Source organism: Dermacentor silvarum, chromosome 1 (assembly GCF_013339745.2).
Source record: "Dermacentor silvarum isolate Dsil-2018 chromosome 1, BIME_Dsil_1.4, whole genome shotgun sequence".
NCBI classification, from domain to species: domain Eukaryota; kingdom Metazoa; phylum Arthropoda; class Arachnida; order Ixodida; family Ixodidae; genus Dermacentor; species Dermacentor silvarum.
Genome location: NC_051154.1, coordinates 40,040,367 through 40,101,314, shown reverse-complemented (window position 1 = coordinate 40,101,314; position 60,948 = coordinate 40,040,367). Strand labels below are relative to the sequence as shown.

Genomic DNA, 60,948 nt, shown 5'->3' with positions numbered 1-60,948 from the left:
GGATGAGTACTCTCTCCCCTACAGCGAAGCGACGTGATTTCGGTAATGTCTCCTAGCTTTCAGGGATTTGTATCTCCGTCTCCCGCTTGAGCAGATCAAGAGGGCATAGAAGATCTCGCCCGAACATGGCTTTCGCAGGTGTCATCCCTGTGGCAATGTGTATAGTTGTGTGTTGTCGATACAGGAATCTTGCAAGTCGGCACTGTATGGACTTGTCTGTATCCCTCAGGAGTGCTCTCTTCAGCTCTGCCACATAGCGTTCTGCCTGGCCGTTTGTAGCAGGGTGGTACGCTGGTGATGTTATAGCCTGAATGCCATTTGCCGTGTAGAACTGCTTTATCTCGGTGGAAATAAAGGCTTTTCCGTTGTCGGAGACGACCTTTCGGGGAATGCCAAACGCTGCAAAGAGGCTTCGGAGCACATCGATGACAACCGTGGATGTTGCTTGCGTCACGTGCCGAACTTCCACCCACTTTGTGTGTGCGTCCACAACAACCAAGTAGGTGCGCCCGAGTAGTGGCCCCGCAAAATCAACGTGCACCGTGTGCCAAGGTGTCTGGGGACGGTCCCAGGTGGGAATAGGATCTTTGGGTGGGCTCTTCTGCGTTGAACGGCATTCACGGCATTGTCGCACCGTTTGTTCGATCACCTTGTCGATTCCGGGCCACGATACGTAGCTCCTAGCGCCCTTTTCCATGGCTACCGCATGCCTCGGTGACCAGCATGTAGAAGTGCCAGGACGTGAGATCGTGCTGAGTTTGGTATGATCACCGGTGATCCAAGTGTGATGCACTCACGATGAAATGCTAGTGCGGTAGCTCTTCGTCGGTAAGGAGCGAACTCCTCTACAGTGAGTTTTTCCACTGTGCCGTCCTGCACTGCCTTGTACAACCTCTGCAGGATGCTGTCTTGTTTTGTCAGACGTGCTATCTCTTTAGCAGTAAACGGAGGTCTCGACAGAGCTTCAAACAACAGTACGTCGCCTGGTGGCCAGGGTTCATCGAGACGTTCTGGTAATGTTAATTGGCTCAACGCATCTGCATTTTGATGGCTTCTTGCATTGACGGTAGACGATGTTGTAGTGGTACGCCGATAACTTGATACACCATCCGGTCATCCGTCGTGAGAGGACTTGAGCCGTTGGCTTTCCTGGACCTAGTATGCCGAGCAATGGTTGATGGTCCGTGACGAAAGTTACTTTTCTTCCCGCAGGAACTTGTGCGCTGCAAACACTACAGCGAGGCCTTCTCTGTCCAGCTGAGCATAATTGCGTTCCGCCGACCCTAGCGTCCGAGATGCGAAAGCGATTGGCGCCTCTCTATTCTGGTCATCACGTTGAGACAGAACAGCTCCTATGCCGTACGGTGAAGCGTCACATGAGACGAGAAGCTCCTTCTGTTCGTCGTAGTGTGCCAGTACGGTCTGACTGAGAAGCAATCTCTGAAGCTTATCGAATGCTTCTTGATGGTTGGTCTCCCATCTCCACGTGGCGTCCTTCTGCAGGAGCTGGTAGAGACAGCTGGCAATTGTTGCCCTGTTCTTCAAGAATCTGTCATAGAAAGCCAGCATTCCGAGAAATGATTGAAGTGCTTGCTTGCAGTTTGGTGCTGGAGCCTCTGTTATAGCTCGGACTTTCTCTTCGTTGGTGTGGACGCCTGTTTCGTCGATTCGGTGTCCCAGAAAAGAAACTTGTCGCACTGCAAAACAGCACTTGTTTTTGCCGAGCCGAAGGTTGTACTTGCGCAGCCTCTTCAAGACTTCTTCCAGTCTTTAGGCGTGTTCCGTGGCGTCTTTCTCACTGATGATCACGTCATCTAAGTATGCCCAAACTCCTGTGATGCCAGATAGCATAGTCTCCATGAAGCGTTGAAAAATGGCTGGAGCTGCAGAGATTCTGAAAGGCAACCGTTTGGCCTTGTAAAGCCCTTTCAATGTGTTCAGGGTCAATATCTCTGCTGTCTCTGGCGTTACGTGAAGTTGCTGGTAAGCCTGTGCCAAATCCAGAGTGCTGAAGACCTTGCCTCCCCTCAAGTGGCTGAGGACTTCATCTGTAGTGGGAAGTAGGTAATCTGCCTTCTTCGATACTTGATTCATTGTGCAACGGTAGTCGCCGCATATTCTCAATGAGCCGTTTTTCTTTCGAACAAGTACGAGAGGCGTTGCCCAATCCGAATGCTGCGCAGGCTCGATTATGCCTTGACTTTGCAGTCGATCCAATTCAGCTTCTACAGCTGACCGCAGCGCAAAAGGAACCGGCCAGCCTTTTAGAAACTTCGGTTTCGCTCATTCCACGAGTTCAAGCTGTAGCTCAGGACCAACGTGTCCTGAGATGTTCTCGTCGAACACAGACTGGTACTTGTCCAGAAGCTTGGAAACAAGTTCGTCGTCTGATACGTCATTGTTGCGCGTGATCTGCATACCCAGATGAAGAAACCAGTTGCGTCCAAGGAGGTTACACCCTGCTCCCTTGATGACAACAAGCGGTAATGTCAGGGTCTTGTTCCTGTGCGTTACATCCACCGTTGCACATCCGAGAACACGAAGGGCCTGGCCTGACCAGGTGCGTAGGAGGATGTTGTCTGTCTCAAGCCGTGGTGGGTCATCTGTCCACGTGGACTAGAACGTGGCCTCACTGATGAGTGTGCAGGTTGCACCTGAGTCGACTTCGAACTCTATGGACTTGCCATGTACGCGTAGCTGAGTCATGACCTTCTGCGTGCTGGACGCGTCGATTAAGGTGTTGAGCTCGTGAAGTGCCGCGTCTGGTGAATCCTGTTGAGTCGTGACAGGTGCTGAGACCGTTGTCGAAGTTCCTTGTCGGGGATATTCGATGTTAATGTTCTTGTTCGTTCTTGCCTCTTTCCGTTTTTTTGAGGCACGCCTTTTCAATGTGTCCGCGTTTCTTGCAGTAGTTGCAGGCAGCTGTCTGGAACTTGCAAGTGTCCGGACTATGTTGCGCGTCACAACGCCAACAGCGTTGTTTCTTCTTTTGGGAAGAGATACTCGATTGACCTTGGTTTTCTGTCTTGGAGATGCTTGTGCAGGCTTCGTGAATCTCTTTAAATTCCGCTTTCACGTTTCTCTGGTCTTCGACGGCGTTCTCAGCTCGCAGTGCAATGTCAAAGGCTTTCTTGAATATCAAGTCCTTTTCCGCGAACAGCCGTTGCTGGACCTGCTCGTTCCGAAGACCGCAAACGAAACGATCACGCAGCGTTACCTCAAGATGCAGGATTGTTGGATTGGCCGCAGTGTCTGCGCTTGTTCCAAAATTGCACTCTGCTGCTAGCCTCTTGAGCGCTGTGACGTAATGTCGCAAAAGAGCGCGTAATCCACGCGCGCCGCGTGCCACGCAAGCCAGCGAAAGAACATGCCGGCCCCGCGGCAACTTCAACAGAGGGGGAGAGCGCATACGCCTCAAAAAGCAACGCGAACAACGGCGCCTAGACGTCTAGAGAGCATCGACGAAGCGACGATAACCGGAGAGAGAGAGAGCACACGCGCGCGCCGAGACACCTTCTCACCCGGCGAGTCGAGAGAGATTGCTACAGCGTGAGCGTGCGCCAACGGGATGAGTCATCACCCCCCCCCCCCCCCCCCTCGACAACGATCCGGCGGCGGCGGTCGAAGGTACAAGAAAAGACGAGAAGATTCCCAGGCTTTGGCCATATGCTACGGGATCACGACTCCGATAGGAAAGTTCGAGAACGCCTGTGGAAGCTATATAACCGCCGTGCGAGAATCAGGAGTAGAGTTCAGTCCGCACCGGTGAAGTGATGTAACGTGAAGACCGAGCGTCTGCGTAAGAAGGGGATTCCCCGGCAGCGACTTTACAATTGCTAGTAGGTACAGCGGAGACTTCCGCTTAACACGTGTTGTCATGGCAATCGTGGAGCTCCTAGGTGCCTAGGGACATAATCGCTTAGGAACTTTTGTGGAAGCGATTATGTCCCTAAGCGCCTAGGAGCTCCACGATTGCCATGACAACACGTGTTAAGCGGAAGTCACGTGAGCCGCAGTGCCACGCCCCCGCTGTATCTACTAGTAATTGTAAAGTCACTACCTTGTTAGCCCTAGCGCAGCGGGCGCGCGTACTCTATCGGTCTTGCGTGAGCCTTGGCCCGTAAGCGCCGTGACTGTCGCACTGTGCTGTATCTTGGGTTAATAAACCCGTGTTTGTTGGCGATCTGACTCCGGAGCCTTCTCTGCGCCCTGTCGGAGAGTCGACGAACCCTGCCGTAGTGCCTTTGTGCGTTGCGAAGTGGAGGAGCGTCGTGCCCTTTCCTGACCGTCGCTCGTAGGGTAGGCCCTGTGCAAACCCATCTCCACACTATCTATCTATCTATCTATCTATCTATCTATCTATCTATCTATCTATCTATCTATCTATCTATCTATCTATCTATCTATCGTCTATCTATGTAGCCGCTTACGTCTTGGTGCTCTCATGGTCGTTTCGTTAACGGGGCAGGTACCAAAATAGGCACAGTATGACAACAGTGTATGACGAACATAAATGATAGGTCATGACATGAATTTCATGACATGCGTGTCATGTAGCTCATGAAACTGCTGCCTAATATGGCAGTGACACTATGAAAAAAAAAAACAGTAACACTCAAAAACCACTGAAATGGGTTCGGACGTGGGTACCAAGGGAAGGAAACACTAAATGATGATGATAGAAGTCATAGTCATGAGCATGATTGAACTGACAATAACTCAGCAAAAAAAGATTAACACTCAAAAACCACCGAAATGAGTAGCCTTGACATGGGACGTTAAGGAGAGGGAAGGAGAGCATGCGCGCGGCGCGCGCTATGCTCGGGAGAGAGAAAGAGAAAACGAGAGGGAGAAAGAAATTGTAGCAGCACCAGCAAGGCAACGCGCAGAGCTGCCGACGCCGTCAGTGCTTCCCCGCGTTCGCTCCGAACGCGCGCGGTGTCCGTGATAGTCCGTGACTGCAGCAGGCGCCTCTGGCGGCGGCTCGGCAGGTTTTGTCCAGCCACGCCCCGGCAAGTGTGGAGGCGCAACTTGGCCATGACGTCACCGGGGAGTTAAAGCTCAGCAGAACTCTCGTTGACTCTATGGCGAGTACAGGGGCGCTATAACGTAAAATGATTCCAAACTGTTTTGATTGACGTCGAATTTACGTAACCGCCGACGCAAGCATCGGGCGGTGACCCACAGCGGTATCTGAGCAACCCAATCAAACACTCTCCTCGTTTATAGGAGGTCACCTTTGTTCGCTTTCAGAACCAATAACATTGTCTACACTCAGCGCTCCTATCTAATTGGCTGACAAGAGGCGAGGAGCACGTTCTAGTGGAGAGGGTTTCGATGGGGCCGAGCCAGCACAGTGAAAATAGATAACTGCATGAAGAGGGTGGTGCCGGATTCTCCGATTGGCCCGCTTCGCCTTACTTAGCTTGCGGTGGCTGGTCGAAAATCGCGGCGGCGTGCAACGGAAGGATAAGAATGCCGCTAAAACGGATCATCAGCAAGGAAGATCTAGTTGGCAGAGCGATGTCGTATGCATGCCGAAAGGGCTCGGTAATGTTTTACTGCCACGCAAAAAGGTTTATCATGCGCAAATAAATACATGCTCACCAGCAGCTGCGAGTAGCGAGGGCCTGAGCGATCGGCGGGTATAGCCAGCGTCTATTCCTTTCGGAACAGGGCCAGTCTCTGGCTATTCAAAAAAATTTTCAGTTTTGTTCGGCATATTAATGCTTTTTTTTCGCGTACACGTCACATAGACGCTGCGAGTTTTCGCGGTTTTGTGAGGTCGCGTGACAGACAGGCGAAATGGGCGCAGCCCAAAAACATTGGACCAATTGCAGAGTGCTAATGGTGAAAAGGCGTCAAATCAGGAATAATTATTTTCTTTTGTGTGGTGTAATCATGCCTAATCAGTGTGTACACGTACGTTATATCAGATGGGGATCGAGCTATCGCGGTTTTCGTGACGTCGCGTGACAGACAGGCGAAGTTGGGAGTGGCCCGGAAATGTTTTGACCAATCGTGGAGGCTGATTTCAGAAATTGGAATCAAAACAGTTCGGAATCATTTTACGTCGCAGGTAGCCTTGACGTGGGATGACCAAAGATCCGGACACCCGAAGAAGAAGCCGCTCATCTTGAAGCGCGTCGCGCGGCCAAGCGAGGATCTGCGCGTCGGCGGCGAGACTATTCGGAATACCGTGCCTAGCAGAACTTAGCATCCCAGTAAAACCTGGAAGAAGCTAGGTCGTTCACCAGCTCCACTGTTTACTCCAGCCTTGCGCCACTATATATTGCAAGCTGTCCACATTTTTTATGAGGGGTTCTCGTGCGTGTACTTGTTTATCTTTCTCCGGTGACCGCTTTTTACCGGCTAACAAATGTTAAACGTTATCGCTCGGCAAAGGACGCGCCTGCAAGTATCTGAACTTTCACGAGTGTCCTAACGGCTCTATCTCTTGTTTGTCTTCCCGCCGAACTTCGTGTAATCAGATTGCATAGGCGCGACACGAATTGCGTAGTATTTTCTGGAAGGCATGCGGGCACGAGCGATTACGCTAGAACGTATAGCTTCGACGAGTCATGTATAAAAAATTGAACCCTGTGCGCTTGATCCGCTGATCAAACTTGCGATGATCGCCAACTGTGCTCGCCGCTATCGTTGTGCTGACTGTTGTTTTTCTGGGCACAGGTAGAGCTCTATGCACAGGTTTGCCCAAAAATGAGTTTCGTGATTCACAGTTCTCGCTACATGTGTTCTTCACCGTCACTACACCGTAGTTTATATATATATATATATATATATATATATATATATATATATATATATATATGCGCAAGGCCTTGAAGCTGTTATTCGATCGATGCAAATATCACATCATTCGATTATTATTCGAAATTGCGCGCCGTGCGCGCTCCTAGAGAGGCGCGGAAGCGTATCTGAAGGGCACAGCCGCTACTACTTGCAAGGCAATTAAACGACTGTTTTTTTGTGCACTCTTCGTGAACCATCATTTATCGCGTAAATTCGGTGAGCAGTCACGCACACGTTCCGCCGGTTTGTCCGGACCGTCCGGGCGCATCGGCGAATCGGCCGCAGGATGCCTCGGACGCATTTTTGCCCGCGCCACCTACGCAGCAGCTTGCGCCGCCCGCGCTGTAGTCATCATCATCACATGCGCCTTGTTTGTGGGAAATATATTCCGAACGTATATGTCCCGACAGTTCTGACCGGCACTTCGTCAGTGTTGATATTGCATGCTTCGCGGTTAGGAAGGCGGCGTGAAGTGCCTCACAGTCGTATAGCTGAAGGGATGAAGCGCCAAAGCCATTAAATTGCGAAGGCAATGCAGAATCTTGCCCTGCAGTTTGGCGACGTCCAGAGATGAGCGTGAAGGACAGCCCCCACATCACCTATTCGCTGTCTGCTCGCTGCACGCGAACAGCTGCGCTGCCGTCGGCACGGTGAATGCTGTGGAGCCGTACGTATCTTTGCTTGTCGTAATGGCGTAATGCGCAAGGCAGCGTTTCTCGCTTATCAACCGGTGTTATCGTGAGGTGGTTTATTTTTCACATGCGTCTACGTTGGCAGTCCTTCGTCCTTCGTGCTCTTCCGCACGATGCGAAGACTGCCCATAGTCACGCGGCACACGTGAAATGAAGCTGAGTAAACGCGCGCTCATGCACTCACAAGTTGTGAGGCGACAGTAACAAGTGACCGTTGCTTTAAAGCGATTACTCGAAATCACAATGTGGGCAAATGAAATGCAAACTGCCAATTAAGAATCTGAACGGGCAAACTGGTTAAATAACTTCAAGGAGAATCATAGTACACGTACGATTTTGTTCAGCCCGCGTTGGCACTAGCTTTTATCACTGTTGCTATGCTTTTTTTTTTTTTTTCGTTCTATTTTCATCTTCACACCTCAATTCGTCCATATATAATATCTAAAGCACGCCTCAATATCCCTGTCGCGCTTCCGAGTCGAAACGGACATTCGTCCGAAGTATAATATCGGAATGTCTTACTAAGAATTAATACGTACAGCGGTGTCACGCGGACACTTTCGATCGCGATCGAGCCCGATCGGGACCGAAAGTAAGTGCATCCATGGCATGACAGCTCTTGCGGTCCACACTTGAAGCTGCTCCGACAAAGCGCTGTTTCGACAAAAACAACCTGTGCAACAGCATAAATAATGATATGATTTGCGTATTTTCGTAACAAGATGGAATGGCATATGCGACATATGCCACTGCAGCCAGGTTTTCACTCTGCATGTGTACACTCTAGCTGGCTAATAATGCACGTGATTATCACAGAACAGTGCATCTTGCCATTGTCTCTTTCATATTGTATGCTCTGTATTTCAAACATCTGTTTACACTGTTAAGTTTGGAGGGTCTTAACCAAAGCCATAACGTAATGCATTTATTTAAGGCAAGTTTTTAGTGTATCTTCGAATGGACTGAATGGCTGATTTTGCTTTCTGCAGGCTATCGTTTGAATGCCCTGTGAACTGGGACACCCTTTTGCCATGGCTCCACTGAAGATTCGTCTTTTGAAGCTAATAGCTATTGTCATTGTGATAGCATTCCTTATACTTTACTGGCAGAGCACCAGGACTCTTGACAGGACACCTGTTGAAACAGTGCAGTGGGTGGCTGATGTGCTTACTGATCCACCATCCACAGCAGCTGCAACTCGTGCCAGTTTTCAAGAGAGCCTACGATTGCCACCTATCCAGTTTGACGAGCGCATAGTGCATTTTGACCTTAAAGGTGCACCACCTAAACTTGAGTACTACGATGCAGTGTTTCCCCTGTTGCGCAAGCTTGGCGCCACTGGACTTTTAATGGAGTATGAGGACATGTTTCCTTACACAGGAGTGCTCAGTCCTCTTGCAGCCAGTAATGCCTATAAGGAGGCTGACATAGCTCATATCTTGTCTTCTGCTCGTGCCAATCATTTGCAGGTGATTCCACTGGTGCAAACATTTGGCCATCTTGAATTTGCACTGAAGTTGCCAGAATTTTCAGACCTTCGAGAATTGAGCCATAGTCCTCAAGCTCTATGTCCCTCACTGAATGGATCTGTTACCCTGGTAAAGGCTATGCTTGATCAAGTGCTCCATTTGCATCCTAATGCTCAGTATGTGCATATTGGTTGTGATGAGGTTTACTCATTAGGACAGTGCACTCGCTGCGAGAGGCACATGAATGTGGCAAACATCACGAAAGATAGGCTTTTCCTAGAGCATGTAGAGAAGGTTGTAGCTCATGTGACCCAATATGGGGTTCGTCCCATTATGTGGGATGACATGTTACGCAGCATGGAGGCTAATGAAGTACATCAGTGGGGTGCTGCTAACCCTGTAGACCTCATGGTCTGGCAGTATTCTCCGAACATAACCAAGTATGTGGAAGACCAGCACTGGCTAAAATATGCTCGTTTCCAAGGGCTGTGGATAGCAAGTGCCTTCAAGGGGGCTACAGGTCCAAAGCAGTTGCTCCCAGACATCAAATACCATTTAAGAAACCACCATTCATGGCTGCAAACACTTAACAACCACAGGGAACTGCTCAATATACGTGGCATTGCATTGACGGGGTGGCAACGGTACGACCACTTTGCTACACTTTGTGAGCTTCTGCCAGCAAGCATGCCATCCTTGGCTGCCAACTTGGTATACCTGCAGCAAGGGTGTTTAGATCAGATGCAGCTGTCTCAAATTAAGGAACACTTGCAGTGCAATAGGCAGCTGCCTGTTTTTGATGATGCAAGCAGCCATTTGCTCTTTTGTCAGTTCCCTGGTGCAAAGGTACTCACGGGAATCCAGCAGCTAGTGACACTGTACAATCAAAAGAAAGTGATGGAAAAAAACAGTCATTATGTTGGATGGCTAGATAGTTATCATGTTCGACTCTCATTTGTCAGTCCTGATCACATTGTTGAGGCAACTAAGAACCTGACTGAGCTCCTGAGCACATCGAAACATCTGCACAAGTTCCTGGGTGATGCAATGTCTCAATTGTATGACGTGCACACTGTGGTAGAGTGGATAGGTACGTTTCTTGATCCACTGCATGCTGAGCTCACACTACTTGAACAGCAGGTCCAACGGCTACTTAATTACAGCATATGGCCTAAGAGACCACTAGAACAGGTAACGTGAATTATTACAAAAATATGTCAGTTATTGCTGTCACATTCTAAACTAAGAAGAGGTCAGCAGTCATTAAAGCTTAGAAATACAATTTTATATTAATAATTCATGTATTTACATTCATGAGCCACATGCACTATTGGAGGGAGCTTCCCATTGATATAGGACCCTTAGTGTGTGCACCTCCATCCTTCTCCCTGCTTAGCCATTGCTCCGTTTTTATGTCCACTTGAGGCACTTTGATTTTTCCTGAAACCAGTGCACACCGGTGTTTTTGTATTTCTTGTTCACTGAAACAATGTCCCTGCAGCAGGTTACAGTCCAATATGCCACACAAAATGTGTAATTAGGGTAAGAAGCACTGTTGAAATTGATAGGAGAAAAGACAACACCAGGAGATGTTGAAAGCTAAGGCCCATAGCCTTGTGTTACGTGAAGGTGCTGTGCCAACTGAGGCATTGTAGTTGCTTCTCTACCACTTTTATTGCTTCATTTGTTAGTAAGCTGCATGTATATTATGAAATACACATGTAGCTTATTTAAATATGTTAACCAACAGTACTCTTGACAAAATCGAATCGTGCTTGAGGCCGCATAGTGTGTGATTGAAGTTAGGGACTGGAAACCTAGATGGACTTCTCTTATTTTATGAATGGTATCAAGGACTGTCAAATTAGAAACTCCCACTGTTCTGTTGGCTGCTGGGAATTTGTGAGTGCGGGAATCAATATGATCTAGCCCTCACAGGTGCCTTTTGTTTCTGTTTCTTTTACTACGTCTTCACACTATATTTGAGTGGCACTTTTTACATAAACCATATGAAGAATCTGACAATGAAGATACAGAAAGTATAGTGAAAATGAATTGCTTTGTTTAATTGAAATGACCTGCCGTTGTGGCTTTGGCATTACGCTGGAAAGCCCAAGGGCACTGAATCAAATCCCAGCCACGGCGGCCACATTTAGATGAGAACGAAATACGGAATCGTTAGTGTGTTGTGCATTGAGTGCACATTAAGGAACTTCAGGTGGTCAAAGTTCCAGAGGCCCGCACCGCGGCGTGCCTCATAATCGTATCGTAGTTGGGGGCACGTAAAATCCCAGAATTTAAATAAGTATAATTGAAATGCGGAAATAAGATAAAGGGAAATGAAAGTGGACAAAAATAACTTGTGGCAGGCTCGAGCTGAACCTACATCTTCCGCATTACACATGCAGGGACACCCTCCCACCGTATGTGTAAAAGATTAGCCCTAGAAGCGTTAGCCAGCGCTGCTTGTGGCCACAGTTGAGGACTAACAAAAAAATAGAACCCTCGGTTCCCTTTATTCTTCGCACTCTTTACATAAACAGGTAGCCCATTCCATGACCTCTTTGTTCATACTCCTCAAGGTTGTATGAAATTGGATCTTATGTTGCCATAAGCGGTACTCTTCGTTGCCATCTACTTTACTTCCACAGTGTATTCTGATTCACTAAACAATTATCACAGCACCTTGCCTACTTATGTGGCAGCTTGGCATATTCCTTATCTATGTGCTAGCATGATAAAAAGCCATCTTTTTGAGATGCAAGTAGTACAGGTCATGATTTGATATACATATTTGGTTCTTGCTATATATCGTGCTGTGTCAAGCTTGTGTTAAATTTTTTGTTTTTTATCCACGTTTATTTGGTATCCATCATTTAGCTCTTTCATGACCATAGGCCATAGGCCCCGACATGCAGTATGCAGGCTCTGTACCCACAATGCCTTTGCTTGTGGCCCACGTTGCCCTTTCAAGCTTTCACTTCGTTCCCTCTGTATAGTTGCCTAAGCTTTAATTAATGTTCTGAATACCTGAAGCTCCACAGTGTGACCTACAGAGAGCTATGAGCTAAGCACGTGGCCAAGTTTCTGGCTTGAACTGGAGAAGTATTTTGTCTTAGGAACAAAAATGCAGGAAAAAAAAAAAAAAGCGGGGTGGGGGTGCAAAAACAGGCATACCAAAGCAAGGGCAACAAGACAGTGTTTCTGTGTCCTGCTTTGATGTCCCTGTTTTTTCGTGCTTTTGATCCAAGATAGCCCGATGCCCAGCTTGTATTAACTCCATAGTCTGCTTTCTTGCATTGCTCAGGCACCTGTAAATGTCCTTTATGGTAGTGATTCAGCTCCCACAAAGTTTTTTTAGGCTGTTTATTCATGCAGGAAGCCTGTGCACATGCTATGTCAGTCAGCTGTGGATAGCTTGTAGGTCTTTTTTTCCAGGACCAGGTCATACATATTGTGAAGTCAATTTTATGTGTATATGCACTTATCATTCGGTTTCACTAGCTAGTCTGCAACAAAACTTCATGCTGTGCTGTTTAGAGCTCTGTACAGTAACTTGGGTTGGTGCTTTACTATCTGGTGCAGTTGTTGGGACTCTTGTCTGGAGCACTTGAGTGGCACAAATATGGTACAAATACCCACTGCTTTGTTTTTTCATGTTGTCAAAAGGTACATTCATTCTATCTACTATATATACTGCAGCTATCAGCGCAATATACCTTGCGTATTGCAAAAAATATTAAGGCGTTTTCGTATTGTAAGCAATAATTTTCGTGCTATCGCTGAGCATGGCTTCCATTGCTGCAATTGCCTGTAATCACTGGTTAAAATGCCGCACGTCACAAATTTTCGATTGAGCACGTACAAAAACTTGTTATCTCTGCTTTTGTTCCGTGGCCCTGTGGCGCCTTCCGTGGTGTTCAGAGACAATTTCAGCTGCAGGATCTATGATGGCCTGCAAGGCATAAAAAAAGTTTCACTTGGTCTTATCACTCTGGCAGTGCATGCTCAGATGTGAGCTATCTTGAACCAGGCGGTATCAGTAGAGGTCACCCATGCAGTTCAAAGCATGCCGTTTGATCACTCTAGACAACAGTGCCAATGACTATACATTTGAAAAAGCGTATGCAATGATTTTCTGTATTTTTGTTGCCACCCTTGAATGGGAAAACTAGACTGCTTAGCTTTTCAACAGAATTCTTCACAGCCACCACATTGCTTCATCCCCTCCCATCCTTTTTTTGTGTGTGTGTGTGTTTAGTAGAAATACAACAATTCAGTATATACTGAATCCGTAATGTAGCTTGCAAGTGTCGACAGGTTCCTGGCTTTTGCATCCCCCATATCATTGTTTTTCCTGGTTTCTGCAGTGCTACAGCCTAGCTGCTCTGAAGTGTCTGTGGACTAGTGTGTTATGCCTGACGGGCTTCCAATTAACCAAACTAAAAAGTAGCAAAATTACAGACCTCGGATAACTAAAAATAGCCAAAAAACAAAAGAAGGTGCTTAGAATACATGTTGCTCTGTCAATACTTAAGTTCCCCGTACAGTTGCAACTCTTTGTAACAGAGTTACATTCGATAAAAAGATACCTTCGTTGCATTTGATGTTCATTGTAAGCATATATTCATTATATGCTGATATTGGTGAGCGACATTTTAGATTTACTTCATTATATCTGATAATTATAAAATATTCGTTATATTGAGACTCAACTGCATTTCCACTACCTTTCAAATCACTGCAATCGTCACACCACATTCTGACTTAATTTGTTCGGTGTTATCATGAAGTTAATGATGAGTTAAATACTGTAAAGCTGGATAAGCCTCTGATTCCTAACTATGTTGGTGCAGGAACATTGGAGGCTGAGTACAAGCATGAAATATGGAATTGTACTGCCATGTATTTTTATTTTTAACACGATAGCGTTAAGGGCACCGTCTCACAGAAAATCCGGTTGGTGTCGGCGGCATTGTCCGTTGGAGAAAAATCATCTTGAACCACGCATCCCGAACCACGCAGGCCCTGCGCGTGGTGCATAGGCGTTACTGAACCAATTGAATTTCTCAAAGTAAAATGCGTCAGAAAATTGATAATGTACGACTTAAACACAATCTGCAGGCATGGATAGCATCGGATTGTAATTTGAATATATGAGAAAACATATTTCTGTTATGCAAAAACTCAAACACAGAGCCGTTTTCCAGCTGCCATTTGAGGTCTGTCTTAGTGGAGCGGCACACCCCACTTGGTTCCTTGCAACACCATCCAGATAGTGCTCGCCTCTGCGCATCTGCGGCAGCGGCGTATCCTGCCGTGCAGGGGAAAGAAAGAAAAAAACAAGAGCAGAAAGCTTGCCTTCATGCATAGCGTTTGCCGCCAACCTTTGCAGGTAAACATTACGGTTACATAAGCTGCAGTTGTCGGGAAGCATGAGAAGCAGTTGGGGATCTTTGAATGCTATCGTGTTCCACTGTTAAAGGCGAAGCTTAAGCATCCTCCAAGTTTTTGTTGATGATGTATAAGTTTATCTTCCTGGTGTTCATTGCTACTGTACTTGAGATGAAATGGGCCTTGAGAAAGAGAAAGACGCAGCTTCCTATTTTTAAAGAGAAGTTTTAAGGTTGGCGCATTGCTCAACACTGGTGTTGAAAGTAAATGCCATTAGAACTTGTGTGAAAAGAGGCATAAATGTTTGAATCTTATGTCCTCCCAAGCTAGTTCTACGCGTGATCACTGTTGCAGCATTTAGCTAAATAAGCTGTTTTTGTTGCCCTGTAATGAGTATTGGAATGAAAAATGGTAGGCACAATAGGGGGGCAGCAGTATATATTAGGGAGCCAGTGTGGGTAGCTGATGTTCTAGTTCAGATTTTAAGATGAAGTGGAGTTTGGCAGGTCGTGTAATGCATAGAGCAGTTAATAGGTGGTCTGTTAGACTGGCAGGATGACATGCTGAGGAAACACAGCCAAGGGTTGCATCGAATTAGGTGATAAGGTTAGCAAATTTGTTGGCTCAAGATAAAGTTAGCTGACACTAGATAGAAGATGCTACAGGAGATCTCTAAGAGTTGCTTGATGTGGTCCTGGCAGTGGACATAAATAGGCTGCTGCCACTGATGATGATGAAGTTGATAGGTATTTAAAAAATTCTGCATGTTTTTCCATGGAATGATAGTATGTGTTCTTGGATTTTGTATGTATATTTCAGAAAGAAAAAGTGTTTTCAACATTCTCAGTTTTCACTGACTAGCCTGCATGTGAGTGAATTTTTAGTAAGGAGAATTTACGACAAACATAAAAATTGGCATGTAGTTAGAAATGTAGGCAGCCTTTAGCATTGGTTCCTTAAGAGGCCTTGGGGAACGAGGCACAAACTAATGATACTGTGTGAAATGTGCTTCTTCCTTACTCTGTTTTACTCCGCTGTTTAAAAGCCCCAGTTAGCTTTAATGTGAGTGTGAAGTCCGAATTACTTAAATTGATTTCAAGCTGTTACGGCTATTTCATTCTCACACCTGCTGTGGCAGCCATTTACGTAGTAGTCATTTCACTTCACACATCACAATTTTTGTGTCCATCATTTACTGAAGTGCCTTCCTAGTTGTAATTGTTGCCAAATGCTGCAAATACCTCAGTTTATTGCAGGTGTTGTAGTTGTTGCACCTATAAGCACTATACTTCAAGTCATTGAGCTGATCATCTGCTGTGCTTTCTTGTTATCAGTATGCAAAGGAAATCCACGGGCAGAAATTTTCACTGACCTATGTATGCCTGGATCACTTTTGCATGCACACATGCCTGAGGCGTACTCCTATCTGTAAAAAGAAAATTGTATCATAGCTAGCTTGATATCTGTCTCCCACTCAAACAGGTACTTCTTTACATTGTCAGAATATTATCATTGTTGATCCTGTTCTCAAAAGTATGAATCTTGCAATCTAGCCGCAGATGTCCACATGATAGATGCACCTTTGTGTGAGAAGTACCACTCAAGGTGTTTGTAAAATATCTGGTACTGTTCACATCTCTCAACACGCGCGCTGTGCTGTTCTGCACTTGCTGCAGTGTGACAGCTTTCTGTACTTATTTAGCCACCAACCTGTCAGAATTTATTTTCATTATACTGTATACTGCACGATGAAAAATCTTTCAGGTTTCTTTATAATTATCTTTTTCTTTATCATTTTAAACTAAGCTGCTTTGGTGGTGTTATCAGTTTTCTTGGTGAAAGTGCAATGATTGTAGGCATTGAGAGACAGTGATCACAGATGGTATTATTATTAGATTTCTGGTGGTGGTGTAGACTTAGTTAAATTTGTTCTGAGGTTTCTGAGGTTTCACTGTGGCATTGATTGTTGGTCACATTTATATGCTCCCTTAGTTTGTCTCTCATAAAATGTGGTGGTCTGAACACCTGTAACAAAATGTGTGGGCCTACTGATTGCCCTCTGGTGGGGCTTGCTAAAAAGCCCTGCCACCACTTACACTGCTAGGTGTAGTTAAAATCTGGCCGACTATGAAAGCACGTTTCAATGACTCGGCTCCATTTGATGGCACAGCTGGTTTTATCACTGCATCTGGTTCATTCTTAACTTCCTTTAGCATTTATTGAGGCAAGACTTTGTTGTTCCTTACTTCACACTCGTTTGAGAAAAAAAAAAAAAAAATCACATGACACTACTTGTGCCATACATCATGCTGAATCGGTTGGTTCTGATCAGCCCCCTGAAACTTTGGGCCTGTTCAGTCATTGAGATGGGAACCACCTTGAAACATCAAGTGCTGATGCCTCCTCTTGTGGCACAGAATTGTTCAGGTCTTGAGCTTGAGTGAGACACTTATGGCGACCATGGTGGGAGATCACCCTTTTCCACCCTTAGCAACCATTTCCCTTCATTTGTACTATGTTGTCTTTTATATACTGTGCATTTATATGTTTCTGGCAATGCTTACTGTTTCAACAAATATGTCAGAAACTTGGATCCACATTTGCTTGGACTAAAACAGTATTATATAACTCCACAGGTCTCTTGTATATATGTTTTCTCAGAGTGTGGTAAACTAAATAACCTACAGTGTAGATGTGGCATGGCCTTTGTGCAACGTACTTATTATTCAGACTAAATGAAAATTAATATCCTATAATGAAGAGATCCATGACAGTTCAAGGTGTGTGCAGAAGTTAGTTTCCCCCGCTGCTAGCAGGAATTGTGCAAATATTGCATCAGTGTTGCCAAAAAAAATTTTTTTTTTTTGCATGTTAACAGCGGTAAGTAAAATGTTTAACATGTTTTCAAAGCAATATATTGTTTGTCTACTGAGGCACTGAATGTTGCAGTTGTAATTAGATTACATTGCACTCTGTAGTGTTAGCTTTATGCTACAGAATGCAATCTGAGAATTGTAGAGAATAGTCTGAGTTCTACCAGTGCAAAGATTTTTATTCTTCTATAATACTGAATGACTGTAATTTACACGTCTCGAATACTCTGTCACTTAGTCAGGCCTGTGCAGAATAGAACGCTGGTGTAATTAACTCTCGTAATGCTTCATATTATACACAAGTTCTAAGCCAATTTTATATGTGTCATTTTTTATGGGTGGACGACTGTGACATTGTCTTAAGGTATTTAGTAGTGCTGTACTATAACACTGCTTAAGTGATTAAAATAATTGCCGCCTATTGTATCAGCTCTCTAGCTGGAGCTTTTCTTTTTAATTTTCAAAAATAATTGACTTGGTATTTGTGTTTTTGTGCATAAATGAAACATTATCTATAACTGAAGTATTAGCATTGTGTTCTTACATTTATATGTGCCTTTTGGGAAATCATGTGTAAAGGTACTCATTATGATAGTATTTGTGTTAATGCTGTCAAATATATCCTAATGAAGTGTGTACAGTTTGTTTATTTTGTAGCTTATATGGTCACTGTAATTGTGAAAGGAAAGTTTGACTGCTTCCAGAAGTTTTGCACTTGTGTAAGGCCCTGATGTATAGTACCAAGAATTTCTTACAGTCTGTGTTTGACAAAGGACTGTTCACCTGCTTCAATTCTTAATAAAGAGTACCATAAACACAGCAGGCACGTGAACATCCATTTCTTCAGCTTTGTGTTGTACACCTTAGACTAAAGATTTGCATGGCTATTTGCTGTTCTGTACGTACACATTTTGATAACATTTTCAGCTAGTCTGAAGCAGCCACCTAATGAGTTTGGTATGCTGGAACGATTTCGTTGTAGGTAGCCATTTTTTTTTTTTTCAGTATGTGCTGCATATAGATGATGATGTGTGGTGTTTTATGGCGCAAGGGCCAGGTATGGCCAAAGAGCGCCATGACAAATGGTAATGCTATCACTAAATTGTGGATGGCGTAGACAATAAATTCCTCATGGTAGATATGACATGGCTGTAAAAGGGCCTAAAAATTGTCGCTGTAAATGACGTAAAACATGTAAGTGGTAAAATAATGACACTGACTAGTTAGTGATGTGGGCTATGGCATTTGGGTTTCGTAACAAATGTGCATGATGTAACAAATATAACATCAATATTAGCGCTTGAAGTGAGCCGTTGAATACAAGAGCTATTATTCACGTGCTAAAAATTACCTGGCCAAATGATATTTAAGGTGTCTGTTTCCGTTAGGAATTCTAAGACTGTTTTCAGGTTAAAAAGCGGTTCATAGCTAAGAAAATATGCTGGGTGAAGAGGTATGTTTTCGCGATATGTAGAGGGGGAATACCTTTTCCTCCCTGCTTCTATTGCAGGGCACTGAATAAGAACATGAACAACTGTCAGAATATTGCCGCACTTACTACAAGTTGGAGGATCACTCCCAGTCAAGAGGTAAGAGTGAGTACTGTAAGTGTGTCCTATTCTTAATCGACAAACAAGTACTTCCTTATATCGTGCCGTTTTCCCAGTTATCCAGTTCCCTAGTTTTGGTTTTATCATGTGTAGTTTATTTAATACTTGGGTATCCCACTCTCCTTGCCAATGCTTCCTCAGCTTACGGCATAGAAAAGACTTTAGGTCTGTGGCAGGGATGGGGATATTTGCATCTTTGTCGCTAAAGGTTACTGACGTAGCGTTTTTGTCAGCAGCTTCATTGCCTTTTATACCTTTGTGGCCATTGTACCCAGCATAAGACAATCACTTTGTTGCACATGTATGAGGAGCACAACAATTCATTAAAAACGGAGTTCTTATGTTTTCGTAGACTAATTAGGGCTCTGACTACATGTAGAAACGATGGAACCCAACTTTCAGGACACAAACACCAGGAGAGAAGTAGACGACACACGCTGGGACTAGCAACAAGTTTAATGAAAACAACCACACAGAAGTTCGCAGGGAAGCCAGAGCGCGCATGCGTCGTACATACCACGTGACAATCAACGAAAAAACACTAAATGAGACCTAGTAGCCACATTTTTCTAAATAAGCTATCTCTTTCTTTGACAGCGATAACGTGTTCACACTAACACATTGATTGTGATGTTTTCGGATATGATACTCTTCAATCAGTTCTCGTTCGTAACGTGTGGTTCCCTTGCCTATAATTTGTGTGTCTTCCAAAAGGGGCTAGCAGCTGCACACTCGGCAATGAGAAGGCAGGTTTGCTCCTGCTCCTGATGTGACAGACGTTTCGTGTTCTTTTAAGCGGATATTAATACAACGCCCCGTCTGGCCTATATACATGCGACCACACTGCAACGGTATGCCATAAACGACATTTTTGATGCAAGTTGTGAAGTTATGGCTGGTACTGCAGGCACTAATAGGTTTACGATTTTCTATCCTAGCACATAGACTTGACATCTTGCATGGCGCCGAAAACACAACACGAACGCCATGCCTTGTGGCAACTTTTTTCACATTGTGGGAAACCTTGTGGATATATGGAATGACTTCCATTCACTTACGGTCCTCACAGGCAGTGTTGTGTGCTCTGCCTTGTGTTTCTTTTTCAACTTTTTCAGTTTTGTCTCAGCTACTGCCTTGAGAACAGTGTCAGGAAAGCCAGCCACTTGTAGACGCTTAATCTGCTGATGAAAACTTTGCTCCATTGAATGATGGCAGCTTCTATTGAAGGCATTGTTGATGCAGAGGGTAGCGATGCCACGCTTCACTAGTTTAGAGTGCGACGACTCGAATGGTAGAAGCTGTTTCTGGGTACGAGGCGCATACATCCAGCAGACGTGACCATTGTCAAAGAAGGTTAGTTTTAAGTCTAAAAACCTAATACATAGCATTGTCTGATGCCAGTTCCTTCGTAAATTCAGAGCCTCTACAGCGAACGCTGTGGTGCTGTCCAAAGACCGAGTCAGAGCCCAGAGTTGTCAAAACACAACAAAATATATTCTTCACACAAGGCAGTTACACAGACACACTTGCACACTTAGGCTAGACACAACACAATACAAATCAGATGGGTATTAACAAACACAAGAAAATAACGACAAGCACAAGAGTCCAACACGTAAAGTACAAAATAAATAGGAACACTAAGTGTCCAATCGTATTCACCGTGCTGGTTGGTCTTGGAATCAGACGATCTCGGCGTAACTTGGGGGCAAATCTCGAAGAAGGAACTTCTTCCGGAAATGCAGACGCTCGAAGAACCCGTCGACTAGCTTGCCGGGGAATCCCCTTCTTCTGCAGACGCTTGGTCTTCACGTTACATCACTTCACGGTGCAAACTCAACTCCTGAATTCCTCACTGGACTCCTAACTGACAATGCTCACACGGCGTTTATATAGCCGTCGACGGTCCTTCTCGAACATTCGATCGGAGTTGTGATTGAGCTAAATATATCACTTGAAACCGACTCTAGTTCCAAAGGGTCCTTCAGGTTTAACAAGATAAAAAAATCATCAACATACCTGAAGACCTTGACTACCCTATCGTCATTTAAAGAGCTGCTCTAAGCATTGTCAAATTTTGAAAGAAAAATGTGACATAAGACGGGTGCCACACTGGATCCTATGCGTATACCATTCTTCTGCACAAACAATTCATCCTGAAATTCAGCAATAGTCGACGATAGGTACATGGTTGGAAGTTCCAGGAAGGAATCAATAGGAACACCGCAGGCGTTCTGGAACGGAACTGCCCCGTTTTCTTCGATGAGCTCCCGCACAGCTACAAACAGACCACCTTGTGGCACTGAATAGAACAGGTCCTCTACGTCTAAGGAGAACGCTGTGTTGGCAAAGGGCTGTTTTTCACGCAGAAAGTTCACCACGCAGTCCGAAGAAGTGCCAGAAAACGGATCAGCTACAACGAGTGTTTTTAGCCAGCATTGCAAGTAAAGGCCTAAACCTAGGAGTGCCTGCAGTACCAGCCATAACTTCACAATTTGCATCAAAAATGTCATTTATCGCATACCGTTGAAGTGTGGTCACGTGTATATAGGCCAGACGGGGCGTTGTATTAATATCCGCTTAAAAGAACACGAAACGTCCGTCACGTCAGTAGCAGGAGCAAACCTGCCTTCTCATTGCTGAGTGTGCGGCTGCTTGCCCCTTTTGGAAGACACACAAATTATAGGCAAGGGAACCACACGTTACGAACGTGAACTGATTGAAGCATACCATATCCGAAAACATCACAATCAATGTGTTAGTGTGCCCTCGTTATCGCTGTCAAAGAAAGAGATAGCTTATTTAGAAAAATGTGGCTACTAGGTGTCATTTAGTGTTTTTTCGTTGATTGTCAAGTGGTATGTACGACGCATGCGCGCTCTGGCTTCCCTGCGAACTTCTGTGTGGTTGTTTTCATTAAACTTGTTGCTAGTCCCAGTGTGTGTCCGTTGTTACGGTTGACGTACGACAGCCCCTTTAAAAGGATTAACGGAGGAGGTCTCCCCATCGTGCTTGGTTGTCGCGTGCGGGACGCAGTAGTGGCCGATCCTTTTGTGCGCAGGTGCAGGGAGGCGATTAGGCCCGCCTTCTACGAAACGTTCTTCCGGAGCATCTGGAACGCAGTAGTGTCTGATCCTTTTGTGTAGAGGTGGGGGGACTGGGACGCCCGAGTGGCTGATCCCTTTGTGTGCAGGTGCGTAGGGGGGGGGGGGGGGGGGCGAATAGGCCCGCCTTCCACGAATAACGTCTTCGGGAGCCTCGGGTTGCCACCAGTGGAGACAAGCCCGGGAAACGTCACCTAGGCGAGAGGGAGCTGCTGCCGCATCCCCCCCAACTGGACTTGCCTGTCACATGACTGGAGCGAAACCTCGCCTCATTGTTAGAGGGCCCATTTAAGCGGCCCCGCCATGTATTTTTATTCATTCATTCTCTTCTTTGCAATCCTTCAACATGAAATAAACCGTGCAAGTTTCGCACTTAAAATCGTCTCGCCCTGCCTGGTCGCCATGATCTACCGGCCGCCTATAGCCTGCCGGCAGCGCTACGCTACCTAGAAGAGATGCCGGTCGAGGTTGTTGTAGCAGGCGCCCCAACAACTGGCGGCTCGCGGTAGGATGGAACCGGACATCAACGCGAGTCTCAACAACTGATTGGCAGCGATGGGATGCGCTACCCCGGAGGCCCCAACTTTGGATAACATCTAAGAGAACTTCTCCTCTTGGTCCTGGTGACAACGTCGGAAGGAAGGTGTCAGGATTCATGACTGCATATGGTGAGTGCACGGCTTTTCTTCACTGAGATATCACTAGGCTTTACGTATTTTTTGGGGAAGTACAGAGCAGTGATTTTCTTTAACCGTTGACGGAAGTTTGGAGTACGTCGAGGTTTTTATAGAGTGAAGAGTTAGCAGCACTAAGGGCAGCCATGAACCTGAAGGCACTAAAGAAGCCGGAATTGTTAAACTTGGCCAGAGAGTTGGGCCTCCAAATTGCCGAATCGAAGAGAAAGCCGGAGATCGTTGAGGCGATCGAAGCAGTCGGGACAGACGACGATGAACTTGAGGAATGTTTAGAAAGCATTGAGCATAAGGAGGAAGAACGCAAGTGCCTAGAGGCTAATAAAGAGCACGAGAGGGAACAGAAACGAAAACGGGAAGAGCACGAGAAGGAACGAAAACGGGAAGAGCATGAGAGCAAACAGGAACGAAAACGGGAAGAGCACAGAATTCGGATAGAAGAAATTCGACAGAAAATCCAATCTCTTAGAGGGCAACAGGTACGATCTAGGCTGGGCGTATTCAAAGTCGGCGAAAACTTAAAAAGTTTTCTTGCCCTTTTCGAGAAGGTATGCGCGGAGGTGCAGCTTGACCGTGAAAATTGGTCCTTCGAACTGTACAACGTGTTTCCCTTTAACGTGTCCTGCGTCTTGTCTCGCCTTTCTGATGACGAGTACCGGAATTACGATACAGCTAAGAGAGCTTTATTCCGGCAGCTCGGCATTCCGGTTGAGAGCGATCGGAAAGGTCAAGGGGACGAACAAAGAGTTCTTACTCTTGAGGTAACTGAGCGACAACCCACGGTTAAGGTCGCATCAGGGAATGGAGAGCACGCGGAGTGCGACGTGGCAGAACCCTCAGAGCTAAAGCACGTAAAGAGCGAGGCCGTCGCCTGTCTACAAACAGGGGCGATTCCGGAAAGTGTTCCTTGCGAGGACGAGGCTGGTTCCAGTTGCCATGAGAAGATTAACGAGGCACTGGAGACCTGCCTCGTGCCCCTGCATATGGGCGAAAGGCCGGAGTCGTCAAAGGTAGACCTAGATAGTGGGGCGGCCAAGCAAAGTACGGAAGCGGCGATTCGAGATCCCACCGGTACAGTTGGGGAGGGCCTGGCTAAGGAAATAGTTTTCAATGATAGCGCAGGTAAATTGGCCTGACAGTACAGGGAACCGGATATTTCTCTGAACTCAAGCTTCGGAGAGTGCGCATTTCAGGCTTCCACCGAATCTGAGTCAGCGGCAATCCCGGAGAGCGCTCCTTGCGGGGACGAGGCTTGTTCCAGCAACCCCAATGGGGTCAATATGGAGCTGGATACGGACCTCGTGCCTCGGCACTTGAGCGGCTCTCGGGTACGGCCGAATGTAGAGCGCGAAGACGTCGCGGAACCAGAGCCAGTGCCGAGTCCAAAGAGCGTTTCTTGCGGAGACGTTCCGGAATCGTCAAACGTAGAGCAGAATGCCATGGCGGCCGAGCAGAACGGGAACCCAACGCTCGGGTGTTTCAAGTGCATAACAGAAGACCGCATGGCAGAACAAGAAAACGTTGTCAGACAGGGCCGTCAGAAAAAGAGAGCCAAGTATTCGGCGCAACGAAAACTTGAAAAAGTCGCCACACCGCAGCCCGTAAGACAATGCACCAGGCCATCGCGCCGAACGGGAAAGGGTTTTTTGGGGCGGCTTAGGAAACGGAAGCGTCACCAAAGGCTGATTGCGACAGCAAAGGGCGCGTTTCCGCGAGTAAAGGTGCGGCTGAAATGTTCAGGTTTCAAACTGGTTGAGTATGCGCGTATGAACCCGGCCAGTCAAACAGGCACCGAGGAGGAATGCGTCGCGAAAGCGAGAACAAAGGGAGAAGGGCTATTCTTCCCGCGTTTATGGCGTCCCCTTCGGGGACGAGAGGGCAAGCTGCGAGGACACAGAGTGGCAGGTGTCAGCAGAGGGCAGCGTATATCTGGCGCCCTTTGTAGTCCTCGGCGAAGCGCGAGGGCTTTCGGACTGCGACCCCATCGAGGGCGCATTAGGAACTAGTCAATTTGCCACACCGATCAGTAACTTGTTTGTATGTAAACGCGAAGCAATTTTTTTTTCTTTTATTAGTTTTAAGAAGTGGTTGCTTTTGAATTTACAAGTTAAGTGTTATGCTGCGAATTTCTTTGTCGTACGAGCCAGTTAACACGAAGGAAAGCGTGAAGCTGGTTTCGCAAAGGTGGTGGCTCTTGACCGCGCTGATTTTGTAGTTAAGCATTGAGATTTGGGGTTTGCGAAGGCAGACCTTAGTTTTGTAATTTAATGCTTACAGTATAGGGCTGGTATCAATCTGGCTGGTAGCAGTCTGGCTGGTAGCAACGACCGAAAGAGCAACGCAATACGCATCTTTGTCCCTTTGACCTTTTTCGATCGCTGTCACGGTTTCCGTGGTTCGAAAGTGCGCCTGTGTTTTCTTGTCCAGTGAAGACTTGTGAATCACGTGCCACGAAGGCGAATTCACAGTTTGTAAAGGCGGAGTTAGAGCACGCAGAACACGTTACCGGGAGATGGTCCCGATTCTTTCTGTTCATACCGGGTGACATGATTGACAGCGGTTGTAGAGAGTCATTTCGAGAGGGAGGAACAAAGGTGGCTTAGAGCAGCCTGTGTGTGAGGTGGTCGAAAGCTAGCGGCACGCGAAGATGCCTATGGCATATGAAAGAGAACTTGTGCAGTGCTAAAGTGGGCTACTCATAAGCTTAGCCGCTAGTTGGCTGGTACGCATTTTAACTAACTGCCATTGTGACAGCTGCGAAGTCTATCTTAGGTGGTCGCTTACTGCGACGGTGTCGCTCAGTCAAGCATAATTTTCAATTCCCCCCTCAACAGGGTAGAGGAATGAACACGCGGATGTCATCAGCTGAGGCTTTTGAGTTTATTGGCAGAGCTTGGCTTCGATATTCGCTATAAGAAGGGCAAACTTAAAGGCAATGTCGAAGGTCTGAGTCGTTGCCCCTAGAGTAGCGAAAACCTCATGATCACTCTGGTTTCAGCGTGATTTCGACGTTAGTATCTTTTTTTCTTGTACGTTTTTTTCCCGCGTAGTTGTAGTTGATCGTTAGCGGATTTAGTAATCACGTCATAACGCTTTCGGGAAATGGCTGTTTTTAGTGTTCAAGGGGGAGGACGCTCGAAAGGAATGGGAAAGCAGTAGCAGTTTTCTTTTTTTGTAAAGCCTGGTGTGTCTTGGGGGAGAGTGGCCTTGTGCTCGTTTGTTTGTGGTTGTGGGTCCGGCACTCTTGTGGAGTGATTGCGTGCCCAAACAGGAGACGAAAAGTTGCGAGACCTGTTTGCAAGCCCTGTTTCACCGGTCCGGACCAGGGAGAGAAGGCCTACAAGAGCGCCCCGAGAACTGATGAACGACTCCAGGGAATCTGCAAGCTACGAACCAAGGGTTCGTCACCACAGAGGGAAGTTCTGCTGCTGAAACGCCGATCCCTCGCCCAGTGGCTGCTGGCCCCTACGCGTCGGGATCTTCTTCCCCCGCCAGAGATGCTGTTACGGTTGACGTACGACAGCCCGTTTAAAAGGATTAACGGAGGAGGTCTCCCCATCGTGCTTGGTTGTCGCGTGCGGGACGCAGTAGTGGCCGATCCTTTTGTGCGCAGGTGCGGGGAGGCGATTAGGCCCGCCTTCTACGAAACGTTCTTCCGGAGCATCTGGAACGCAGTAGTGTCTGATCCTTTTGTGTAGAGGTGGGGGGACTGGGACGCCCGAGTGGCTGATCCCTTTGTGTGCAGGTGCGTAGGGGGGGGGGGGGGGGGGGCGAATAGGCCCGCCTTCCACGAATAACGTCTTCGGGAGCCTCGGGTTGCCACCAGCGGAGACAAGCCCGGGAAACGTCACCTAGGCGAGAGGGAGCTGCTGCCGCATCCCCCCCAACTGGACTTGCCTGTCACGTGACTGGAGCGAAACCCCACCTCATTGTTAGAGGGCCCATTTAAGCGGCCCCGCCATGTATTTTTATTCATTCATTCTCTTCTTTGCAATCCTTCAACATGAAATAAACCGTGCAAGTTTCGCACTTAAAATCGTCTCGCCCTGCCTGGTCGCCATGATCTACCGGACGCCTATAGCCTGCCGGCAGCGCTACGCTACCTAGAAGTGATGCCGGTCGAGGTTGTAGTAGCAGGCGCCCCAACAACTGGCGGCTCGCGGTAGGATGGAACCGGACATCAACGCGAGTCTCAACACCGTCTACTTCTCTCCTGGTGTTTGTGTCCTGAAGGCTGGGTTCCATCGTTTCAAGATGTACCAACAGGCCCAACAACAGACTCCTCTGACTACACTTAGTGAGTCTGTGAAGACAATAGCCCTAGCGACATTTCTGAGCCTTATGTGTTTAATAGCCGAGATTATAGCGTGTGCTTCCGCTGTAAAGATACTTGTGTGTGGATTTAGTGCCCCAGAAATTGAAAATGAGGGTCCGAGAGCTGCGTAAGCAACACCAGCAGGACACTTCGATGCATCTGTGTAAAATTCAGCACAGGAATACTTCTCCTGAAGTTCAAGAAAGTGTGAATGTACATGTGCCTCAGGTGCTTGTTTGGATAGTCCTATGAAAGAGATGTCGCACTGAATAGTCTGCCATTCCCAAGGTGGTGGAACCAAAGTAGGAGCCATTAGTACATTCTCTAGAAGAGGGACTTCTGTTTTTTCTGACAGTGCTTCCAACCGGAGAGACAGAGGGGGCTGGTTGGCCGGGTGGTTACGGAACAGCCTGACAGTGGACATGTCGCGAATGGTAGAATGGCATGGATGCTGGGTGTCTGATTTAACTTTCAGGGCGTAGGAGAGACTTAAATATGTCCTTTGGAGATCTAGAGACCACTCATTGGACTCAACGTACAGGCTTTCAACAGGACTAGTCCTGAAGGCACCTGTAGCAAGATGGATACCCAGGTGGTGTACGGAATCTAGCATCTTCAAAGCACGAGGCGTAGCAGAATTATAGACTATGGCTGCGTAGTCAAGGCGCGACCGTATGAGACTTGTACAAGCTTAGGACGCACCTCTTGTCACTTCCCCAAGATGTCCGGGACAAGATCTTCAGTAGATTCATTGTCTTCAGGCACTTTGCTTTCAGATATTTCAGGTGGGGGATAAATTTTAATTTAGAGTCTAAAATGAGGCCCCAAAATTTATGTTCATGGCTCACAGGTAGCTGTTGTCGATTAAGATAAATAGCGGGGTCAGGTAATATACCTCGCTTGTTCGAGAAGAGAACACACATGCTTTTTTGCGGGTTTAGTTTAAATCCGTTCTCGTCAGCCCACTTAGATAATTTGTTTAGCCCAAGCTGTACATGTTGCTCACAAATAGAAATATACTCCATAATTTAAAACCTATTTGTACGTCATCCACATATACAGAATAAAACATTGTACGTGGTATGACAGTATGAAGAGAGTTCATTTTTACAATGAATAGAGTGCAGCTAAGCACACCACCTTGTGTGGTACGCCCATTTCCTGTGTAAATAGATGGGATAGAACATTACCAACTCTAACACGGAACGTGCTGTCAGACATGTAACTGTGGATGATATTTAACAAATTGCCTCGGATTCTCATTCCAGCCAGGTCACGGAGTATTCCGAAACGCCACGTGGTGTCATATACCTTCTCCATATCAATAAATAATGACAAAAAGAACTGCTTATGAACAAAAGCATCGCGAATATTCATCTTGATGCGGACAAGGTTATCAGTTGTGGATCTACCTTCCCTGAAACCACACTGTAGGGGGTCTAATAGTTTGTTACTTTCAAGAAAATGAAGGAGGCGCCGGTTAACCATTTTCTCAAACAGCTTACATAGGCAACTTACAAGGCTATAGGCAACTATAGGCAATTTACAGCTTACAAGGCTATAGGCCTATAACTGCTGATCGATGTTGGGTCCTTGTCGTCTTTTAGTATTAGAATGATTATTGCTTCTTTCCAGGCAGACAGAATGTAGCCGGTAGAAAACACAGAATTAAAGAGTGATAGTAGTGTCTTGTGGGTTTCGGGGTTTAGGTGTTTGATCATCTCGTATAGTACTCTGTCACTTCCTGGAGCGGACTTGTTACAACCATTTAGTGCAGCCTGAAATTCCGCCATATTAAATGGACGGTTGTAGGGTTCATTTCTATTTCCTTTACGATCCAGAGGCAGTCGCTCTGCTTGTTTCCGGTATCTCAGAAATGTATCTGAATATGGGATGAACCAGAAATCTTTTCAAAATGTGCCCCTAGAGAATCAGCTTGGTCAATAAGTATGTCTCCTTGTGTATTTACTAATGGTAGAGGATGAGTTTTGCGGCCTTTTATTTTATTTACCCTGTTCCAGGCTTTTTTTTTCATCTGTATATGAATTAATGCTAGAGATGATGTATTTCTGCCAGCTTTCTCTTTTAGCATGGCGGCGCGTTCTTCTACCTTCCGATTTTATTTTCATTGAAGCTAATTAAGTTCTCGATAGATGGAGAGTCGCGAAGGTGACTCCAAGCCTTATTTTGATTTTTGCGAGCTTCCTTACATTCCTCATTCCACCAGGGAATACGTCGTTTAGAGGGCGATCCGTTCGTTTCAGGGATACATAGTAACGCAGCATCAGTTACAAACGCCGTCAAATAGCATCATCGATAGGAAACGTACAGATGTCATCCCAGGTCATATATGTCAGCTCTCTGTATCGTTTCCAGTTGGCACCGTCGACTTTCCAACGGGGCTGATGTGGAGCACACTCATCGCCTTTTGTTAATTTTAAGATGATTGGGAAATGGTCACTCCCGTATAGATTTTTAATCACGTTCCACTCTAGGTATGGCACAAGTGTACTTGATACGATACTTAAATCTATAGATGAGTATGTTTTATGTGCCACACTGTAGAATGTTGGCTCTTTTTTATTTAGCAAGCACGCATCTGTAGAGAAAAGGAAGTTTTCAATTAAGCGCCCTCTTGCATCACGATGACAATCTCCCTAGAGGGTGTTATGTGCATTTAAATCGCCTACTACTATGTAAGGTTTGGGAAGTTCTGTGATAAAGCTTTGTAATTCTGTTTTGGAAAGTTGGTAGCTAGGAGGGATGTATAGAGAACTAATTGTTACTAGCTTATGAAATAGCAGAGCTCTGATTGCAACTGCCTCAAGGGTAGTTTGTAGCTTCAGATGCTGGCAGGCAGCACCTTTATCTACTATTATGGCCACATTACCCGAAGAGGCGAGGGCATCGTTGCGATCTTTGTGATAGATTGTATATTGTCGGAGAAAGTTAGTGTGTGAAGATTTAAGGTGTGTTTCTTGGACACACATCACCCTTGGATTGTAGTTGGTTAGCAGTTCCTCAATGCCATCAAGATTGTGTAATAAACCTCTGACATTCCAGTGTAGTATCTGTGTATCCGTTTTATATGTGTTTTGTGCTGTGTGTCTAAGAACGATAGATTAAGCTAGCTCACAAGGCCTTTCCAGGCCCCGTGATGGGGGTTTTTCCTTTTTTTGCCGGCGCGCTCCACAGAGCTACGCCGTTCCTTCAGCGTCTGGGATGCCGGAGTAGTGCTGCTTGCATCCATCGCCTCGTCAGAGGCGCTGGATGACGCACGCTGGGCGGGCATACTCAGGGGTTTTTGGGGCCGATCTGCACGAGCAGTGGCCCTGGGACCGGCAGGCCCGGAGGTCGCTAGCCCTGCGTGGTAGGGGGCGGAACAGCACTGGCTCCTCCTGCCAAGGGGGCTGATGGCGTAACCGCCGTCACACTCTGTGTGACTCGGGCGGCCGCCGCAGGATGTGACGCTGCCCCCCGGCGCGCCACATTGGTGTTCGAATGACTGGACTGGTTGTGGGCAGAAAAACGCTTGCATGCCTCTGGAAAGAAAATGTTTAGCTTGACCTTGAGTTGTATTATTTCTTTTTCTTTCTTCCATGACGGGCACGATCGCGAATAGGCGGGGTGGTCTCCGTCACAGTTGGCACAATGGGTTGTGGAAGTGCAATTGTCTGAGGCACGTTCTTTAGAAGCACATTTTGCACAAGTAGCGCGCCCTCGGCAGCTTTGAGACCCATGCCCAAAACACTGACACTTGAAGCATCGGCACGGATTGGGAATGTACGGTCGTACACGGAGCTTACAATATCCAGTCTCAATTGAGTCTGGAAGGTCGCTTGTTCCAAATGTAATAATTACATGCTTTGTGGGAATTTCCTTGTCGTCACGCCTTAACTTAATTCTTTGAACCTTTACTACGTTTTGGTCTTGCCATCCATCCAACAGCTCGCTTTCACTAAGCTCAAGAAGGTCGTCATCAGAAATGACACTGCAGACAGTGTTCATTGATCTGTGGGGGCCCACAGAGACAGGGATGTCACCAAACGCAACAAGTATTGACAGTTTGTTGTATTGAAGCTTGTCACGCACTTCCACAAGAAGGTTGCCACTTCCCATCATAGTTACTTTGTAACCTGAGCCGATTGCTTCTGTCAGACATTTTGCGACAACAAATGGGGATCAGGTGCGGACAGTCTTGGTTTCGTGTTGGCTATGTATTACATGGTACTTGGGAAATATTTTTTGGGGTTTCATGAAAAAGTAGAAAGTTTCATCGGTGCGCCCCCTTTTCAGGGAGTGATCAGACAGCGGGGGAAAAGCGCTTGCCATATAAAGTTGGAAAATTCGGGAGCCCAACAAGGGCACGCTACAAGGATGGAATACTTGCAGACGCCAGCCATGCATCGCCGCTATAACCCAATATAAAATACCCAAGGTTGGATAGCTACACCAGGTTAACCCTTGTCGCCGAGAAATTCGGAAGAGAGAAGAAGTGACTAGGGAAGACTGGAAAGATGGAAAAGTGAGAGAGAAAGACAAAAGACTGAAGACGGGGACAGGAAAAGGCGACTGCCGATTTCCTCCAGGTGGGTCAGTCTGGAGGTGCCGTCTATGTGAAGCAGAGGCCGAAGAGGTGTGTTGCCTCCGCCGGGGGGCCATAAAGGTCCAAACACCCGGAATCGACTTAACCCCCATGATCCCCCCTTCCCCAGACACGGCCAAGCCGTGCACGGCTACACGCGGGAGGATCCAACCTTCATGTGCTCAGGTACGCGGTGTCGCAACACACCAAATGCCTGCTCACGCAGACGCCCCTGCGGGTGCTGCATATAGAACAAAAACTTTATTTAGTGTCTTTCTTGTTCGGGGTTTATGTTTCTTAAAATTCGAGCATTACTTTTGAAAAGAAAAACTGGGGATAAACCGGGTTTTCTTGTTGGGCAGCCCAAAGTTCAGGATTTTTCTGCTAACTTTCACAAATGATTAGTGCAGGCAATGGTCTCCTTTTGGACACAAGCGTTTTGTTTAAACAAACAAAATCACTGACAAGAACATATAATGGCAAAAAGAGCTGTTTGCAAGTTATGTGGCAAACCTATCTGTACAAATTCTCGCTGGCAGGCATTAGTTACACTTTTAAACGAAACAATGTAAACATAAACAAATAGAAACCTTCTTGGTTATCCCTTGTTTACTTTTTTTTCTCTGCATTTTTTTAGAGAAAAAAAAATATGCAGGAATTAAACTTGATCCGACCAGATTAAACTCTTATCAACCTTAGATTAGTTTCAATTCTTATCGGTTATCAACCTTATTGAACTCAATCCCACCCTTAGCAACCCTTATCGGTTGTTATCAACCCTATCAATCTAATCCTTATCAGCCCTTATCTAACCTTATCAGACATGAGGTGACTCTTGTCAACTCTTATTGGTCTTTATCAACTTTATCAGAATTGCTCCGACCATTATAAGCCCTTAACGCTCTTTAGCACCTTATTCCTCCGCACTGAATTATTAACTACCGTGGTGAGACCCATATAACCCATCACTCCTTATCAACTCATTGAGTGCTTATCTGTCTGTGTTGCACTACGCGAAGCACATGAGCCCTCAGAGGTCGGTGGCATTTCGGTCGATGAAAGAACATCCCAACAGAAGGCACATCCTGTGACCACCACAACGCATCGGGGTCGGGGCGTGTTTGGCATTAAATTTTCGCAATATCAGAATTTTTCAAGTGTCCACAATGCTCCAGGTCGGCTCTTCATGTGATCCTAGAAATGGCTTTTATTCCACCATCACTAAATCTCTCAACAAAGCCTTCATAGAAACTGTTCTCCTTTGACATTTATTTTGTACCGCTAGTACAACACATTCATATGGTTCAGATATATTCACCTTCTGCAAGTGTGGGTGTTTAGCCCAGTGGGTAAGACACTTGGCTGAGCAAGTGGTCGTAGGTTTGAAACTTACCACCGCCAATGTTCTTCCTTTCGAATTTATTTAGTATTTTTATACAATAATTTCTTTATAGCGATTCGTTTGCTCTTGCGTGACAAACAGACCGACGGGTTTCCTCATTGGGTAGGCGTAGAAATGCTTACGTAGAAATGCTTACGCATTTCATAAAACACTAATATTAGTGAACTTGGTCATGCTTCTTAGGAGGTGTGACGATTTTCCTTACCTTGCAAGGAGGGGGGGGGCGCCTTGTTGACATACGTTACGATGGTTATTTTGAGCATTTCTCTGTCCAATCCTATACCTGTCGGGCATCTCATCCTTGTCATTCTGTTTTACTGCTTTGCTCTACATGCCCTTGCAACACAGCAAAATTAATTGAATACGAACTAACCCAATCTGTTGCCCTTCTTTGAACGTACCTTAGTTGAGAAAACGTCATCTCGGTGTCACAGTTGGTGTTCACAATGCAAAATAACGCCAGCGCTGTGTTCGCTTCCTAGCGCATCACCGCCATTTACATGTGCATGATGTGATGTGCCATTGTCGTATTCATGTACTAAACGCAGCTACTGGAAGGCCTACAAGATTTTGTTCACTCGAGGCCAGCAGGCACTGAATGCCAGTTTTTACTTAAGTGTTTATCGAAAAGAAGGAAATATTCTTCATGAATAGTAATAAATATAAGACATATCTTGACTGCCTGCTTACACAAGTTGAACAGCATTCATTAGCTTGGTTACACCTGCATTTATTACGCTTTATGAGAGGGCAAAACTTCATGGAGAAATTGGGTTTAACCCAATTTTCATGAAACTTGTTCAGGGTGCAAAAATTGCGAATTATCGGGTTTTACCCTAAAGTAAAGGACCCTATGTATATTTAGGGCTGCTCGTCTTCAGGTAAGACACGATTTTACCTGATTTTTACACCCCGAACATGTTTCAGGTGAATCGGGTTAAACCCGATTTCTCCCTGAAGTACAAAAAGTTTGGAGCAACAACAGCTTGATTTGGGCGAGTTGGTTCATACTGAATAACGTAGGTACAGCGCAACAATTTTTGGAAGGAGAAAAAGACATAGGAAAGAACGCTGACTTTCAACTGAGTTTATTGAAAAATTCCAGCCGCTTTTTACAGGGGAAGAACCAGGCGCATGCGCAACAACGCTCCGCCATCACGTGCAACATCTAACAACAGCTAACACGTTCCGCTAACACGGCGCAAGCGTACCAACATCAGGAAGGCCGCGGATCAATGCATTAGCACACCTTCACTTCACCTATCTGGTAGTTTTCATTCCTCGGTCAACACTGTTATGTATAATCACACGCGTATTGGTAAGCTTGCGCCGTGTTAGCGGAATGTGTTAGCTGTTGTTGCACATGATGGCGGAACGTTGTTGCGCATGCGCCTGTTTCTTCCCCTGTATAAAAGCGGCTGGAATTTCTTCAATAAACTCAGTTGAAAGTGAGTGTTCTTTCCTGTCTCTTTGTTTCCTTTCAAAAATTGTTGCGCTGTACCTATGTTATTCAAGAAATTTGGAGGATGCTTAAGCTTCGCCTTTAAGAGTGGAACACGATAGCATTCAAAGATCCCTGAATGCTTGTCAGGCTTCCCAGCAACTGCAGCTTACGTTTTGCTCTAACTTCACCCGACTTCGCCTCAGCATGCGGCTGCCGAGGAGGCGAGCGCCATCTGGATATTTTTGTAAGGAGAAAACCACAGCACGCCACTGTTTGAGTGGTATAAATGCTGGAAAAGGGGCTTGTGTTTGAGTTTTCGCCTTAACAGCATTATGTTTTATCGTATATTCAAATTACAATCTGACGATATCGTGCCTGTAGGTTGTGGTTAAGTCGTACTTTATGATTTTTCTGACATATTTTACTTTGAGAAATCCAATTGATTCACTAACGCTTCTGCGCCATGCCAAGGGCCTCCGTGGTCAGGTGGTTCGGGATGATTTTCTCTGCCACGGACGCTGGCGCTTACACCGACACCGCACACGGGGCCTTTAACGCTGTCGCGTTGAAACCACATAATTTTTTTTCTTTTTTTTTTTTACGATGCACTGAGTTAGCAGTTTGTTTAGGGCGCATGATGTTTAGATGCATGAAGTGTCTGTTGAGTCATTTGATGGCTACCAACCTCTCTTCATTTCTGTGACCGACGACGTGGATTCGCTTCCCGGCGAGTTTAACCAGTACTTGCTGGAAGCAAGCCTCACTAACACAGCTCTCGAACTCATTGAGTATTGGCATGACCATACCGCTCACTACCCCAGGCTGGCAAATGCTGCACTGACATTGTTGTGCCTAGCTAATGGAAGTTGTGATGCCGTGAGAACTTAAAGTTCTCTCAGCTGAGAAACGTTCAAAGATCGGACAGGTCTTGGATGAAGACCGACTTGTTGCACATGCAGATGATAATGTATGGTAACAAGGATGTCTAAAAAAATTGATGACCAGCTTTTCGTGAATACAATGTTTCATTTCCTAGAAGCTACCAAGCTCTTTACTGTCATTATTACTTTTTAATTTCCAAACAAATGCCGCACTTAGGAATATTTGCTAGAAAACCCTGATGCCCCCCCCCCCGATTACCAGCTTGAAACAGATCCGTGGTTTTAACGCAGTGTTAAGGAGCTCGTGATAGCCTCCGATGAAAATACAAGAAAAAAAAAGCAAATGTAATATATTAATACATTTTTAAATTTAACCCCAAAAAACCCGAATTTCAGAATTGTTCCACAAAAAAAAAAAAAAAAAAAATTATTTCTCCTCGATTATGAGCTGGGAAAATAGCATCCATCTTTTACCCCCCCCCCCCCCCCCCCTACATGAAAAAAAAATATAAAACCCGAAAACAAACAACCCTATGTACATTTAATTCCACTCCTGGTTCTACCTTCGACTTTAGTAGTTGTAGAGTGATATCTTTCGTTATGGTAGAAAGTTGTCCCAGCTCATGAATGTTTATTAGACTACTTAAATGTGACTGAAGGTGTTAAATACTTTGTTTCATTTAATGAAGGTTTCGTTTAAGCAGTGCACACACTATTGATGAAATGTTACTTTTCTGAAAGGCTGCAAAAAAAAAAAAAGTAATAGCTTGTGTCATTCTTTGTAACATTTCATGTTATGTGCACTAGGAATGTGTGCGAATATGATATGCCATTGAGAAATTTGTAGGAACCTAGCATACCATCACTACTGAGGCGGGAAGTCTCAGAATCTTAGGGTGGTGTAAATTTCTTTTTAACCTTTTTTTCTAAGGTGTTTGGAATATAAGAGCTATGTTACTAGTATGCTTTCATGTACCGTGTCATGGCTGCATTCCATGGTATCTTTTAATCTTGCCATTATTTTTCTCATTGTTAGTATTGCGAACTTCATTTTTCTGGTTTATTGTCAATGAGTTCTCCAGTCAGTTTTAATTTCATCTGCTACTCTGATAAAGTGAAAGCACCTGATTTTGCTTCCTCCAAGTTTCTGTTGGCTGGAGTAGCTCAGATGAGACGGCAGTGAAAGTGCCAGGACAGACAGTGGTGTCAAGGTGAATCAAGGAATATAAAGAACAGTTTAGCCATGGCCTGTAGCCTGCTAGCTGGCACTTGCCCACCAGGTGTAATGGTTTACTTAGCGAATTATTGGTCTATGCACACAGTGCTCTTGACATCAGGGAGTAGAGTGGCAGATGTGGTGAAGTGTAAACACTGCTAAAGAATTGAGCATCTCGTTCTGGCACCCACATGCTATTGACCCTTTTCATGGAGCAGTTTGTTCTAGAGAAACGAGATGGTGCTTTCGGTGGCGCGTCGCATGTGGCCTCAGCGACAGCGCACGAATACGAAACCATTACAGCTTCTACCTTGTAACAATGTCTTTGATGTGTGATCAGCTGTTGGAAATGCAACTGAGTTTTTTGCTATTGCACTGTGCTCCAATTATGAAGGATTGAATCATGTGGATTAAAGACGTGTGCAGTAGTTGGCTGCAAAAAAATGTGGTTGATCCCTCTTATATAGGAATCGGTATAGAACACGAAAGTGAAACGTGTCTTCACAGAAGTAGTGTAATGTTTATTGCACATTGATATATAATGTCTATTGGTGTTTTGTGGCTAAAGCGCCCTTAGGCGTTGATGCACTCACACGCTGACGCCTGGTGGCACGTCTCCTCCATCACGACTACCAACGTCGATGACCATGAGCAACCGTCGTGCATATGGAAGCTGCACTACGCTGCACACGCTAGCACAACGCGAAAGACGAAGCACATAACTGACACACTAATACAACGCGCAAGACAAAGCACGTAACTGAATCGTCACCGAGTCAAATCAGCGCGTACAGCGCGTCGTAATTGCAGCCTCCGCGATCAACTTCAGAAACATTTTCAGAGCTAATTGCGAAGGCCACGCTCCGCTGTGCTGAGTACGGTGAACGCCACCTAGGTGGCGTTGGTAGTGCTTGATGCCAGCGTCCCTTCGAATGCTGGCATCGAGGCGTCGTAGTGCTGAGACCACCGAAGCGTTCACTGTCGGTGCGCGTTAGTGTCATAATGCAGTACTTCTCTTTTCTGCTCGTAGGCGGCGGCACCGCCCCGAGCAAGAGCGCGGGTACACGGAGGAGTGTTAGATATATAAGGCGCGTCTGTGTAGCTCTCTGCAAATGCGTTTGTGGCGCAATGGGTTAAATGCTCGGCGATCTATCGTCGCGGACCGAGAGGTCGTGGGTTCGATTATTTTGCATGTTTGTGAACTTTTTCTTCTGGTTTCTTTCTTTGTATTATGTTCTAGACGATTTCCGTGACGGAAAACGTCAGTGAAGTCTTGTGGACCCCGGCATAAAACACTTTCGTGTTAAAATAGGATGGCATACCAAAATGGATGTGTGCAGTACTGCTGCTGTTGGCTACCGGCACTTCAAATGGCTTTTCTTGAATAGAAATTTGACTGGCTAACCTTCATACCAAGAGATGGAATGAATCATGGTGGCACACAAGTTGGCGCGGACTACGCGATGCTGATACTGTTCGCACGTGTTACCAGTAAAAGCGATGATACGAATTCGTCAGAAAAATATGTATAGCCGGTATCTCGAAACAATTTCTTGAGGATACAGAAATTTGCTTATCCACGGTGCAGCGTTCGCGGCGCGCAAGCGTAGCAAGCGCGGGCCACGAAATGCCCACGCCGCTAACGGTCCTTCAAAGAAGAAAACGACTTCAGCCCCGGAACGTCGGCAAGAGTGAGTACTGCTCGTGAAACAATGAAAAAGAGAGTACTGCCGCTTCCTGTCATGGTAAGTTTAGCACACAGTATCTACACACATTTTCTCCAACTGGCATGTAAATTTATGGCCACTGACTGACTACGCCAATAGCGCATGAATGATTATAGCTGAATGTTTCGTGACCGTCCACAAGAGTAAGCGAGTTACTATATACATCTTTGTCTGTGTTGCGCGACGCGAAGCACATGAGCCATGTACGTAATGACGTAATAACAAGGTATTACAATGTACAAAACATTTACGTTTCAAGCCTTGTGCGCAGTAAGAACAAATCTGAGCACACCCACATGTGATTATTGGTAGACAATAATCAGATAGTGACCATACTAGATAATATTTAACGGATTTGTTGGTTTACTTTTTTTTCATTTATCCACTCGGTATGTGCCACTGGGGGTGTGCCCGTTCTTGGCCAATCCTCCAGAATTCGCGTTTCCTACTGTGACACAAGAGGTATACAGAATCCCTAAATGTTGCTTGATACATGTACTTTTCTGTGCATACACTTGTCGCCTACATTCTTCCCTCAAAAAACATCACACACTGCATTCGTCCTTGTGACATCGCTGCATATTGACCCTTTCGCGGCGATGTCGGGGGCGCTGCCAGGGGCGCTGCCATGTTTGATCACTTCATGACATCCCTATACAGAGTAGCATGCCAGCGATGGTATGCGCGCCGGCAAAAGTCTGCTTTTCTAATAAAGAGCCTCTCTCTCTCTCTCTAGTGACCGCACCAAGGAACTGTACTGAGTCAGAAACATGACAAGCCACTGCTTCAAAATATTTATGGAATAAAAAATGAAGACCAAAACACACTAATCGTGATTTAATTTATGAGCGGAAAGTGTGGATAGCTTGGAATACATATGTAGCCCCGCTTTTGGAACAAGCACCATATAAGCTGTTCGCGCCATTTGGACATAGCTTAATCAGCTCCGAAAGCGCTTTTGCATGTTCTCTGAAGCTTTGGCCAAAGCTTCGTGTCATCCACGATATCACCTGAAACACATTTGCTAAGCTGCACAGGCATCATACACATTAGGGGTGTGCGAATATTTGAAACTTTTGAATAACGGATCGAATAAGCACTATTCATAAACGCGAATGTTTTTCGAGTACTTTTCAAATATTTCCAAACGTCAACTGCGCCCAAGTAAACTTAATTAAAATTGGACCAAGAATATGGTAAATTTTCACCCCCGCGGGCATAGCATAGACATAAAACATGAGAACTTGAGTGGTAGAGCAGGCACGTCGCTTAGGTAGCCGTACGTTACAGGCTAAACAGTAAACAGCAATGATTCACACTTACTGAAGAGTCCTGCGCATGTGAAGAAACTGCTTGTTTGCTCCTAATGCTCCAATTATGCTTTTAATAAACAATGCTTCATAACATAGTATTTAATGGCAGAAAGTTGCTAACTTTAATAATACTGGGATGTAAACATAGTTTTAAATTAATAGTAATAACGGCTGTTCATCATTCGAAAACTATTCGATATTTGCTTCGATTCGCTTCTTGCACTATTCAATTCGTATTCAATTTGGTCTCAAAAATCACTATTCGCACACCCCTCTGTGAGCCACATTTGGCATTCTTTGGTCGAAAGTTTTTCAGTTGGTTCCATGTAACCAAGGTGTAGAGGCAAATTTTTATCTTGATTTTGTCATTGGGGACAGGACATACAAGAATACCAACAAGAATAGCATACTATACAGTTCCCATTATTTGAAAGGTTCGTTTATCTGAGCTATGTTTGTATATCATCCACTGTGACTCTGGTTGTAAATATGTTCTTAGAGGTGGGCAGCGCTAGCCGGACGAAGGATATAGGAGAAAGTAGACGATACGAGCGCTGACTGACAACTGGGCCGCGATTTTGTAGCGAGGCATTATGACTTATTCTACTCTAGTCTTATCATCCACCGCTCACTGCTGGCGGATCCCGTTGATAACGCGAGCGGACCGTCGCTGCGACCACTGACAAAGCGCGATAAGCGCGAAAAGGCATTATTACTTTAAAGGCATCGCTACAAAATACCGGCCCTGGTTTATTTTTTCTAACCACTGAATATATATATATGCACAGAATGGGACCATGTGACGCGTACAAGTGGGGAAAGGGTCTCAGCGTATCTTGCCATTCAAAAACTTTGTTTCTTTATCATGCAGAGAGATAGAGGTCTGGCTGACGCATGCACTTGAGTTAACATGCATGAAGTAGGCTTCTACGATCTCGCGGTTTATTTGGTTTCCATTTTTATACGATATTTCAGTTTTCTTAAACACAGGTTTGCATGGGAAAATTCTACAATGCGAAGCCAGATTTGATCCGGTTGAATTTCTGATAGTGGCTTGGTGCTCCCTGAGGCAAATGTTGATGCAACGTCCTATCTGCCCATAATATTTTTTGACGCATGAAAGTGGAATGAACGATACAACTCCCACTGCGCATGCCACAGGCTGTTCCATGTGCTTGATATGACAAATGGCCTTGGATGCCTGCTTAGGTCTATTAACACGAGGGTAAATCTTGTTTAAAGAGTTCTTAGCGGAAAAAAACAACTTGAACACCATATTTCATGGCTGCCTTATGTACATCAGATGACGCATGGGTTTTTTAACCCATGCGTCATCTGATGTACATAAGGAATGACTGCAAACTTTCTTCCCGTTTCGATCAGCTGCTGGGGTGATTTCCCTTTTTTAATTTTCTTTACAAGCCCTTCACAGACTTAAACAACAATGGAGTTTGGAAAGCCAGCCTTCTCTAGACGATTTACCTGTTGTGAAAAGCTTATATTAGCGAGGCGGTGGCATGACTTTCTAAGTGCAGATCCTAAACATGTCGTGGCAATGCCTCTTTTCACTAGTTTGGAGTGTGCCGTCGCGTAATTAAAAATTTGTTTGCTTGTTCTGTGATTATATTGATAACAAATATGTTGTGCTGTAAATCTTAACAGTAAATCCAAAATTTTCGTTTCATTATTCGTGGGCAGCTCATGAGTCAAGACAAGGCCCATTCCTTCTTTATCAAAGGCAGCGAGAATATCGTTAATGTCTTTGGAAATTGTTTGCAAGCAGATAATTATTAAGTATAGCCATCAACAAATCTAAAGCAGTTGATCATTGTTCCCATCAAGATGCTCTCGAGCACCCAGTGAACACTAATATTAATCATAACGTCACCATCCCAGTTAATGAACGTTGACTTTAAATAAAAAACCAAGAGCTCGAGAAATGACTGAACCGGGATGCCACTCTCATTCCTAAACTCTAACTCATCGTTATCCATAATGCAGTCTTTGATTGTCTAAATTAGGAGATTTTGGGGGAGGGAATAAATATAAATCTATGACGTCAATGCTGAAGGCTGTGCATGCTAGATGCACCCCCTCTTGTAAAAAACTGACGACTTTTCTAAGTTTTTTACATTGAATGGGTCCTCCACCCGGAGACCTGTCAAATTCTTCTGTTGATAACCGGAGACTACGTATTGCCATGTGTTCCTCTCAGACACTATTGTACGCAAAGGTTGCTCAGGTTTATGGGTTTTTATAGTAAAGAAAACCTCAAGGTTCAATTCCTGACTTTTGTTTACTGTGCTAGAAAGATGCTCGAGGTTCAAATCCAGCAACAGCTTTTTGCTTGATCTTTGACCTTCTTAGGTTCGACGTGTACCTTCTTGAAGCTTTTTTTCAAAGCAGTTGAGGCTTTCTCAGAAAACTGCCCTTCTGTTAGGAGGATGAAGTAACCGTTATCAGCAGTCAATACTTTCACTTCGTTGTCTCTTAAAAATTGCACAAGGGGTTCAGTTTTTTGCACTCTGCCATTCCGGTTTCTTTCAGATTTGACTTGCATGTCTACACACTCAGAAAGGCACCTGAATTTTTCATCTTCTGCTTACATGCCTGGACACAGATCTAACAGTGGCTATCTTATTGACTGGGCCTAAACACAGCTTTAGGCAGCGAAACCTTGGGTCCTAATTCCAGAATGTTCCTGTGCTTATCGGGAACGGTGATTTCAGTCAAGTTCAGCACTTTGTTCGCTGGCTTCAGGTTCTTCCCTCTCGAAGGTAGGTTGCGCTGGACGTTGCTCCAGAGGAAATCCAGTGAGGCCTGGCTTGTCCTGGACCACTCCTGGTATAGACGGCACCCCCGATTTCTTCTTTTCATGACACCGCAAACGGATTTGAGGCATCCTGACCTGGCCCATTCGATTCATTCAGACCACATGATCTTGCATATCCTTCTGGAATGGCCAACTTTGGGGCAGAAAATTCCGTACAAAGCCATAACTTCTTCAGGACATGTACCATGGTGAATATGCCAAGACGCCACCCTTGCATGGCACTCACACACAGATATTGTCGCGGCTAAGTAGGCCGGGTCATGAAGAACTTGGTTTATGATAGGAAAGGTGGCCCTCGAAGAAGAAATAAACTGAATTAACATGGTTGCTGTAAATAAACTGTAGATATGGTTGCTTTTCGTATGGTAGAATTTTGTCTTTGTTTCACTTGGCTGTGAAAACTTTCTTACCTCGTCTAAGAAAGAATACTTCTTCATGCTTTTGATAAATAGTACTTTCTTGCAGTGGGTTGCCTACCTCTTATGAAACATTGTTGCTTCATTCTCAGCATTCTGTTGTACATATTTTTTACTATTATTATTTCTTGGTTCTTTCTGCTCGGTAGCGGTAAGTTAGTCCAGTTTCTTCTTTGTCATCCTTGTCTGCAATGCTCGCGCAGATACAAAACACAATTTACCTAAAGTAGTAGCCAGCCACTTCAATGAGCACGGCCATATATTTGATGAAGCAAGACTCTATACTACAAACAAATTTTCGTTCACCTCGCGAGAGAAAATATACAGAATCATACCTCATACACAAGTTTAAATGCCTGCACCCGACGGGGATGAATTTATCACGTGGCAACTTAGAATCGCTAAAAGCAGTAACATTAAACTTTAAATTGTTATACCATTAACAAAGGCGCAAAACAAGTTAAACCTCCAGCTAATCTCGATGTTCAACCTCGCCTATTCTTCCATTTCCAGTTCTTCCCTGCATCTCCCCTACCACTCAATTTATTATCCTCCTCCATGCTTTTACTCATTGATCAACCATACGAACGCTTTTCCAGGTACACCTGTCCCCTCTGTGTTTATGTTTCAAATTATATTTCTTCCGCTGTCACTCTCCTGTGCCGTGTTTCTTTTTTTTTTTTTCCCTCAAACTCGCCTATTCTTCCATTTCTAGTTCTTCCCTGCATCTCCCCTACCACTCAATTTATTATCGTCCTCCATGCTTTTACGCATTGATCAACCATACGAGCGCTTTTCCAGGTACACCTGTCTCCCCCCCCCCCCATGTTAATATTTCTAATTATATTTTTTCTCCACTGTCACCTTCCTGTGCCGGGATTTTTTTTTTCTTTTTTTTTTTTCTTTCTCCACACAAGATCCACACCGAGACAGTCCAAAATTCCAGACGCCAGGATACCTTTTTCGGCGCCTGGACCACACAGGGTCTCGCCAATTCTGTATACTGCCGCGACGACGCCTACGGTGAACTAGTGAGGCTAACGTCCCTTGACGGACCAAGCTGCTCCCTGTCAACCACGAAATTACCCGATGCCTTGATGCTACACTACTCAAGTCATGCTTTCAACTCGTATTGTTACTTGCACACTGACCGACTCTTCAGGGACCCCAAACGCACGCCGCCCACGACACCTCGGAACGCTCACTCGCCTCTCGCTCCCCCAACCCCCTCTGACGTTTTTTCTTTTTTAAAATTTTTTTTGCCGCTTTCTCGCTCTTGTCCCCTCATCTTAGAAACCGCGCCTAGCCAGTCAAGCGCCAGCGCTCATTTTCTTTTCAGTCTCTCCCTTTACAGCCAGCCCCAGCCGACATCGACGTGACGTCACTCCACTAACCTTTAAAACTAACCCGCCGAGGACGACAAGGCCGCCTTTGACGAAGATAGGTCCTCCTATCGAAACGTTGGCCAGCCTTTCTTATCCCTGTTTATAATCCTTATTCCTCGTGTGCTACTCCATTAGTCAGCCATCTTTTTTGATTTTGTCTGCAAGGCTGTATGTTTGCTATAGATAACCAACAAGCAATAGCAACACTGTCTTATTAATTTGTTACAAAAACATTCCTGAGGTGGTGCTTGTGGTAAAAATATCACAATGGTGTTGCAGTAAATTACTATCAGGAGGGCAATGTAAGCATCTCTAATTATTGAAGCTTGCGTTAAAGTGACACTGAAGTGGAATATTAAGTTGAGCTGAAGTAATACATTATGCTTCTGCAATAGAAAAATGACTGCTGTTTTGTGAAATTAATACATAGAATGAGAACATTTGATTTTGGCTTGAAGCATTTTTATAAAATTTTTAAATGATTCTTTGCAGCAAATTTTAATGTTATTGATACTTTTTGTTAGAAAACTGCAGAATGTTGCCCTCATTCATATGCTGTTATTTCAAAATAAAATATTTCGTTTAAGGTACAATGAAATATTTTAAATATGTTCTTTAAATATTTCTTTTAAATAATTCATTTAAAGTACAACTATGGACGAAGAAACAGGAGGTCATAGCATCGTGTGGCTCCCAGCCCTCGTGGACAATATAGCTAACCAAGCGGGTTGCAACCCTAACGAGCGGGCCAACTGCTTGGCACGTGAATTCATGAACCGCGCCCGAGCTAATGGTCTGGCTCTCCCACAAGACTGCCCCTTCAAAGATCCTCTTACCACCTATAACGAAATTACGTCGCATTACAGACAAAGAAGGAGGAAATTCCCTCCCCCCAGCCCGAAACTAAACAGGGCTCAGGCCGTTACTTTCAGGCTCTTGCAGACGAAATCTTACCTCACCCCTAAAGCGCTTAGTTGGATAGACCCCAACTTCCTGCAGTTATGCTCCAAATGCGGTCACGCATGCTGCTCCTTCAACCACATGCTCTAGCTGTGCCTGTACAACGTGGGCTCCGAACTTCAATACAAGTCCAAGTGAGATGCCTTGTTGAAGAGCTCGAAATTCACACATCAACTACAGGCCGTCCAGAGGGCCCGTGACGTCGCCGAGAGTCGCCACCTCCCGGTCCCGTCGTGGGCGGAGCCACCAAATTGATAGGGGAGCCGTCGGCTCCCCCCATTCATTTTCCTCAGGACACTTCAATAAAGTTCTTGTCAATTGTCAATTTAAAGTACAAATGTGTGTAGTTCAGTCATTTTCTTGAGTGTAGTAGACAATCTAACTTGGAATTCCAAAAGCATAAAGACTAATGTCTTTATGAGTATGTAAGAATAAAATACTTTGCAAGAATATATAATAAAATAAGTGAATATAAATACTATTTATATACAAACTGATGGTGTAAACTGAGACACAACTGATATTATATCATTACCTTTACTGATTCTTGAAGGGACTGCATGATTTGCAGCATCTCGTGTTATTGCGTGTCTGCCTCCCTTTAATTCTTTCTAAAAGTGACGAAAGCTGAACTATGCAAATCTGTGGATAGCGACACCAAAAGCAAACAGCTTTTATCCTGTCTTCCTGGCTGTATTTTATACAGGTACTGTGGTTGTTGAGGAAAGTGAACTCAAATTTTGTCACGAACACTACAGTTCACAGGGAGCATCAAGTTACCTGTGAACTGTAGTGAACTTCGATAGTACTTTTTAGCTGATTTCTTTTTCTGCCTATGTCTGGGAGTTTGAACTACATTTCCTGCAAAGGCCTGCAAAAGTGGTCCACATATTGGTGCATGCTTGCATGTCTTGCCAAGGCCACAGCTTGCTACAAATCCATCCTACTAGTTGGCACAGTGCTGGCCTGAACTTGGCAGCCCATGCAGATAGAAAGTGGCCAGCTTGGTGGCTGTAATGTCCAGCTCCTGAACGTTTGTGCCTCCGCATGGAGCAAACTGCCATTAGGTGTAAAGGCTTGATTGAATGTAAACTGCTACTGTGTAGTTCTTGGTGTGAAATTATTTACAAGCGACATCTTGCCATTCTTTTAAATAGGAAGGGTCTATGTTGTGTCCCAAGGACACTGGACAAAGTAGCTGAAGGTAAGAGGCTGAGACGGAGAATGCTGGAGTGCCCTGCATGCTGAGAAAAAACTAAATTCGGTGATTTTGCGTACCAAAACTATGATATGACTATGAGGCACGCCGTAATGGGGGACTGGATTGATTTCGACCACTTGGGGTTCTTTAACGTACACTCCCTCCACCCCCCCCCCCCCCCCCCCATTCCCAGTTTAATGTTCCCGGTGCACTGGCACTGGGAAGAGGCAAACAAGCAGAACTTTCTGGCGAGCCTAAATGTAGCTTCTTGCTCACCTAAATAGGCTTCGTGATGACAGTGGCACATGGCAATAATGATAGCTGGACCTTTCCCAGAAGACAGATATATATATATATATATATATATATATATAATCTGTTTGAATCCAAAACTGCATATGCAAGTCTCGTGATGTAAATCTTCAAAAAGGTAGCTTCACTGTGGAACCTGCCATAGTTGTGCAAAAGTGAGATCTGCTAATTTCTTTCATAAGTGAAATGCAGCTTAATGTAGTTGTTGTCAGCTGTATCAGCATGGCATCTATTTTTAAGATGAAAGTTTGGCGCAACACATTCTTAGGTTGTTTTTTTTTAAGTCCCCTACACATGTATAAGAGCTGAGAAAGAATGGGGTAAGAAACTTTTTGGCCACCTCTTGTGCACTGTATATCATCTAGTATATACAGAGCCACAGTACTACTGAAACAGGCACTGTGGATTACTATTATAAAACACTACCAAAAGCAAAGCTTGCGCAACTATTCGGGGCTTTTAAATTCACCATGGCATATGACCATTCAAAGTGCATCTCTTTCACAGTTATCTGTGTGCTCTGTAGGATACCAGATGTTATGAGGCAACTAATGTTCCCATTAAAGGAAGTCAAGGGAATGCCCCTCTTGTTTCTTTGTGCACATGCCTGTGAGTCATAGATTGATAGGTGTTGACTTTAAGAATGAACATTAATTCGTTTATCTAGAGTATAATGCAGATGCTTTGGTGTTGAACTTTGATGTAAATGTATGTATATTAAGTACAAAAATTTTCATTTATATAGGTCCTCTATAAATGTAGATTCAAGTAATGTGCAGGTCTGTCACTGGACAAAACACCTTTATCGAGTGACATTCCATAGCAGCTTGCTATATGTGAAGTATTCTTTGACGGACCTTTGTTTCACTGAAGGACATTTTGTTTCAATCAAAATTTCCTGCAACTTGCTATTATTCTCAATGCTTTTGCACTAGCAACACTACAATAGTGCTTGACATAAAAATGTTTTGTTAATGCAATAGATTCCATCAACATAGCATGAAAATATGGGAAGAAATCAAAATAATTGTCTATAAGAATATGGCATGTATGGTAAATGATCAAAAATATTTTTTTATTAATAAACTCGTTATTCAGTTCACTCTGTGCAATGTATATTGGCACTGTAGGCTAGGGCATCTACGAATCACTTACGGATGGACAAGGCCGTATATGGTATCTGATATTATACATATCACAGTGCACCAGTCTGATCAAAGTAGGTATGCAAGCTGAGGGTTCCAAGAAAAGCCCCCCCCCCCCCCCCCCCCATTGCCGAAAGGTAAGTCAAAATACTAGATGGTTCTGTGAAGACTGCCAAACTTTTTTAAGGATCACCTGTGGCAGATAGCACTATTCCAGTCCTTGAACAGGATTACTCAAAGAGGGGGACATTATTTGCAAGAGAAATAAAAATGCATAACTGACTAATTACTAAAATTCACTAAGTTTTAAATTAATTATTTTACTGCACATTTCGCAATTTACAAATTGTAGCTGGTGAGATGGCATAGCATGTCCACTTGGAAATAATTCTGTGGATAACACCATTTTCTAGATATGCGGCATCAAACCTGCCGTAAAAATGCACTGTCATCCCACTTACTTCTTTAGAAAAACACTGCATTGTGCAATGAAGCACGAAAGTGACTAGACCGCCAATGTAGTTCTTTGCAAAGTTCGGCCAAATCGTGAAACTGGTGCCATCCTGAAAATTCATTTCAAGTGGATCTTCCTTGCGAACGTCTCCAGCTACAATTTTCAAATTGCATTATATGCTGTAAGGTAATTAGTTAAAACTTAATTAGCGAACTTTAGTAATTAGTTAATTATACATTTTGATTTAGTGCACAAGCAATGTCCGCCTTTTTGATAAGTCCAGCTGAAGGACTAAAATTTTGCTTTGTGCCACAGGTGATTGTTAAACAATTTTGGCCGTCCTGGCAGAAAGACCCAGTATATTCAAGTAAAAAAAAGGAGGGGTGAGGGGAGGAGGGGGGGTTTAATTGCATTTTCCAGTGGAACACAATTGGATGCTGTTGTGTCTGGCTGGTTCTAGATGGATGCCAAGTTTGTTCAGTTGCTGTTAAGATGCAGTAGACTCCTGATAAGGTGAACTCAGAGATTGTGAAGACCTCTTTGTGTTATCAGATGTTCGTCTGAACAGAAGTGATCCACAGAACTATATATCTGCTATTCCAGGTGTGCTCGCAAATATCCGCAACACAAAATAATAAATGAAACAGCATTAAAACCAAAAGGCAGATGCAAAAAGAGTAATTTATTAGATTTTGAATGGTAGATTGTTGCTATATATGTATTCTTACACTAATTTTACTTGATAGCAAAAGACTACTTAATAGGAACAATTTTGTTTGTTGATGGCTCTATGCAAATTTGGTGCCCTGCTCCAAAAGTCGACATTTCACCAAGCTTTTATAAACCTTCAGTCGCCTCACGTTCTAGAAGAATCTGCACGAAAGTATTCAGAGCTTTATCAGCTGCACCATGTGCAAACACCGCTAGTTTTTGTTTCTCCTAGACAACGTTCTCGCCTAAATAGCTAGCAGAGGCACGTCGAGGACTTCCTCAATTATTGTTTCTATGGTGACAACCTGGCAGGTTTACAATGTGATTGTCAATGCTGGTGTAGCAGTTTATGTCCACAAGAACGCCATTTGCTTCTTGTGTAGCGATTGAATTTGCCTCCTCCAAGTCTGCCGATTTGGGCCTCCCACAGACCTGAATAACAGGTGTCTAAAGTGGCTGTGGAAGTTCAGCGATTCATGTTAAGAGAGGGGGATGTTTGCATTGGGTTTATAGTAAATTAATCAAATGTTTACACATTGTTCCACATATTCAAAATTTTGCTTAATTGAGTTTGTCATAATGTGAGTCTACTGCAGTTCCTATTGGACACTATTACAGGTTCAGTTAGTATGCACTTAGTGTCCAGTTGGACATCTCTAAGAGTCCAATTGGTATGGATGAATCGAATTATTCCTTATTGTGTGTCCCATTGCAAGATATTTAAGGGGCTGTGTTGCTCAATTGGCTATTCAGGAGTTTCCAGAGACATCAATTGGAATGTACAATTATCAATTAGTTTTAAGGGGACTGTAACTGCCAGCTGGTTTTAATGAGACTTGATATGCCAGTTTGGCTTAATTGGATGTTACACAGATAAGCAATGCCATGAAACAACAAAATAGCTAATAAAAATAATAGCACAAATAAAGTGTAAGCCCTGAAGTATATCGATCTTTGTAGTTTGGTATGATCAATGGAGAGCAGCATATATTGCCACAGCGATAACGTCAGGGGGATGTCAGGATCCCTAGCTAACCCTCCCCCTGGTTACACATGCCTGCACCAAGGTATTTGTAGGACGTAATAGAATGAAGTGGAAGGTTGTTAAGTGAGGACTGAGCACAAGATTGTTCTTGACACGACATCTTCATCACCTTACATTTAGTGCTGTTCAGTCCCATATGCCAAATCGTCTACTAAGCAATAATGTTATTAAGGTCAGTTTGAAGGGGTGTGGGGTCAGGTTCGTTGGTAATCTTATGGTACACAACGCAGTCGTTGCATAGAGACAAATAGAGCTGATTTTGAAGAGGTGTAGTATGATTGAACTCTATTTTATAGTGCTTTGTAGAAATTTAGAAGTGATGCCCTCATTACCACTTGAGGATGACGATTGAGCTTTAGGTTTCTAATAACTGCTCAGATGCCAGCCGGGTCAAGAATTATGGGGTCCTTGGGAATAAGCTTAGCGTCATGGTACAATGGTTGAATATCAGTTGCAGTGTTAGAAAATCACTGCACAAGCATGGTGCTTAGCAATGAAGCACAAATATCTTCGTAAATCTGTTGACCTAACTCATCTTGTAAGGTTGTGGTGCCTCTGCCGCTCCTGGGCTTCACAATATTTCAGAAGTACTTATAAGGATTGGTCTTTAACAAAGACGGTAGAGTTGAGTTATAAAATGTGAATTTTACTGCTTGTTTTGTGTGGCTCAGGGCATCAGTACTTCAGATGGGGCGTGTATACACATTTAAAATTTGCAGCTAGCTGATATACTGGAGCCGTTGAAATTATTAAGTCTCGCAAATGCATGGTAAAGAGATGCAAGGCAGCATGTGCAGTCTTATAGGCACACGCAATAAGCACTCGGAAGTATATGCTTTGCAACATCTTATGAGAAGTCAGCTGATTTGTCACAGCATTTATGGACAAGTTTCAGTGGCCATGAGAGTGAACATGCACACAGCCCCAACCACAGGTGTGCCAGTATGAAGAGCAGGCTTGAGATACCGAACGGAAGCACACTGCTCAGCAGCTTGTGTCCGGCAATATGACTGTGCCTGCTAAGCTCCGATTTGCCCGGCACTTCTTACTGGGGGATCCAGAGGACGGGTGCCTGGGGGTCCTGAGCTGGCCCGATTCCCTCAGAGACCGAGAAGAATCGAGAACTGGGCGAGTTCGCACATGGTATGGTACGGTATTCCTTATCTGGTGGCGTACGTACATTAGGAATACTAGAAACAACGCACAAAGGACAGTGAAAACACAACACTCGCCGCGTTTTACTGCGGTGCTTTAAAGAAACCTTCGGTAGTTTAAACAACTGTTGCTTTTCACTTTTACGGAAGAACTTATGCTTAACATTGGTCTCCACGGCATTAAAAAAATAATAAAATAAGCCTTCGAATAATATTTAAATTATCGAATGTAGCGCGCTCGAGCGCTTCTGAGCACGAGCCAACGTTTCCAGACCAGCCTGAAGGACGGAGCTCGGAGTCGTTGCCTGCTATTCGTTCTGCAAGAGTGATTGATAATTACTTAAGCATGCATGTGGAATTATTGTGCAGTATGTGTGAATGGAAGTGATAATAAATTCGTAATTACATTGATAACTTTACACAGCGTAAGAAACAAAACAAATCAAAACCGAAACTAATGTTATCTTGCTTTTTTCAGGACTCGAGCCCGCTTAGGCAGCTTTTTCGTGTTGCTCAACGCAAACTTCACAGTGATGCGGTGCTGGGTGCGTGTCGCATAGGTTACGATTTCTTGAGGCACCCTCTGAGCGAGACCAAGCTCTCTGATCTACATCCTGCATAGCCTGACAAACGAGGCAGCTTCGTTAGCGTGCTCGTGTCTGTCAGCATCGACGCGTACAGCGAAGAACTCCTCTGCCCTCCGTTGCGCTAGCGTGAGAAGACGCCTGCTGCTGCCGCTCTCCGCACTCTCCATCCTCTTCTCTCCACAGCCTGACGTTGCCCATGAGCGGCGGCAGCTCCACTCGAGAATCCGTGCTATCTCGCTGCGGCCTCAAACTTCTTCGGTGAGCACTTCCTGTCGTACGTACTTCACCCGGACAGATTACGGTGCCTCCACCGCAGATGGAGATAAATCTTGTGTATCTCGGTTGCGTTGTAGAATACAAAACGCGATGGCTCCGGCGAAACTGAGTGCTTCGACGTTCCTTTGAAGCCAGGCGCTCCTATCATTCGGAAAAGCATGCCGTTGGCCGCTCAGCTGCTGCGGCTCGGTGTCGTGGCCGCCGCGGGCGTTGACAAAGTCCTGTGTGATCACGAACGATCGCTGAACACTTCATTCGAAGAAGGGACGCCGACGCCTCTTCTGCGAGTCTGGCAGCTATGGGCTCCCACATTCGAGCACAGCTCCTCTGTACAAGCCCCTGCAGACGTGCGCACTTACCAAACGTGGGTCTTCTCCATAGCGGCAGCGTGCGTCGTGGGCCTCAGCGGTGTGTTCCCGCTCCTACTCGTGCCTGTTGACACCGGGGTGAACTTGAAGCACAATCGCAGTGAGTAATATATATCTCCATCCGCTAACCCGTAGCTGGCTGGAGCCTGTAACCGTTGCTCTAAGTGAACTAGTCGTGAAAGTCGTCCACATTATTCCTCACACTGTAAAGTTTTCGTTACTATATATTTCGGAGTGAAATGTGGTGTGTCATCTCACGCGCGCTCGCGCCCCTTGAAGAAAGAAGCAAAAAATAAAAGAAAAAGAAGGAAATAAAGAAATAAGGAGAAAGAGAGGGCTGAGTAGTAGTACCTTTTTTGAAAGATATGCTTGTAATGTTCACGTTGCCGTAGCGACGAGACGCTGAGAGCACAAGGATGCTTATCAGTACCGCGAAGTGGTGAGATACGGCCAGAAGAGGCTGAGAAGCAGCATGTGCGCACTCGGAAGTGCGGTCGGAATCTTCTCGACACCGTTTGAACACTTTATCTCCCACTTAACAAGCCATTTGCTCAACCTGTAGAGTGTGGCAATCTGCAAACCTTTATGTTATCCCGTCTTAATTACCGAAAATGCAGCCTCTTGCCTTGCCACTAGTAATTTCTGAACTGCTGTATATGAGCACACAGCTTACCTCACAAAGTTGTTATAATATATCGTTTTTCGGTGCTTGTTTTTGCGCAGAATGAATAGTGTTGCAGGGTTAAATTTTAAAGAGGGGCGGTGGCGGGTGTATGTATCCCTGGCTAAATTTTTATCTCATTTCTCTACAAAAATTTGTTTGTGTTTTTGTGTACCCACTATTTGTTGCAGAGGCTAGCATACTGTTCCGCTTCTTCCAGGTGGCTGCCGGACACTGAAGCTACTCCTCAGCTTTGCTGTTGGTGGCCTTTTAGGCGATGTGTTCTTACACCTTTTGCCAGAAGCCTGGGGGCGTCTTCAAAGAGGTGTGTCTATGCGTGGATTTATTTTGACCACTTCACAGGCTTTAGGCTCATTCTGTTTAAGGCTCACATTTTGAGGGTGCCATGGTAACAAAATGCTCCCGCTCACTGAGCAGTACTGATCAACGTTTATAGATTCAGATAAGCTCGCGAATACACGCAATATTGCCGCATGACTGGCCGCTCGAGGCACTTTGCGTGTGTTCGCGGGCACCTTTCACGCTAGGAAAAACACTTTTATGTAGCACGTATTGAGCAAGAGAAAGCTGTATCGGGAGTTTCTCATGTTGCTCTACGACTTTCTAATTGACACTTTTTATCTAATTATAATAATTGAGAAGTTGATTATTGTTTAAGACCAATTATGGAATTAGGCGGAATGCAAAAAAATAATCTGAGTATCTCCAAGCGACGGCAATTAAACAACATTACCTTGGTTCTGTCCAGCTACGTATCACTTGCATATTTTTAACGTTTGGCCCAAGTTAAGTGAAACACCCTGTATGCGCGCAGGAGTTTACCCTCGCAAACTTCGCACGGGCGCTCCGTGACACGGCGCTGACCGTTGTCTCGGTCGACGCTCCCATGAGGTTAAAGACTTGCAGAGCTAGGTGTACGTTTTTCACGCTGCACGTATATCATTCGTGATACGTGGCTCGACAGACGGCTTTTTGCCTTCGTCTTACATGAACAAAAGAGAAGAAGAAAAGAAGAAGAAGAAAAGGAGAGACAGAGCGGGGAGGGAAGTCGTGTCTGATTCAATTAATTTATGCGACGCATGGAGGTTCTGTAACGGGCATTTCCGTGATGCGATTCGCTGTCTCCGGCCACCATTTCGCGAATCTGGCCGCGCCGTGATGCCAGAGTCGAGTTGGGCTTGGTGGCGCGGGGGCGTTGGACATACAGCGACGCGAGAGTTTAGGCCACGCAGCAGACACCCAAGGCCGTCGGCGATTGCCGCCGACGGACGCCTTCTCCTTGCCGCAGATGTTGGCAGCTGATGTGGCGTGTTTGTTTCAATGGAGATGCGTGGGATTCGAACGACGAGATAGCTTTTACAATGCTGTCCATTCGAATATCGATGCCACGCGATACAGCTAGCTGCCCTGCTTGGCTGCAGTCTGACTATTCCGTTGAGGCAGGAGTCCAGCGGCAGTTGCCAGTCGACGGAAAATATTTTTGATGTCACCGGGGTTCGAACTTCCCCCGCGGAGTGCGACGGCGCTGCGCTCCTGATGGAATATTGGGCGCCTCGGGCGAGCCAATCCTCATGCGCTATGCTCCGCTAGTCTGGTGATGCGTCACGTGATGACGGGTGTGGTAACTTTAATTTTTAATTCAAGCGCTATCTTCAGCTCACGAGTAAAATAATTCCTTGCTACGGGGCCTTGATGAGCCCCTGTTGTCGGAACTGTCAGGTGTGTCCACCATGCGTATCGACGAATTCGTTCGTGTGTGCATGGTTTCTGATTCGCTAACAGGCACATCTACGCTTCCTCGATGTGTGCCAGTAGCTTGAAAAAGTGCGGTAACTGGGGCTAGTTGACGTCCATTGTAGATTCATCCCAATCGGAGCTCGAAGAGTGAAGTTATTTAACGTTGTGGCGCAGCTAGACAGCCGAATGAAGACTTTGCTGAAGCGAAAAGTGCCATTACGTTAGTAAGCGCTGGAGACGCACGCCATGTTGTCTGTCGGCATTTATTTTCTGTAATTTTGCGTTTGTATTATATGTCATACGGGGCCACCTTTTTTGCCGTTTCTCTTGGTGCTTCTTGCCTTTATCGTATTTTGCCTACCGCGCTTAGTGAAAATGCCTGATAAATAAATAAATAAATAAATAAATAAATAAATAAATAAATAAATAAATAAATAAATAAATAAATCTTTCCGTTAAAATTTTGAAAGCTGCAGCGGGGTTAAAAGCCGAAACTTATAAACGGTACTTTTTTCTGCAAGGTTCATTTGCTGTTCTATTTTGTAATAGTCATATCGCTGCCAAAGCGATAAAAAAATAAATAAAAGAGAGAGAGAGACAGAGAGAGAGACCGTGAGTTCTTCCCAGTTTGTTCACCACAGCCTTACAGAAAGTGTTGTATTCAACCTGCCTTTTTTTCCCCACGCCGTTGTTTGTCAGTGGGTAAACTTGCGTAGCCTTGTAAGCTTCATATTATCAGCCTATATTTATGTCCACCGCAGGACGAAGGCCTCTCCCTGTGATCTCCAATTACCCCTGTCTCGCGCTAGCACCAAATAAGCCATGTAAGCTTATTTGGCGCCAAAAAGACATGCGCATCTGAGCGCTTGTGCCATATATATCATATATGTGAGGAATGAGAGCCAACAGTGCGACCAGCCCTCGGGAATCGCGAGAACACCGTGGAAAATTTCAAGGTCCATTTTTTTTTTTTTTTTTTTTTAAGCTATCGGCCTCTGAGAGACGCCTGCTGCGTGTCGTGCAGCAACCTCAGCACCGCCAGCTGCTACACAGCAGGCGTGTACTGAGACGAGGCCAGTGTGGGCGCAACGCCCGACTTGAATCCGGTCACTGTCAAAAGTATTTGGCAGCAGGGTCGCCATGTGCGAAGATGCGACTCCTATAGTGCGCTGCAGCTGCTCTGCAGCTGGCTTGTCGTCGGTGGTCCGCTGCCTCGGTCAGACTTTCTTCTTTTCATTGTCCCCCCACACACACGCAGGTGAGAAAACAAAGCTCAGACACACCTCAGACAATAGAAAACCTTCGCAGATGTGTGTTGGTCCGAGCAACTCGTACACCAAAGAGAGCGAAGCTGTATAAGGGAGTGCTCACGCTGTTCTTTCCACTGCCTGAAAAAGACTAGTCATATACCAAGTGTTTCTGCGAACACGTTAAGCAATTTTTAAAAATCGCCCGAGTCGGATGGAACAATTCAAGTGCTTGAGCTGGTCTACTCGATGAGGCGGACATTACTTGCACGGGAACTCGATATGCATAATCGACTAATTAAAAAACTAATTACCTTACTGCTCATATTGCGATTTACAAATTGTACTCAGGAAGATCGCGAGGCGGATTCAGTTGGAACCAATTCTCAGGATGACACCAGCTTCGAGATATTAATTCTCGAACTTTGCGAAGTAATATGTCATTGGCGGTCCAGTTACTTTCGTGCTTCAATGCATAGGACGGTGTTTTGTTTAAAAAAGTAAGTGGAACGGCAGCGCATTCTTACTGCAAGCTTGATGCCGCATATCTCGAAAATGGTGTCATCCACAGAATTCTTTCCAAGTGGGTATGCCTCGCGGTCTCACTGGCTACAATTTGTAAATTGCAGTATGTGCCGTGAAGTAACTATAGTGACAAATTTAATTAATAAGTCACTTGTTAAAACTTGTTAATTAGTTAATTATGCATTTCGATTTCTCGTACATATCCGCCTCTTCGAGGAGACAAGCTCAGTGACTACAATTGTGCTATCTGCAACAGCAGAAACATCTGGTATATCCGGTGCAACTCCTTCGCCACATACCCGAGCCTTTTCAAGTATACTACTTAGTACTTCTATTCCTTATATTCACGCCGCCGTCGGCTTTCGCCTTTGCCGTACGGAGACCTTTGTGTGCATGCAGATCGATGTATGCAAACCCGAACAACTGATGCATCAAAGAGAGCGAAGCTGTCTGTATATGGGAGTTCTGACACCTTTCGGAAGTCATGGTTCTTTCCACTGCCTGAAATGTAGCAAACACTTTGTAAACGCTTCGTATACGTATGTGCTTCACTACATCCGAGCTTTGTACAGAGATTTGTGAAGGCCGGTGGTTTGCGTTTGTGTACCTAATGAATTTGAGTAACGCGCTAAATCTACCAAAATTACTTCGCTTATAGTTGTACAGAAAAGCGTCCACATATAAACGCTGCTACATTTACGTTCGGTTTTAATGCGAAGATATAGTATGCATGACACACGTGTACAAATATTCACCTAGCCTCGATAGCGTATACGGCATACTTCCGCGGTAAAGTGATATACTTAGCTTTAGTTCTCTTTAGAACCTAGCTTCTCGGGGCTATTTAAGCTGCGTTTGTGATTTTTTCTCGTGCTGTATGATTGTGCTCTGTAAAGGCTCTGACTGGATCAGTGTAGCCGTTTCCCGACTCATCTTCCTACTTCGACGGGCCTTCCCTAGACCTTGCGTCGAACCAGTCAAGTTGGCCCTGAAGCTTTAGCGTTCTTCTGAGCACGGGCTCTCGGTTTCGGTTCCCGGCCACATTTTGATGGAGGCGAAGTGCAAAAACGCTCGTGTACTTATAGATTTACGTGCACCTTATATAGAACTCTGGGTGGCCATCCACTATGGCGTCCCTGATAATTATGGTTCAGCGTTCTCGTTCTCTCTCTCTCTCTCTCTCTCTTTTTTAACAATAAATTCGGTGTACTTTTCTTTTTGGGTTTTTATTTTCTTCCGAAATTCAACTTTCAACGACACTTTTTGGGTGATAAGTCTTTGCGTTTCTCGTTGAATATGTGCAGATTCACAAATTTTGTTGACGCTGAAACGTGCTGTATAGACTGCACATTCCGCTCTCGAAACTATAGTTGCATCCAGTACACAGAACAACACAGTTTTTGAAAATACGTTTATATAGCAAAGGCATAACGCCATACGGCGTTGTGACTGTGCAGAAATTAAGAGAATGCATTTGATATTCGCGCACTGATAGAATTAGACTATTTGTAACATATGACGCGGGTACAGAACTCCAACGAAAAAAAAAAAAAAAAAGGGAGAAAAGAAAGCGAAGACAAGGCAGATACAATCCCGCGTTGCTATCTGCGAACTTCACGCCGGTTCATCCATTGCAACGCGAAGACTACAAGGACCCGGGCCAGAGCCCCCGATCCCTCGGCGTACTCCCACCCCTACCCCGCTGTTTCTCTTTTTCGTAGCAGCTATATTTCATTCTGCAGAATGGACGCAAATAAGTCTGGAGTTTTATGTGCCAAAACCACGATACATGATTGAGGCACACCGTATAGTGGGGATCTCCGAATTAATCTTGACCACCTGTGATTCTTTACCAGGTACCCAATGCATGGTGAACGGGCATTTTTGCATTTCGCTCCCCATCGAGATGCCGCCGCCGTGACTAGAGTGACCTACCGTGACCGGGATTTGATCCCGCGCCCTCGGGCTTAGCAGCGCAACGCCTAGTCCAGTACGCCACCACGGCGGGCAATGGACGCAAATAAGGGTAAAGATTTCTTGGACAGCAAGAAACCTTGACCTCGCCCAGGCTTCTTGCATCGAAGCGAATGTAGACTTGCAGCTACAATCCGATCGTTGTCTTCAATCTCTGGTAAATTTGCTTTCACTGACCCTTTTCGAATTAAAAAATAAAATAGAGAGAGAGAGAGATAACGAAATCGGCGTACCTTTTTCGGTTTAAACCGAAAACGCCGAACCTTATACTCGATCATTACCCGCTGCGCAGTTCCGCGACTTCAAACGCCACAATTTTTAACCTTGTGTCGAAGTTTCGATTCGTCGATTCGCGTATTATGATGCGATCCCGCAGGCTGTGGCTTCAGGAGAATGACCGCGCTCTGCGGTACCGCGCTCATGGGAAGCGGGCTCGCGAAGGCGGTCTCTGATCGTATTAAGAGTCTGACGTGTACGCTGCGCGTTCGCGATAAGTGTGTCAGCGCGTGCACGCGGCCTCGGCGACCACGCGCTGTGCGATTCTTCTGCAGTGCGCGGGGCAAGCGAGTGGGCTGCGACCACAAACGAAATCCCTTCTCTTATAGACGCGTGCGGGCGAGGCCGTTGTTCTCGTCCGCGCGACACCACTGTGCAGCCGACTGGCCACGTTGCGACACTTGGCTGCCAGTACAATAACGCCAGGGCCCTCTGTCGGCGGGACAAAGTGGTCGCAACGGGGTCGTATAGGCTGGCCTCACGAGCGCAAGGTCCGTGTGCACGCTGTGGTTAGACCCGTCGTCGTCGCCGATCACGGCAACACTTTTCAGCGACCTTGGGGCCCCCTTGGAGAACTCTGAGCGCGCTAATACAAAAATAAGTGCGCGCCAGCGATGGACGTTCTTTCCCGTGCAGTAATTTATTGTCAGCTGGCTGCTTCTGCTCCCTGTCCGTGATTCTTTCGCGCGCATGTGTCGTAATAAAAAGAAGTATACAATGTTTATATGCCCGAAGGCGAAGCATTGAAGGCATAGCGGGATTTTGTAGCGTTGAGCTCCAGCTCCTCGCACGGCGTTCTAACAATACGCGGAGGCGACATGGCGCGACGCAGCAGGGTCAGCGCCCTGGATATGCCAGGCTTCAACGCTGGAGCACTGATGAACGCCGGCAGCGACGTTACAGGCGCGGAAAACCCTCGGCGTTTGTCGGCGCAGAATAAAAAATGATTATATAAATTTAGCTTGACGTTTATCGTCTTATCCCCTTCGACCAGTGTATGCGCTCTACATATTATAGTGAATGCGCACAGCTGCTCAGGGACGCTGATGTGTGTGCGTGACCGTGCGTCCAGTTTTTGCAGCTTAGCCCACTGCGCGTGTCTGAAGTCGTGACTCTTCACGCGGGGGCCGCGTCGCGCATGCGCCATCAATACCGGGGCAGCACGGCGACGGTGCGATCGTGCCTCAAGCGTCCGTATATTATTCCTATCGCAATAAGCGCTGACCTAATTCATATTTTCTGTGAATGTGCTTTAAATAGAGTTACAGAATGGGTGCCAAGGGAACGGAAGCGTAGTCGAGGATCGACGGTAGGAAATTAGGTGGGGTGATGAAATTAGTAAATTTGCAGGCGCAACTTGGCATCAGCTATCGCAATTGGGCAGGGATAATTGGAGATCGCTGGGAGAGAAAAATAGGCTGCTGCTGATGAGGATGTATTCATTAGGGATGGAAGAAAAATACATTCCATGGCTTCATACTGGCCCAGTGCGATAGCATAATGAACTTCGATTCCGTATGCTGTATACGTCGTACTGTGTGTGTGTGTGTTTAGTTCGAACAAAATTTTAAAAAGTGGCCCGGAGAATATACCTAAATTATGCCTGTTTGGGTGTATTACTGCAGAGGCGGACATACATGACATTGCACGACAGATCGCATTTACAACACTGATGAGATCGCAGCATAGTTAATCTTTAATGTTTCACTGATGAACTTTATTCACTTTAGGGCACTTGTCCCTATATAGCGGAATTGAAGCTGAGTTGCATTATATATAGGTGCATGAAAAGGGGCAATTGTTGCGCTGTTTACGTCTAGTAACTCGGTGCTCTAAAAATCTGAAGTGCAGTCGACACCGGATGTAGTCTTATCCCTTCAGCAAAAATCTTGCGTTTAGCACGTTTCTAGAAATGCGCCTTCAAAATTTGTGGCGAAAATGCATTGATGTTACAGTTAACATTAATCAGCATTAAATTTTTCCGCAGTGATATTAAGTGTTATCTGGAACTTTAGTGGATTTATTTGAAAAAAATATTTATTTAAACTGGTCTTAGGATTTTTGCTTAATGGTGGATGCGACTTCATTATTACGCGGCTTCATTTATGCGATTGGTGTGAATGAGAGACA

General features: G+C 45.2%; 2 protein-coding genes across 3 annotated transcripts in view; both read left to right on the top strand.

Annotated features, from left to right (window-relative positions):
* Positions 1 to 7,077: 7,077 nt before the first annotated feature.
* On the top strand, positions 7,078 to 18,894 carry LOC119461133 (hexosaminidase D-like). The gene is made up of 2 exons (XM_037722348.2): positions 7,078 to 7,480; positions 8,495 to 18,894. Exon 2 carries the CDS (start codon positions 8,507 to 8,509, stop codon positions 10,172 to 10,174), a length of 1,668 nt encoding a protein of 555 aa, XP_037578276.1. The 5' UTR covers positions 7,078 to 7,480; positions 8,495 to 8,506; the 3' UTR covers positions 10,175 to 18,894.
* Positions 18,895 to 51,606: 32,712 nt separating this feature from the next.
* Positions 51,607 to 60,948, top strand: part of LOC119461115 (zinc transporter ZIP13-like) — a 50,965-nt gene continuing 41,623 nt past the window's right edge. The window contains exons 1-2 of one of the 2 annotated variants that reach the window (XM_037722321.2): positions 51,607 to 52,477; positions 53,259 to 53,363. In XM_037722321.2, coding sequence (XP_037578249.1) covers positions 52,168 to 52,477; positions 53,259 to 53,363 — 415 coding nt within the window. In that variant the 5' untranslated portion in view covers positions 51,607 to 52,167. The remainder of the gene's footprint in view (positions 52,478 to 53,258; positions 53,364 to 60,948) is intronic. The other variant, XM_037722312.2, reaches the window with a different exon arrangement.

What these genes read in the sequence shown, in the direction of transcription:
- LOC119461133 (XM_037722348.2), top strand. Translation starts at nt 8,507, where the DNA reads ATGCCCTGTGAACTGGGACACCCTTTTGCCATGGCTCCACTGAAGATT.